Consider the following 72089-nt stretch of genomic DNA (forward strand, 5'->3'; position numbering starts at 1 on the left):
GGGCTAATATTTACTTGCGAGCTCACACAAGGTCCAAGAGAGGGTGTGGAGACCAAGAAATATGCCTTAAAGGCATTTTGTATCTCCACACTCCATAAGATACATTGGAGGAATTAAAAATTCTCCAAAAAAGGATATCATGGGGATTGAGGGAATAAAAAGGAATTAAAAATTCCTTGGGAGAGGGGATGCCTAGAGGAATGTGTGATTTCAAAAATCTTACATTCACCTAGGAAAAGAGCATTTAAAGCTAGTGGCTGGATGAAAAGGACAAAGAGTTGACTTTGTGACTAATCATAATGATGAACCATTAACGACTCATTAGGAGGGAGATTAGAGGAAATGTTAGGTGATATTAATATTTGTAGGAGAATTTGACTAGGAGAGAGAATGAGTGGAGGGAATAAAAAATTAGAAGAATAATGTTGAGTGAGTTTAGGGAGTTTCTAGAATAATGAATTAAGAAGATGATTTGTAGGAATCATGTAGGTTAACTAATTAATTGAAATTAATTAGCTAAAAGGAAGATTTGTGAGGATTTGATTTTTTTAGAAGAATAAAGAAAAGGATTGATTTATTAAATAAATCAATCATATGCTATAGTGACAATATTAATTATATTTAATTAATATTGAGAGGAATTTGAATTAACATAATTAATTAATTAATTATGCGAGGAATTAAAATTAATTAAAATAATTATTTTTAAGTGTCTACATTTTGCCCCTCTTTGAAGTGAGGTGTGATGACACATTGATTCAAAGAATAATCTTGTTTTGATGTTGATATTGGTTTGATATGATGCCCCCCGGCTCTTGATTGATAGATTATGGTATGGTGATGCCCCCTTGGGAGATAATTGAGGTATTTGATCTTTGGAGTTTTGCGAAATTGATATCCCAATAGATTTGATTTGATTCGATTGATAAGATCTAGATTTAGTCTGGTTTCAAGAAGAATTCATCCTGTATAAGACAAAGATGATCAAAGTGTTTGGTTTCATGAAGGATTCATCCTGTATAAGACATGATTGATCACAATATCTGGTTTTAGGAAGGATTCATCATGTATAAGACATGATCGGAGTGTCTGGTTTCAGGAAGGATACATCCTGTATATGACATGACTGATCACAACGTCTGGTTTCAGGAAGGATTCATCCTGTATAAGACATGATCAGAGTGTCTGGTTTCAGGAAGGATACATCCTGTATAAGACATGACTGATCACAACGTCTGGTTTCAGGAAGGATTCATCTTGTTTAAGACATGATCATATCACAACGTCTGGTTTCAGGAAGGATTCATCCTGTATAAAACATGATTGATCACAACGTCTGGTTTCAGGAAGGATTCATTCTGTATAAGACATGATCAGAGTGTCTAGTTTCAGGAAGGATACATCTTGTATAAGACATGATCAGAGTGTCTGGTTTTGGGAAGGATACATCCTGTATAAGACATGATTGATCACAACGTCTGGTTTCAGGAAGGATTCACCCTGTATAAGACATGATCGGAGTGTCTGGTTTTAGGAAGGATACATCCTGTATAAGACATGACTGATCACAACGTCTGGTTTCAGGAAGGATTCATCCTGTATAAGACATGATCAGATCACAACGTCTGGTTTCAGGAAGGATTCATCGTGTATAAGACATGATTGATCACAACGTCTAGTTTCAAGAAGGATTCATCTTGTATAAGACATGATTGGAGTGTCTGGTTTCAGGAAGGATACATCCTGTATAAGACATGACTGATCACAACATCTGGTTTCAGGAAGGATTCATCCTGTGTAAGACATGATCAAATCACAACGTCTGGTTTCAGGAAGGATTCATCCCGTATAAGACATGATCAGAGCATCTGGTTTCAGGAAGGATGCATCCTGTATAAGACATGAATCAGAATCATAATTGATTATGTGAGGAAAAAAAATTGAGGAAGAATTAAGGTGGAAGGGATAGATGAGGAACATATATGAAGCAGTCATGAGGTATTTGGAAAAAAGAATACGAGATGCGAGACCGCGGAGGAAAATCGGGGCAATTGAGAACTCCATGGGATTATTGAGTTTGGGATTTGATGGAATGATGGTGAGATTTTGTGCACAACAAATGTGGAGAGCCAACCTAGTTTGATGTTGCCCTGAGTGACTTACACCATTGATTATAGAAATCAAGATGCCATGAGAAACGCAAGGCGTGGACTGACTCTGTAGACAAACAGAAATTTCTTGCACACAACAATGCAAGTATTAAGAAACACTAATATAGACTTGTGGGTTTGTGCAAGGAAACCCTCAAACACACTGATACCTCTTGTACACGAGAAGGTAAGTGTTGATAAACACTAGTACCAGGTCGCCAAATTATACAAGAAGGATCCAAAACATGCCATACTATGAAATATGCCCTAGTATGCACCTATCATAACATACCTGGATATGGAACAAGCAGTCGTAAATAGTGGCAGTCGTAGGGCAAAAGATGTAAGCCTATATGAAAAGATCTAACAAAATCTAACAAGTCTCTTCCTTGCGACCACATGATACCTCTTGCCAAGAGTAGAACTAGGATGGACTTGGGATTTTTTCTCAAGACTTCTTGAAGCTTACACACAGAGGCATAAAATCTCAGTTTCAATGGGACATTCCTTGTTCATGACTCAGGCGAAGACTTCATCATCATACGCATGTTTTATTGGGAGGTGGAAAATAAGGAATGCTGCGCATGGGTGGGTTGGATGGTAGATGATTTGTAGTATCAACATGATAGACAGTGGATCTGGTTATTTACCTTGGCGTCTGCACAGAGGTTTTCACCAAGGTACTTGTCCATAGCGCCACCAAGTGGTTTTCACTAATGGACGAATTATTTTTTCTTTCTTTTTCTGATTGTTTAATTTTTTTGTGTCATAAGGTGCCTATTTGCCAGGCTTTCACCAAAGTGATGATTTTTTCAGGATCTTTTTCTCATTTTTTATTTTTTTTTAAATTTTCTTGATTTTTTTTTTTGACAATTTAAGACTTTCTGAGGACTAAGCATAAAATCTTTTGAGGTGCATGATATTCATTGGATCATCCAAAGGATCGCCTTCAGGAGTAGCCAATTGATAAGCTCCTGATCCATATTTCGCTATGATTACATATGGTCCAAGCCAATTAGGCTCGAACTTGCCTTTCTTTTCTCTTTCTTGTAGATTTTTCTGATTTTCCATGAGGACAAGATCACTAACTTAGAATTCTCGGGTTCTGACTTTTTCATGATAACTCAAGCGCAGACGGTTTTGATATACCCGAAGATGATTCAAGGCCTCGAGGCGCCTTTCATCTAACAATTCTAGCTCTTGTAAGCGGGCAATTCTGTATTCTTCCTCTGGTAGGATGTTTTGCAGCGATACCCTTAAAGAGGGGATCTCGATCTCGAGGGGAAGGATGGCTTCAGAACCAAATACTAGGGAATAAGGAGTGGCGCCTATGGGGGTGCGGATGGAGGTGCGATAAGCCCACAATGCAAGATGGATTTGGAGGTGTCAATCACGACCTGCTTCATTGACTGTCTTTTTGAGGATTTTTATTAGGGTTTTATTAGAAGCCTCAGCTTGGCCATTGCCTTAGGGGTAATATGGAGTGGAGAAGCGGCGTTGGATGTTGAATTTTTGGTAGAGTTTTTTTACATCCTGGTTCTTAAATTGTTTACCATTATCTGTGATGATAACTTTTGGGATGCCATATCGGCAGATTAGGTAGTTCAGGATGAATTTGGATATTTGCTTGTCGGTGGTGAAAGTAAGAGGGATAGCCTCTACCCACTTGGTGAAGTATTCGGTGGCGGTGATAATGAATTTATGTCCGTTGGAAGATGAAGGGTGGATTTTCCCAATGAGATCGAGCCCCCACTGCGAGAAGGGCCATGGTGTAATGAATGGCTGCAATTCTTGTGATGGTGCATGAATCTTGTCACCATGTTGCTGGTAAGGGATACATTTCTTCACATAATTGTATGCATCTTCTTCCATTTTAGGCCAATAGTATCATGTTCTCAAAAGTTTTTTAGCCAATGTGAGTCCACTTGAGTGTGCCCCATAGATACCCTCATGTACTTTGCGTAATGCCCATTATGCTTCTTGTTTATCTAAACACCTTAGGAGGGAACCATCAAAATGCCTTCTAAACAAGGTGTTTGCAAGGATGGTGTAACGGGCACATCGGCGGATGAAGGTTTTTTGTTGGGTTTTGGTGAGGTGTGGGGGAATGGTGTTGTCTTTGAGGAAAGCGAAGGTTTCTTGGTACCAAGGGGACTCGGGACCAATGAGAACACACACCATTTCAAACTCTGGTATGTCGTATGCCGGTATAAACAATTGCTCGACCAAGAACTCGCACTTCTGACTGTGTGCTGGCATTTGAAGGAGGGAGCCAATGGTGGCCATTGCATTTGCAGCCCTATTGTTTGTTTGTGGGATTTGGTCAAACTTGATTGCCGTGAAATGTTGCTTAAGATCTTCAACCATGGTATGATAGGGAAGGAGTTTATCATCTTTTGTTTGGTATTCATCATTGACTTGTTTTATGATGAGTTGGGAATCGCCATAGACTTGTAATTCCTTTATTTTCCAGTGGATAGCCAAGTGTAAACCTGTGATGAGGGCTTCGTATTCTACTATGTTATTGGTACATGCAAAGGCTATCTTGTATGATGTGGGGATGCCATCTCATTGAGGTGTGACCAATAATATTCCTGTCCCTGATCCATTTTGAGTGTAGGAGCCATCAAAATACAATTTCCATGCGGAGGATGTGGTAACAGTCATAATGAACTCATTTGGTAATTATGTGAGAAGAGGATGGTCGCCTGGAAGTGGAGCTTCAACCAACTGATCTGCAATGACTTGTCCCTTGATTGCCTTTCTGTCCACATATTCAATGTCAAACTTGCTTAAGAGCATGACCCATTTGGCGGTTCTGCTAGTGAGAGCAGCTTTGGACAAGAGATATTTAAGTGGATCAATTTTAGCAATTAATTTTGTCTTATTATTTAGCATATAGTGTCGTAGTTTCTATGTGATGAACACTAATGCTAAACATGCTCTTTCAATGGGGGTGTAATTGAGTTCATATCCTACCAACGTCCGACTGATGTAGTAAATGGCATGTTCCTTCCCTTGATCATCTGTTTGCGTTGATAATGCCCCCAATGCCACTACAGTAGCACATATATACAAAATAAGGGGTTTTCCAGGAGCAGGAGGCATCAATACGGGAGGTGATGCTAGATATTCTTTTAATTTCTCAAAGGCCTCTTGACATAGGCAATCCCATTTAAATTTTGTGTCTTTACGCAATAGTTGTGCAAATGGATGGCACTTGTCTGCTAGCTGTGAAATGAAATACCTGATAGACTGGAGTTTTCCCTGAAGACTGTGCAGTTGTCTGAGAGTTTTTGGCAGAGGCATTTCCATAATAGCTTTTACCTTTGCAGGATCAACCTCGATGCCTCTGCGGGAAACAATGAATTCCAGTAGTTTTTCCGATGTGACACCAAACACACACTTTTTGGGATTTAGGCGCAGCTTGTATTTTTCCAATCTTTCGAAGATCTGTTTTAGAATGGGGATGTGTTCTTGTCTTGTCTTGGATTTTCCTAGCAGATCATCCACGTAGTCCTCCATAATTTTGTGCAAGAGGTCATGAAAAATTATTGTCATTTCCCATTGATACGTAGCTCTAGCATTTTTAAGGCCAAAATTCATGACCCAGTAACAGAAGGTACCCCATAGTGTTGTGAATGCAGTTTTATGCTAATCCTCATCTGCTATCCTGATTTGGTTGTATCCAGAAAACCCATCCATTAGCGATAACATTTCATGTCCTGCTGTAAGGTCCACAATCATGTCTATATTGGGGAGCGGGAAATCATCTTTAGGACAAGCTATATTTAGATCTCAGAAATCTGTGCAGATGCGGATGCCCCCAGTAGGTTTGCCGATAGGTATAATGTTGGAGACCCATTCAACATAATCTATTGGTTTGATAAATTTTGCGTCTAACAACTTTTGGAGTTCCGCCTTGACCAGGAGTGCAATATGTGGGTGCATTTTGCACAATTTTTGTTTTATAGGTTTTGCATTTGGGCGAACGACGAGATTGTGAACCACCAAGGCAGGGTCCAACCCTGGCATATCGGAATAGGACCGTGTAAAATTGATTTTTACCTCTGTAAGGAAGTTGATGAAGTCTTGTTTCTCGATTTCTATGAAGGATTTGGCAATGAACACATTTTTCAGAATGACCTCGGTGCCCATATTGATGCTGTCTATTTCTTCTTTCAACAAATTTGATTTGTCCTGTGGAAGGTAACTAATGGTAGGGAGGTCAAATCCCTCATCGTCAAGTGCCTTTTTTAGGTTTTCACTTTCAGATACGCCCTTTGTTTTTATTTCTTGTTCATCCAAAGGCGCCTCGGGGAGGTTTTCACCTAGGGAATCATATCTTTTTCTTTTATTATCTTTTTTGTGGCTAAGGGCATTGACTTGACTACCAAAGTATCCCTTTTCGTTTAGTTGAATACCCTCGATTCTACTACAATGTTCCATATTTTGCGTTGTTAGGAGAGCAATGAGAGCATTATCGTCGGCGCAAATATCTAAAGTGGGTTAGTCTCGTTGGCCGCAGTCAATGAGTTCAGGATGGACAAGACGTAGCTCATGTGAAGTGGGAGGGGTTACGGGGGTGATGGTATTGATGTAAGCATCCAAGAAGATATCTTTCTCATATTCATAAGGCATTTCATGGAATTCCTCTTCGTCAGCGCTTTCGATATTCGAAGAAGGACTAGAAGGGGCACCAACGATAGTAATCTTAGGCACCAGGGTGTACCCCAAGCCTTTGTTGTATCTATAGTAGATAAGATTTATGGATGTTTTTCTTCCTTTCTCCTCTGGTCCCAGGCCGTGTCCTTTGTAACCCATTTTTTCAACTATGGCAGATGCTTTTGGGTACATTTCTTTGGATATTCTTGTTGGATCTTCATCTTCTTCCCGGTACAGCGATGAAGAGATATCTGCTTTGAGGCTCTCGTTATCAAGTGGGCCCCATTGCTGGAAGGTGGTATTTTGGCATTGCATGACTGGTTTTGGGTCCTTTTTTATCTCTTTTGGTTTTCCAAATGACTTAGGAGAGAGAGGGAGGTTGCCTGTTAATAAGACATCCTCCAATTTGTATTCTCCACAACCATTGTCCAAGATCTTGATTTGATTATCTGGTTGGGATGATGTGGAGGCAACATTTGATGTGTCAGATGGAGGCGTTGGCGAGGGTCTATTTAGTGGGCAATGATACAGATGCTTTCCCTCTAATAGTTTGTAATATTGAAAAGGTTGGGGATCACCTTTGATAGTGATCTCTCTTTCGTTATAGGGGAATTTGATGCATTGGTGATAGGTGGAGGGTACGACTTGCAAGGAATGAATCCATAGCCTCCCGAGGAGAATGTTGTAGGGGAGGTCAATATCTAGTACTTGGCAAGGGGTTTCAATTGTAGTGGGACCCACTTGAAGAGGTAAGGTGACCACGCCCTTTGAAATTCTTTCTGCATCATCATATGCCTTTATTGTGATCCTTCTTGATGTGTTTATCAGATCCTCATAAAGTCCCAATTGTTTTATTAATTTGTATGTACACAGATTGAGCCCAGACCCACCATCTATCAGGATATGTTTGACCTTGTGTTTGTGGATAAGAGCTTCAACGTGTAAAGGTTTGTTATGGTCATCATCTGCAGGAGCATCTTTGGAGTTAAATATAATGTGTTGCTGGGCAGCAAGGTTTCCAATGAGGGATTGGAATTGGGTGGTGTTGATGTTATCTGGAACGCGTGATTGGAGAAGGGCTTGTTCCAAAATTTATTTATGGACCGGGGAGGTCTTGAGAAGTTCCAAAATGGAGATCTGCATGGGTGTCTTCCCAAGTTGATCAAGGAGGTCATATCGACGGGTGGAAGACATGGGTGGGGGGTTTGGTGGGGGAGGAACTCCTTGGATGGTGACTCTTCCTCGGCGTGTAGTTGCATTGCAATCATTTTGGAAATGGGAGGTGGAAGGCGTGGCGCCTTGAATGACTATCCGAGCAAAATTTGGTCCTCTTTGGGAAGAAGGAGGATTAACTCCTTAGATGGTTATGACATTGACATTATTGTCTGTAGGTTCAATGCAATCTACCAAAAAATCAAAACTAGTTACGTGATTAGCGTAGTCATAACCCATTGCATTAGATGATGAGCCTTTTCCTTTATCATGCTTCAGGAAGGGTTCCTAGTACATTTTGAGTTTGTCATTGTTATTACCAGGTTTTGCATTTGCTACTTCAATCTCACCTCTATCAATGAGATCTTGTATGTAGATCTTCAGTTTCATACACTTTTGTGTATCATGTCCCTTGATACGATGGTATTCACAATACTCATTTTCATTATACCATCTTGGTTTAGGTTGATTGGGGTCAAACGAGCGAGTGATTGGAAAAACCACTATACCTGCTTGGACAAGTTTTTGAAACACCACTTCAATAGGCTCAGCCAGAGGAGTGAAATCTCTTGGAGTCCTGTTATTTGATTGGGGTGGTCGTCCCTAGATTGAGACATTGTTGTGAGGTTTTTGGGATTGATTTTGGTTGTTGAATTGATGATTGTTGGTGGTGGATTTTGGGGGAGCGACCACAGTTTGGATCCGCTTTGCATCAGTTATACCATCATTAACCACATTTTTGTTTTTGGACCAGAATTTTGGCTTGTCATTATAATAAGAGGAATAACTTTGTGTTGATTTCTGGTAATGTTTCAAGGTTCCTTCCTCCAACAAGACACGTTCGAGGGCGAGACCCTTATCTGTCAATTTTTGGAAGGATTTGATACATTGAGATATTAAAGGTTTTGAAAGTTCAGGCACCAAGTTCTTTTGGAATAGCTCAATTTGGTGTTGTTCTGGCATGTCCCACTGGAATTTCTTGATAAGATGTCGCCATCTTTGTAGGAAATTGGCGAAGGTTTCTCCAGGCCTTTGTTTTGTATTACATAAGTCCATCATAGAAACATCATTACCCATGTTGTATGCATAGTGGGCCACAATTTTTTCTGCCAAGTCTGGAAAAGAGACAACGGAACCTCGTGGTAAAGATGAGAACCATGCCAAGGCGTCTCCCGTGAGACTCTTGGGAAAGAGTCTGTGAAGATAAAGGTCACTATAGGAGACTTCTTGGCATAAGATGTGGAATTCTCGAACATGGTCGCGGGGATCTACTTTGCCTTCATACTTGGTGAATTTAAGGATCTCAAATTCTGGGGGATATGGTGCAACTGATATAGATGGGTCGTAAGGACAAGGGTAAAACTCTTCAAACGAGTAAGTTTTTCTTTTATTGGTCCTTTGTTTCATGTCCTTGATGATATTTTTCATGTCTTGAATTTCCTTGATGAGGTCTTGTTGTAGGCTTTGATAATGATGAATTGTATTTGCCCCAAGAATTGGATGAGCCAAAGAAGGTGTACCACCACCAATATATTGATATGATGAGGAGGTGGGAACGTGGGATGTGATGACCGATGTCGTTGGGGTTTGAGTGACAGTTGGTTGTGGTCCGCAAATGGTTGTGACGGGATTGAATACGGTTCGGATAAAATTTGCGACATTGTTGGGAGGAAGGGAAGTTGGTGGAATAGAAATATGTGGTTGAATAGAAGGAGGTGGTATAGAAGTTTGTTGGAGAATAAATGAGATTGGATTTGATAGTGTATGGATGGTAAGGAGGAAGAAGGTGGGATGGAGACCACGGTGGGAGGTACAGCAGGTGGCATTGATTGAGCCTGGATGATTGATGGGGCTACAATTGATTGAGTTTGAATAGTAGGTGCAACACTTTGTGTGGGAATGAGGTCTCCTTGTGATTGTTGGGTGAGAGTGGATCTATTAAATTCAGGTGGAAGTTGAGCTCCATGTTCAAGGAGAGTTTTCAGAAGTGCAATAGGATTGTGTTTAATAAACTTTTCCATCATCTCTTGGTTATAAGAATCCGCTAGGAAAGTTTGCACTTCCGGACAAAGTTCATCTTGGTTAACCATGTCAAGATTTTGACTTTGATCTTGATCGCTAGGTTGCCCACTTTGTGTATGATCTTGCGTGGGATCTTCATATAGGACACCAATGTCTGACATGCCATATTGTTGTTCAACCATCTTTTTCTTTTGGGATCGAGTTGTGACCATACACGATATTTGTGATGAAAAGACTTAGGAAAAATGTGATGAAAGGACTTAAAAAATTTGTGATGAAAGGATTTGAGAAATTTGTGATGAAAGGATTTAAGAAAATTGAGGATGAAAGGATTTAAGAAATTTGAAGATGATTGATGAAGAAGGTATGGTAGTGATGGTTTAGAAGAAACTTGATAACTAGGTTGTCTTTGACATGAATACGACTTAATGGAGGATCGATTTGAATGGCAAGTTGTATGAATGGATATGACCACCATGATTTGGATGATAATAGGTGTTTCAAAGGACAAACTTGAATTTTGACGTAGAGGATAAACTCTTAGCTTCTCTCTTGGGCTTATGAAAAATGGGACAGACAGAGTTTTGACGCAATTTTGGACTTTGTGTGGGTAATGACTTGGACAATTGTTTGTGTCTTGACAAATGTTTTTGCAAAGTGTTTGGGGATAGTGATGTGTTTTTAGTCTACTCTTGGCAAGCATGTATCAAACAAAGCAAACACAGTGATCAAATGCATATTATATCAAAGACACTCATGCTCATATACAACATTTTTAAGGCTGACAAGGACAATAGTCATTGAATCCCAATTGGTTTCCCATCTACGCTTACCCAGAGCGGACACTTAGATGCTTGACCCCACTGGCTCCCCTCCACGACACTCACTTCTCGGGGTAGCCAAGCATCAATTCCCATGAAAACTCCTCATTGTGAACTTTGTGTTTCTACTAAGGGTCGTAAGAATATGGGCCGCTTCAGAGGTCCGACCTCCTGCACCAATGACTAAAAGGTTTTTGGCCACTATGAACAAGGTGTTTTAGTAAGTCTTCCTGTTAGGAGCTACCCTTCGAAGTTGCGCAAGTGCAATTGAAGCCTATAGCCCAACGAAGCACCAATAACTTAGTAGTCACGCAAGCGTGATTGAGATCTCTAGGATCCTACTAAGCACCCAATGTGAGAGTGAACTCTCATATAGCCCCAACCATTAACCCTTTTGTAGTCAATGACCTATTTATTATAGTGAGTTGGGAATCTCAGGTTCGGGTGTACTCACTTGGGTCATTCCCCTCTTACTTTCTCAAAGAGAAAGTTGGGAGGGCAGACCCGCTAGAGGTAAACACACAATCAAACAAGAAAAGGTTGGAGGGTTTGGATTTCTGATCGTCTAGTAAGACAAAAGCATACTTTCCTACCTTTACGCTTTTCTTAAAGACACATAAGACAATGGTTCATTCCATTTTAATTAATATCTAAGTGCCTAATTTAAATAAATGCACAATATTTGGTTGAATTAGCTAGACAACCTGCAAAACCACTTGATTAGTAGTTTGAAAAATGGAGTCTTCAAAAAGCATCCTGCAAAACAACTTGATTATTAGTTTGAAAAAATAGTCTTCAACAAGCGTCCTGCAAAAAAAAATAAAATGACAAAAATATTTTTATTTTTTATTTTTTGGGAATGAATAGAAAAACATGAATAAAAACTTTTTTACTAATGACAAATGTGGATTTGAAGAAAGCTTTGATGGGTAAATGGGGTTTGACTAGGTTTTTGCCACTTTTCAAGGGATAGGCAAGAGAAAAATAGGGATTTTGGAGGAGAGATGAAGGAATGGGAAAATTTGTCCAAGAGGGACAAAGAAGCAAAAGTTGGAGATGGATAATATGAGAAAAATTTTGAGGTGATTGGATAAAAGGGGAAGGAGTTATGACAAACCCTAAAAATAGAGAAATATGAGATTTTGGGCTTCAAAAAGTGGATTTTTGGGATAAGGCCTTCAAAGAAGGAAATGTGGGAAATGACAATGCGGAGAATCTGGTGAAGTTTGGAGGAAAATGGAGTCGAGATAAAGAAGATATGGCGAAAAAACAATTTTTAAAAAAAAAAAAAAACCTTTGATTTAACAGAGCAGACAGAAACCCTAGATTTAACAGAGCAGAAACCTCAAATTTAACAGAATAAAAAAAAAGTCAAAAGTCCGGATTTCTGATTGTCTAGATAGACAAGAACATAATCTCCTACTTTCACACTTTCCTGCGGTCAGACAGATTATATTTAAATAGAGCAGATAACAAGAAATGAAGAAAAAAAAAGAAATGCAGACTACAGTTAGCGCCTAAAAATTTCAGACAGATTAACAGAGCAGACAGTAGCACTAAACAGATAGAAAAGTGTCAAAGGTCTGGATTTCTGATTGTCTAGATAGACAAGAGCATACTCTCCTATTTTTACACTTTCTTGCAGTCAGAGCATACAATCGCGCTAAACAGAATAGAAAAGTGAAAGGTCTAGGTTTCTGATTGTCTATATAAACAAGAGAATACTCTCCTACTTTCACACAGATTATAATTAAACAGAGCAGATAACAGAGCAAATAACATATCAGATAACAGGAATTCAAATTCCCACAAAAACGCTCGCGCTAATCGCAGAGCTATCGTGCTGAAACTGAAATAGAAACAAAAAAAGAATAGAAACAAAAACGCAACAGAAATAGAAAAAAAGTTGTTGCACAGAAATACAGAGCCGCTATTCTGGGACCTGCAAAAAAAGATTTTTTTTTTTTTTTTTGCAGTCGCGCTATTCTGGAACCTGCGTATCACAATTCACAAAAACCTTAAAAAAAATATTAGTTCTTAGGGACGTGGGTCCCATCAGGCATGCCAAAATGAAGAGGGGAAAACAGATTTGAAGGTCAAATGATCAAAACATAACGAAATAAACATGCAGAATGTTAAAATATCATTAAAAGACCATTTCACCTTGTTATTTTACCTTCTCCTTTGGATTGAGCTTGATGAAGTGAAGGCGCCCCTTGATAATGCTCCACTTGATGTGCTTCTTTGATTGCTGGATGTGGATGACTCTCCAATGTTGTGCATAAATGGAATGGATTTGAAAAATGATAAGGATGAGATGATCAAGTTGCCAAGATGATTTCTTGGGCTCAAAAGGGCAACATAAATTTACTGGATTTCAAGATGTTTAGAATGAAGGGATGGAGCCCTATTTTATAGGAAGAGGAGAGGAAAATGGATGACTAGGATGAATTCGAGATGAAGGGCTAAGATTTACTTGTGAGCTCACACAAGGTCCAAGAGAGGGTGTGGAGACCAAGAAATATGCCTTAAAGGGATTTCGTATCTCCACACTTTACAAGATGCATTGGAGGAATTAAAAATTCTCCAAAAAAGGATATCATGGGGATTGAAGGAATAAAAAGTAATTAAAAATTCTTTGGGAGAGGGGATGCCTAGAGGAATGTGTGATTTCGAAAATCTCACATTCACCTAGGAAAATAGCATTTAAAGCTAGTGGCTGGATGAAAAGGACAAAGAGTTGACTTTGTGACTAATCATGATGATTAACCATTAACGACTCATTAGGAGGGGGATTAGAGGAAACGTTAGGTGATTAATATTTGTAGGAGAATTTGACTAGGAGAGAGAATGAGTGGAGGGAATAAAAAATTAGAAGAATAATGTTAAGTGAGTTTAGGGAGTTTCTAGAAGAATGAATTAAGAAGATGATTTGTAGGAATCATGTAGGTTAACTAATTAATTGAAATTAATTAGCTAAGAAGAAGATTTGTGAGGATTTGATTTTTTTAGAAGAATAAAGAAAGGGATTGATTTATTAAATAAACCAATCATATGCTATAGTGACAATATTAATTATATTTAATTAATATTGAAAGGAATTTGAATTAACATTATTAATTAATTAATTATGCGAGGAATTAAAAATAATTAAAATAATTATTTTTAAGTGTCTACACCCGGTTAGAGGTTAAAACCCTGTTAAAGGTTACCTCGCAAGAGGATTTAAAGAACTCAATGATTTTGAGTCACCCTGTTAAAGGATTTACAAAAACCCTGTTAAAGCTACCCGGTAAAGGGATTTTCCAATTGCTGAAATGGTTAGAAGTCAACAGGTAATACAAGGATATGATAACAACACTCAATCCCAAGGCAGATCCACTTCAGTTCCTTTACATCTGCAATCACACTCTGCAGATCTCTACTAATTTCTCCGGTCTGGCAAGAATCACCTCACATACATTCATTTGCCAATAACTTCAAATGAAAATCATCATCGACCTTATAGACAACAATTAGGTTGGTGGCCAAAACCTAAAACCCTAAGCATCTAGGTTAACAATACAGTCGGTCCAATCTTGGCTGTTTAATCACATTACATAGGGTAAAACAATCTTGAACAAATCTCAAGACGTTCTGCATCGTTCGTTCTTCACCGCTTCTGGAAGCTGATAACCCATCATGCACTCTCCACCGTTTACTAAGATTTTCCACATTCCCGAGGTAGATAAAATCAATCTTTTCATGCAAGATCCTCAAGGAAATCCTTCACGCGCACAAGGCTGACGTGGCAACGCGATCTAATCTTCATTTCAATGCTAACTCATCACAGGATGTCGTCGATCGAATCGCACAGACTTGGAATGCATCAGCCAGAAACCCTGAAGCTGAGACTACCAACCAATAGTCATATCAAGTGAAACCCCGATACAAACTTTGCATATACCGATTCACTTGCCAGTTTACTTACTTCAACATACCGGTTCACACTTCATCATACCGGTTCACTTGCCAATTTACTTACTTCAACATACTGGTTCACACTTCAACATATTGACATCAATGACAACATACATTATCATCATGTCATCAAACTCTGCACATATGCCAACATAAGTAAGCTAAAAATAATACAAAAATAAATATTATCCAATAAAGGAAAATAAAAAAATTACAATAACAAGGGCTCTAGAATGATGTATGCAAATTTTTTACTTCTTTTAGTGCACCGAATTGAAATGAATCATTATTAATTTTTTCTTGAATGCTCCAAAAGGAAAGGACTAATGAATTTCCGATGATCTTAGAAAGAATGTATTGATTGCTTTTAAATACTAATAAATAGCATTAAATTTCTCAAAAAGTTTACATGATTGATTTAGGTAAGGAAAATGAAGCAGGGTAATTAGCTAATACTTAAATTTGAATTTTAGAAATGAAGAAAGAGGTTGGATTTATAACCGACTCATGATTATATGAAAGTAGAATGATCAAGACAAATGTATAATAATTTGTTTAAACGGAATTAAGAAAAGAACTAACTTAATATTAGATTGCACCATTTATTGCATCATTTATTAAAAATATATATAAGCACAAAACTAAATGGTAGTGGGATGTGTATATTTACTTACTACGATTCTTTGTAAACATTTCGCAGTCGATATTTTGGGTGTTTGCAAATATCGTGTATCGGAAATAACCGTTAATTTTATCACGTTTGGATTTTAAATAACGGTAAAAACTTCTCGGTCAAATACAACGTTTGAAAAATCCCCCTCTTCAAAATCAAATTCCCGAGCCCGCCAAAACAAAATCGCACATAGCTCTCGGTCCCTAGATGGTCACATGACCGCTAAAGTAAACCACTGATTTCTTACCAAAATTACCCACAGGGCAAAATAGAAATTTCTATCGACAAGGTTTGTAAAATTTCCTCAAATTTTGAACAGCAAATTCTTCAGTCACCGGCATTTGAGATAGAAAAATCATCTCTGAAGACTTAAAATATTGAGCTCCAGCAGAAGGCAACAATGATTTACAGGTAGGATGGTTATTGCCTTTGTTGGGGATTTATTTTGTTTGCAAAAATAATTCAAATCACTTAATTTTGGAGGAAATGGAAGAGCAAACGACGTCCAGAAATGTGAAGCGCAAAATTCAACCGACGGATTCTGCCAAAAACGCTCCAATTTCTGCAAATTCAGACGGTTTTTCTACCAAAAATGCTCCAGTTCCTCCAACTTCAGCGGGATTGTGCGACAAGGCGAGCTGCAATGTCAAGAGAAATCGTGCTACATTTGTGATCACGGCTCCCAGTGGGGATATTTTCACAAGCTCAGCTAAAACCAGGCTCGTTTTTGAGGAATCCCAAAACTTGCCTCGAGAATCGTCAGAATCTTTAAGTTTTAACCTCAAGAAGCCTGAAGATCAAAATAACCAGTCAAAAGGAACGGAGGTGAATTTGCTCGAGTTAAATAGGAGCCCTCAGAAGCTTGAAGATCAAAATAAATGCTCATTTCAGGAGATTTCACAGGAAACCGGGGTAAATTTGTCCCAGAACTCTAGTAAGCCCGATGACAAGAATTCATGGTCGTTTCAGGAAATTTCGCAAGAAACATCACTACATTTGCCGAGGCTGAGGCCAAACCCTACAGAGCTCGAAGATCTAAAGTCAGATTTATTCGAGGAATTTCCAAAAGAAGCGGCTCCATATTTGCCTAGGCTAAGTTTAAATTCAAGGAGGCTCGAAGACATCAGTTCACATTTATTTCAGGAAAGCTTCTTTCCCCAAAGTGGAAATTCGGTGCCAAATTTGAAAAAACGGCCCAAGGAAGCTTCGAAACCTTCGAAAATAACGTCAAGGAAGCTGGACAGAAAGGAATCTATTAGTTATCGAGAGACTTTTGATATTTTAAAAAATGCTGCTAGAAATGATGCGGGTACTACGAATGTGAATCAAACTGTCAATTCTGAAGGTGTAGTCAAGCTTACTGCTAAATTACATGCAAGATCGCCGACCTTTTGGTCCTCTAAGGCATCATTAAGTGGAACTACAAACACTCCTACGTCAAAGTTGTACAAAGTACAGAAGTTTTTGTTGCCTGCCAATCGTCACCGTGCTGAAGCAGCATCCCGACTGAAGGCCATGGAAAATGAGCAGATTCAGGCTTCTCGGCTGGCGCAAGCAAGAGAAGATCTTTGGATGGATAGACAGGAAAAGGCTTATTCTGCCTGGCTGAATTTTGTGCTCAAGCAGCCAATGAAGTCAAATACTCCAAGTTCCTCAATGGCAGAAAATCTGACAGGCATCACTATTGAGAGCACTCCAAACAGAAACAAAAGTAAACGGGACAGCTTCTTTAAGCCATCTGGTGGATCAGAGTATGAGACATCATGGCATACACCAAGGCGTACGGGTTTTAGATACCCAAGGGGATTGCCGACTGATGGATCCAAGAGTTTGGAGAAATTCAGGGTTCGATCATCCCAAGCAATATCAGAAGCTTGCCTCCAGGATGTATGCCTTGTTTCTGATTTGCGACAAAGACTGGAAATCTATCTTGACTCAACTGCTGTGGAGGATGTGATCTCTGTAATGTTAAGGGTTGCCAAGGTGAGCTTCCAGAAGCTGTAAATTGCTAAAGCTCACTGCTGTACTGAATTTACTTCACATATGATAGTAAATGGGCTTAACAGTTAAATAGGCATCAATTATTAATATAATTTAACTTCGTTTTGTTTTCTCCTTATATTGATTCACCGCCTGTTATCGGGTGCTAGGTCGTTATTCCTGTCTATGTGATGAAGTCTAATTGATCTAGCGTTTGTCACTTGTAGACATTAGCATATTCAATTTTCTATTGGGCTAGCATATATTTGAAGGTCTTTTAGATGGGCACAGATGAGAGAGTCACTGAAGGCTGTTTAATGTGAAGGGTAGAAACAATGCTTTGACATGTTGTTTTCTTTTTCAATTTCTTATAGTATGTTGAAGATGGAAGGCTCAAGATGAAAGAAGAATGTGCAATAATAACAGACATCGGATTGAAGGAGAGGGCAGTTCAAGTTCTCATGAATTACAATCCTACATGGTTGCGAATTGGATTGTACATTGTCCTTGGACACAATGCTCTTGTGACAAAAGAAAAACCTAGTTTTCTACTGCATGGAAACTTCCTCGCGGAGAGGAATACAGAAGAGAACTCTCAGTTTTTGAAGCTTGTTATTGAGAAACACTTCCTTGGACATGCTGGTCTATCCAAAAGTTATGCATCAAATAAGTCAGTATTGTCTTGTGACCTTTAGGCTTTTACACAACTGTAGCATATAAGGAATAAATCGAATCCCATATTGTTAAATTGATACATCAATTCACTTTTATCTGTGATTGTAGATCCATTGATGGTTTATACCGTCCAGGATATTATGAAGCTCTGGGAAAGGTAATCTTAAAGAGATTCTTCTTGTTTGTCCTAGCATTGGACAAGGCCAAGTGTCAGTCCACTCTTCCAATAAGAAATGGAATTGATGGTCTTGATGGTGGTTCTCCGTTACTATTTTGCCAAACCACATCAGTAAAATCTAGTCGCCAAGCACTGCAGAGTGAGTTAGCTATTAATTAGCTCTATTTTTAAGGTATTTTATTTGATTGATCACGAAGCTAATCAGCACGTCTTTCCATAATATCTGGTCCAGATTTCTTATTGGATGTGATGCATGGAGAAGGTGATTTGCTTGGACGTCTTGCTACAATCGGCTACCAAGTTTTTCATATTCAGGTTTGTGAGTGGTATTAGAGGTCAAAAACATTAACGATGTAGACTGTGTTCCTTGGGAATAAGAGCAAGTTGCACAGAACACTGGAAAGTAGAAGCTAGAAGCTACTTTTAAAAAGTTTTTGGCCATCTTGTTTTTGAGTGAGTCTGGAAGCTGATCTTTTGACAAATTATGTTGTGGTGAATTTTTATGTAAAATTTCATGATTATCCCAGGTCCCACTTGCTGATTATGATTTCCGTGTAGCAAATTTGATTGAAAATCTCCAAGATGGTGTTATACTCTGTAGACTTGTTCAGGTTCTATTGGGAGATCTTTCTGTTCTAACGGTATGCATGTGTTGTTGCATTTTAATAGCTTTGTCATGAGATTAATGTACTCTCAGTGTTAGTTCAATGCATTGACCCTGAGCATGGTTGTTATATCTGAAAACAGAGAATTATTGTACCTTCAGATCATCATAAAAAGAATGTGCATAACTGCAATGTTGCATTTCAATATTTGCTTGAAGCTGGTGTCCCTTTGGTAGATGAGGAAGGTTATGATCTGGCAGCAGAAGATCTGGTGTTGGGAAACAGGGGGAGGATACTGTCCCTACTTTGGAATATATTCGTCCATTTGCAGGTTCAGTTTTATTATCAACCAAACAAGCATCCTTGTTATTAATTCAATCATTATTAATCACATTGAGTAGCCATTGATAAAAACTGTTTTTATTAGGACAGTTAAGAATTTACTGCAAATATGTTGATTTGTTGAATTTATGGTAGTAATGTTGTGGAACTTCTGTTGAAAGATTGGTTCTGTTAAGGATGATTGCAAAAGTTAGACTACTGTGCAGTGATATCACGTAGAGGAGGAATCGGAACAGTGACTGAGTAAACTTTGGGATCTTTATGATGAGAGTGTGTGCATGCGTGTTTGTTTTATGCATATTTTTTATTACCATTTAGCTGAACGTTAAATGTTATGTAGAATTGCTGCAATCATACATTTCAAATGTTTAACCACTACACTATAAAAGGGTGAAGGTGAAACAATAGGGAAATGTGTGACCTCCTCATTCCCTGGTTTATGAGATGAGATGTCAGATATTATGTAGGTAGATTTACCAGGGTTTTGTGATCAACCCAAAGCTTAACTTGATTAATGTCTAAAGTTGACCAATGAAATGTCATATCCACTTGTAGGTGACATATAGTGGTTTGGTTAAATTGCAGGGTTATTCAATATTCAATGATGCACAATATGCAGATTTAGGTGTTATGTGCTATTGTATGTCTGAAAGTGTGTTGTCCAACCATCTTAAGGTGTATGGCCCCATAAATAATTACTCTACTCTATTGTAAACTGGTTTCAATTTTGAAATTAGTAAGACTCAAGTTGATACTTGCTTGTGTGCTAAGTTTGTATGCTATCTATGGTAGACCTATTTTAAAGGAAATCTCTCATGCACTTCTATTACCAAAAACTCCATAGACAAACACTTTGATACAAATGCAAATAAATAATTCCCATAAAAGCATAAACAAGTTACAAACATTTCCTACATGAACTCTATGAGCATAGAGTTGTGAGATGTCAGAGCAAAACCATTGCAGGAGCACAATGGCATCTATGAAAACACTTACAAATGAGCAAAAATGAGGGAAGAAGAAACCACACAGAATTGACATAGACATGCCATATGAAAATCTTTTTGGGAAAAAGCCTAGCTTCCAAAGTGGCAAAACCAATGTATTCCTACCAACAACATAGTTACAATATAATATTAGGCTTCGTGTCTTCCATGGGCATCAACACTCCCACAACCTGGAAGAAAATTGATAGCATTGCCCTCGCAATATAAGCTTCCATCTCAAGCCTTCAAGACAGCACATGTAGCTACTGCCCTACTTCCAGGAATACCCAAGTATCAACCATTCACAATAAGAGGAATTGTGAATGGACAGCAAGAGACATGTTTGGTGGATAGCGGTTCAACTTGTTGTGACCTAATCACACATCACCCCATCCCAAATGGGGACCCCCTAGATTTTTGTCCGCTTGGTCTTTTGGTTGTGGTCTTTTGGGTAGTTTGGCAATAGTTTCTCCGATCTCTTTAGGTCCCCAAGTGTTTTTGCAAATTTTGGTTAAGTCTGCAAGTGTTTTGAGGAAATTTGGCTGTTTGGAAGTTTGTATTGTCTATTTTAGGGTTTTTACCCTTCAAACTTAGAAATGGAGTTAGTAGACTACGGTTTTGTGAAATCCGAGCGAAGCAAGGAAATGAGAACCTTTCAAGGAAGCTACTAGTGAAATTTGAGTGAATTATGAGGACCTACATCTCAGATTGGCCTGATTTTGCGTTTAATCAAACTTACTATTTTTAGTAGTGTCTTTTTTTTATTAAGTCTATTTTTAGAAGTGTCATTGCGTCCCAGTTTGCCTTAATTTGGTGATTGGAAGAACTTACTATTTTTGGTAAGTCTATTTTTGGAAAGTCTATCTTTGGTAGCTAGCTGGACATTGACGACAGAACATTCCTAAATATCCAAGTTCTAAATTCTAAAAAGTTGAAAAGCAGGCAGATTCAGAATTTTGACTAAGTTTGGAACTCTTTCCCAAAATGACAAGGTATGGAAAAGTCTAAGTTTGGGCACAAAATCCAAGCAGTGGAGGATTCTTCAAAATCTCAAAACCCCTCCTCCAAGCTTAAATGACACCCAAACTCAAGGAGAGAGCGCATTCCACTAGGCAAGGAGGATTTTCCAAAATCCTCAAAATTCCTTCACTCCCCCCAAAGTGCACTCAAGGAAAGCATTAGGGTGCAAAAGTCATGTCATGGAGGATTTTTACAACTCCAAATTCCTCCATTACCCCTCAAGAGCGCTTAGGATTGCATGGAAAGTGCATTGCACTAGTCAAGGAGGAGTTTTCCATTATCAAGAATTCCTCCACCTCAACTCAAATGCGTCCAGGAAAGGCATCAGGGCGCAAATCCACTGCTGTGGAGGATTTTTTCCTCCTAGACCAAATTTCTCCTTCCATGCCAAAATGTGCCCATGTTTGCAGAATTCTGGGAAAATGAAAAATTGGCTAAGTGTTGAGAATTCCCCTCCTCCAAACTCTAGATAGGACAAAATTCCTTGAAAAGTGAAAAAGTGATTGAATGTCAGAAAATTCTTCCTTCAGGACAAAACACACACAAGCATCCACAAAACATGAAATGGCAAAAAATCCACAAGGGAAGGAATTTTCCTTCTCCAAGATTGACAGGTGCTCAAGAATCGTCCAAAAATGGAAAAGATCATGAAAATTCTTCAAGATATCCTCTATACACCTAGGATTGAAAGAATCTTGTAAAAGACGAGTTGGCAACATGCAAAATGGAATATTCCACATTAATGAATCATAACTTGGAAAATTATGGAAGTTCCTATTTTTGAACTCAAGAATGATAGCGGGGTCCATCGGAATGGCGAGTTGTCTCCTTCTGATTAAGGAAACATGACGCATGATTGGAATGAATTAATGAAGCTAGTAAAATTATCTCATCGCCAACTTAGTAGCTTGGTGGACAATTTCTATTTAAACAAGGTTTTGGAATTCATTCTTCACAACACGTTTTGGAGAAATTGAAGCAAGAGCAAAGTGAAGAAAAGCTAGGGCGAAGTTTTTTTTATTGTTCAAAAGTTCTTATTTTGAAGGTTTTTATTTATTCCAAGTCTGGAATTCACAACATGGAATTCTTCTCTCAATGGATTTCTAGAATTCTTTTGTCAGGAATTTAATATTAATTATTTCATTTTGTAGGAATGGCAGAACCCAGCAAGGTGACAAATACTTCCCGGCAAGCATAGAGCAAGAAGGAACAGAGAGGATTCCTCCCAGAGACAAAAATCATCTCAAAATGGAGAGAAGTCAGCAATACCAACTTGGGAACTTTCCAGTTGGGGGAATTCAGAAAGAGAGTATTTGGAACAGACAGACATCCTGCATTAGCCATCGCCAATAAGATTGTCAGAAGTGGAATTGTAGCAGCTGTCGACTTCCCCCCTGTCATCCAGTGCCCAGACTTGATCATGGAATGTGCAAAGCATTATGATGTTGAAAGAAGTGCAATTTTGACACTTGATGGCAATCTCTTGGCAAATCTTATTGCTCTATTGATTGGTGTAGCTTTTGAAATCCTAGCTTTCTAGTCTATGATGTATAAGACCAAGGAAAGAGCAATTTTAATTTATGATTTTGGCTTTGAGAGGTGCATTGGAATCATCAATAGAACATGGATGTAGAAGCCGAAGCCTCACATTTCAAAGTTGCCCAAGCAGCTGACTACCATGGACTTAAAACATGAATATGCCGACCTTCTGCTAATGATAAGCTAGGTTATGGGATGTCCACAAGCCTACATTTTCAAATCTTGGATATTTTACTTCATTGGCGAAGTAATGGAAGGCATAAAGGTGGTAGATTGGGCAAGAATAATTAGCAACAACCTGGACGAGTAGTTGAAGAATTTAAAGCAGTCTCAATCTTTCTACATAAGCTCGTATATTGTCTACTTGCTGGCTAGAATGGGTAAGTTCAAAAAATTACTAGGCAAAGGACCCATGGGATGCGGCCCAAGACAGCTAGAGGTCCATGAGTGCCATCCACAATTGCACTTATATGATCCTACTTCTTTCAAGAAAGCAAGCAACACCTAAATATCTTAAGGACATCATTAAAAGACATCAAATACACTATTTTACAGTACCAAATCAAAGAAACAACATTCACTAACAAGAGGGCCATAAACCCTAAGACAATACACCAAAAAGCAAAGAGGAGAGAACTTTTCAAAGCCATATTCAAACATACAAGACCAGAATTTCAAATTAGTTTTAAACAGCAATAAAACCATTGAATACACTCCTTTTCCTATATTCAAAACAAAGAAAATCATACAACATTCAAAAAAGGATACCAAAGATGAAGAATACACTCCTTTGCTCGGGTCTTGTGGGGACAACAAAGATGAAGAAGAATGGAGAAGAACAATTAATGAAAGCAATCCACGAGCAACTAGAAGCTTCCAACTAGCAACAAGCCAAGAACAATGACAAATATTCCACCCAATCCTTTCAACAATGAACCAATGCAATCTCCAAGAAAATCCCCTCTCAATTGGCACAAGAATCAATAGAAATCTCTCTACAATCCTCTCCAACCATATCCCATTCCAAAACTCTCAAAATTCTCCCAAAAAACTCCAGCAAAAAACACCCCCCCTTTTCTCTCAAAAACCAACCATCAAATAATAAAATTCCCTCACAAAGAACATGTATGGGTATTCTGACCAACCCACCAATAATATTAAATAATCATCCATTACTAATACATAAAATTCACCCCACTCAAAACATATTTACACAAATAAAACTTTATAGTATTTATTATACCACCCCCACATTGACTCACACAAAAATAGGCTCATAAATTACAAAATGAGAACAAATACTATAATATTAATAAAAATAAATTTGTATAATATAATATTGTTAACATTAATAATGATATTCATACAATAATAATAATTATAAATATTCACACCAAAAAATGATATAATCAACTCATAAGTATTATTAACCATACCACACATGAATACATAAGAACAAAGCCAAGATAGAAACATCATTCACCACCTAATCAAGACAATTGACTTAGGGATGTGAATATTGCTTTTATGACAATACGAATAGGTAAACTCAAGACCAAGGTGTCCTAATACGAGACAATGTGATGCAAAGGCCTCCTTACACCTAGGACAAGTCCAAAAGGTTAGGGTTTGATCCTTCAAATGTCAAAAACGACCCTACAAGAAAGGACTGCACATCTTAAGGTTTAGAACTACTCTCCACTACTCAAGCCTAACACCTACTCAAGATGAGTAAAAGGCTTCAACTTCTCAAACGTGCCTTACCGGTGACTCCTGCTCTTAGGGATTTTGAATTTGGCAAATACATGACATCTAGGAACTATTCCAAGCATTGGTTTTGGACTTGGGCATCGATTCCTTATACCTCCTTTGGAAACCTACCCCTTAGGCTAGTAGCCCTCCTATACCGGCAATTTGCCTTTAACTCCAAAATCTTCCACACACTCTAACAAAATACTCACCATTCCGGATACCCTTTTGGGAGTTGTACTTATCCCCAAAATGGTTTGATTAGATCTGTACTTCCAGGGTTTGAACCCTTTAGAGACCAAGAGACCTAATAAGGGCAATTAGGCCTATTTTACAAAGCAACCCCCTTTACCGGTATCCCAACTGAAAAACCAACTTTATGAGCATGTGGGGGATGGTGAATAACTTCTAATTCGAGGGTTACACGCCTGGAATCCACCGCTATCAGATTTTAGGATGACTGTCCTAAATCTTGTCCTAGGTAGTCACATAGAGATGCCTACCTAATTTTGCTTCTTTCTCCCAACAATCAAGTCTCCCCTGCAAAACCCATGAAAACCCTAAAGTACAGAGGCCTATCCTGCATCCCACCAAAGGAAGAGTCTTCTAGTGGACTAGAATGTAAGATAAGGCCATTTTTATTCAAAACCCTCTCCAAACCCTCACTTTCCGGGTTACAATCAGAAAAATGGAGGGTTCTCTCCACTCAGAAACAATTAGAACCTTAGACCACCACCAAAATAAAGCTACTTCACCCCTCTATCTAATCTATGGATGGTGTGCTTCAATCCAATCCGTACAGGCACGTGCAATCAATGCAAAGACAAAAATTCTGGGAAAACTTTAGTATTTTTGTGTTCTATTGGTTCACAACTTCACCACACAATATCAGCCCCCTTGGGAATCGTGTCCACAAGGTTTATACAACTCTCCAACGGTTGCCAACCAAATTTGGAGGAGGTTAGAGCCATTGAAAGGCTTCCCCAGCCGCATTTCAAAAAAAGGTTGCACTTTTGCACTCAAAAGTTGCAATTTTGCAATTTTGCACAAAATGTTGTCACACTTGCTAAGGTTGGGATCCACACACTTGGATCAACCTCAAAAACCTACCAAACACAAAACTAAACCATCTACTACCCCTATTGACCACATTGTCCCAATTGGCTTATCAAATTGCCTAATTGGTGACATGGGCTTACATGGTGGGGCTTATTGAATACATGAAACAAACTTGCATAACACAAGACACACTAAGACACTACAATGATCCTAGTCTTCATCTTTAGAGCCATGATTGGAATGTTGATGAGGTGCCCCTGCACCACAATGGTTAGGGCTAAGGCAACTTGGGCCTTTATGCTATCTCCATTACCACCATCGGGGATTGTTAGGCACGCTCAGACCTATGAAGCTAGGTGGAGTCGATGCCTGGTACCTGCATCAAAACAAAACACAAAACACTTGCACATATACACATCCATATATATACATATGACAAATATCATTAGTAATCATAAGCATTCCTCGTATGCAATCATTTGAACATATGTTAGTACATCATAAACACAATACATCATCTAACATATAACCATCAAGAGATTATAGCATAAAACGCTAACATAATCATAAGTCCTCCTGAGCATAAAACATCGTAATCATAATACTTGATTTCACATCTAATCAAGTAACCCTAAGTATTAAACCCTAATATTTCATTGTTATATCCTCAACATATCAACACCACTAGGACATCATAGATGTAATCATAAATCCTAATACCACCAATAGGTCCTTGAAAATATAAATCATCGCCACATATTGATGTCCTAAAACATATATCCATTATACATAAGCAACCTTCATTAAATCAATTGAGTCTATCAACATCAAACAAACAACATGCTGCTAAAACCAACATAAATCCAGAAGAACCATAATCAAGATACGGACATAGAAGGTGTTACCCTAGATCATGGCTCATTTCCCAGAATAGAACACATAGCAAACATGGTTAGTCAAATTACACATTATAACATTATCATAGTATCATTAAATGACCATCTCCAAATAAACACAATCAAGATATTTACACATTGTACCTAAGCACCCTCAAATACATAGAAGCAACCAAATGTTAAATTCATTGGAAGGGAATTCTAACATCACATGCATTCTCATCTATTCAGATGATGTGATGTCATCCCTTTCCTTCCATCATCTGCAAAATATAACTATACTACCTTCATGAGTTAACCATAGTAGTAGAAACTTAATCATCGTAGTGACTTCTAGAACTAACAAAGATCTCTATCTACATTGATTATTACTATATTACTTACATCATCTGCATTAAAGTCTAGGTTCAATATCATAATACCTGTTCTATTGTGTGAGGGTTAGAGGGGTATTACATGCTCCCCACCTTGGACTCTACTTACTCCTGGAAGTCGCAAATACTAAGATGAAAACATTGCACATATTGGTCCTGAAATTTCTTTAACCAATCTCAAATATGCATCTTTTCTTTGATATATAAAACAACATAGCTAAATTTCTCATAAAAACGGTTAGCCAATATGTAGAAGCATCCAAATTCATTTATTAAACATTCAAAATTCATGCATTACTCATAAAAAACAATAGGATACAGTATTCTTCACCCATTTAAATACAATAACAAACCAATTCACTCAATTTCATGCAATATACCATCACTTGTAATAAATATTCTAGCTTGATATAACTTCTTATTTCAGAATTTTTGTAACAATATTGGCATCCATAAGACACAATAAAAACAATAAACTTACACCCATTGTAATGCCCCCCTTTGGGGTTGATCTAAATCTTTCCCTAGATTACTATTCTCAATTGATAAGGGAGGGTTAGAGAAAGGGTGCCTTTATCTTCTTAAAGGAAAAACAGTTTGCCAGTCCCTTTATTGTTTTCTGTTCTGGTAAAGTATTCTCCCTTTTAATTCCTTTTTCATTCATATTAGAGTGTAGATTGAACTTCTGTAGATATCTGCATATTAATCTATTTGTATGTGTTTTCTATTTGCATAATGAATTCAGTGGTAACCATACCCAGATGCTGTTATAAGCAATCAGTCAGTTTCGTTGTGGCTTCCTGAAGGTCTTTAAGTCTGATCCACCTGTGACGTTGATGTAATTCTGAGTGCAGTCTATTTCTCTCCAACTGATTCATGTGTTATGGATATATATGGTATTAAGTATGACTGTCATACATATTGCAGTCTGTATTAATATTACTACTGAATTCTGCATAAAAACATTATCAGGCTTCATATATTAAGCATACATATCAAGCACATCTCCAACCAAGAACTAAGATGTTACTGCCTGTAACTTAATAACAGTGGATCTGGTCTGATCGTTGGTTATATCACTGGAGGCTTTTGATTCCTTTCCTTTATATCACTCAATGTGGGGGAGAGGTCACATCTCTTCATCATGTATGCCCCTTGGCAAGAGACACACCCTTTCACCCTTAGCACCATTTGAAAGAGTGTGACTCTTTATTATTTCTGTCCTTTGAAAGGGACACAACCTTTCACAATCAGTTCTGCACTCCTCATTTAAATCAGATCTGCACTTCTGATTTCCAAATTATCCCCCTCAAATGAGGTTCTCTTCTCCCTTTTATATCTCATGTTTGGGGGACTCACAACCTTTCATTTCATGTCTTTTGACCATTCATTAACTTAATTAAAATATAATTATATTTAATTATACTTGTATATTTTAATTTTAAATTTTATTATTATTATTCACCATTAACTTGTATTTCAAAGTGGGGACATTACACCCATCAAGCAAGATAAGACATTTCTAACATCTATATACAACAATAAAATGAATAGGATTAAGGCTAGAGTGGCCCCTTTTATTGATTGTATGTGCAAAGCATAAAGCGTTCTTATTTTAGCAAGAAACAGTGTCAAAATTGAAACTACTAAGGAAGAGATCGTAGACCTGGGTCCAAACTTTGCTGTCACTGAAAAGATAATCTCCAATGTTCTAGACAATCAGTGTGTGGTGTGGATAGAAAATCTCAAATGGAAATGCAACTTCCTGCAACAAAATGTCTGAGAGAAGAACAAGATATTAAAGGATGCCAATCGGGTGATAGATAATATCATACAAGAGTTTGCTGACATGGGCTGCCAATTTAAGGGAAGATATTATTTTGGGGATGTTACGATTGAAGAACTTAAGGCAGAATTTGAAAATAACATTGACTCTGTTTGATCCAAAGGATTTTGACGAAGAGAATCAAAATAAATTGGCTAGGATCGATTCCTCCTTGATCTGGTGTGCCAATCATGCGAGGACCTTTACCACCAAATGTGGAGCTATCAAGATTGACAGAGCCTTGTGGGGACTAAGAACAAGAAGTGTTACTATGCTCTATGAGCAGGATATTCCAGTTGTTTTAAAGGCATTTCAAGATTAGAAGGCCAGACAAGTACAACAACCGCCAGCCCATCAAGAAGATGCCTACGTGGACCAGACGAAGCTGCCAACTCAGCCTTAGTGCTAATTTCTCTTATTTATGAATATGGACTTTATTAAAGTGATTTTTAAAAATCTTGTAAAGGTTATTTAAAACATTTTTTTAAAAGAATCGGTTTCAATAAATTGTAGTAGTTAAACTTTGTACACTTCAAATATAGGTTCTCTGGACTTTAGAAAGGTTCAAATTTTGAATCCCGTTGCACTGTGGTGTAAAAGGGAGACTCAATCAAGAATAAGTCCCATAAGAATTTTGCTGTTTGTTCATTAAAAGAAATATTTTCTGTGTGCAGTAAATGTGGAATTTGCTTTGATGTTCATGTTAAATCAGTGAGTTTAAGTGAGCTTATAGGTGTTAATACTTCTTTGTGAGTAAAAAGATCTATTTGAAGTAACTCCTATTTCTTTTAGGAATTACACCTAAATTCATTTTGAAATTAAAACACTTGCTCATATTGGTATCGCTTATCTGTGTACATGTTGATGTTGAGTGTGATTTGATAGGAGATATGAATGATCTATGAATCATTTAGTTAAAATCTTTGTATAAATTTCACATTCAGTTTTATTATTCGTACTTCTTGTATAGTGATACACAAATATGAGACACCTTCAATTTTTTTTTTGGTTAAAAGTATAAACCAATTAATCTTTTGAAAAATAAAAAATATTGTTCATATAAGGGAGCTGTACCTTTAAAATTCAGAAAAAGATCATTAATCTAATAATGATTTCTCCAATTGTTAGTCAAGATTTGCCTTTGCTTTAGGGCAAAAGAGTAATTTCAGTTACCACTTTCTAAAGGACAAATCTGTAAACTAACAAATACGCATGTGCTTTAAAAAAATAGTATACAAGTTGCAACAAAATTGTTAATGCATTAGTAGCTTCTTCAAGATAAGACTTTCCTAACCCGTTAATCTCCTCTATTCTGTTTTGGTTTACTCATCTATGCTATTAGATTATCTGATTTATGCTTTCCGAACTGAATATGTTTATCAGACTGTAACATTGATCATGATTATGATATTGACATTGGATGAAGATGGATTAGATCGACGACTTGCTTAACATAGTTAAGCATCAAATTAATGTCGATTCATTTATGAATCGGCATTAATATACTATCGGGGTATTAACCCGATGGCATATGTAATGCTATTAGTTATCAGGCTTGTTTGCTTTGATACCGATTCATTATCGGGTGTGTTTATATTGATCTGTTATCATTTACAATTGCACCGATTAGTTATCATAGACACCAAGTGGATCGGTTGACATTTATAAGAGTCACGACCAAGTGACGTCTTGGTCGGACATGTCCGATCAAGGTGCCACTTGATTGTGACTACCTTACTATATATGCATCATTCAAAAGAAAGGGGATGGCATTGAAATCGATACATGTTCATCCTCCATACCTGCAGCAAAAGAAAGACAACAATATTATTGTCATAGTCATAATACCAAAAGCTTAAATACACCATCTTGCATATAACTTGTTCATTAAATTGGAAATTGCAATAACATTTACAAAAATGCCCAAAGGTTGCAAGTTTTTCACTCAACTACAATATGTAAATACAAAAAGAAAGAAAGTTTCATTTTATTTCATCATTTAGGGTCAGCTGGGTGTGGGGGTTGTCGGCATGTGAAGTTACTTTTCTTTATTCAGCATTGATTAAACAATTGATGATGACTACCACAATACCTGGGTGTGGGGGTTGTCGGCATGTGAAGTTACTTTTCTTTATTCAGCATTGATTAAACAATTGATGATGACTACCACAATAGTAAATCATGTGTCTGGTGTGACCGAACTGTAGGGGTTTGTGTGTAGCCCCCTTGCTGATGTCACAGATAGTTTTGGTGAGGTCATTAGGCCAAAGCAAAGAAAACTTAGTTTAGGACTTTCTATTTTTTTTTTTTCAAAAAACATTACTTTTTTAGGGATATGACTGGCTGCTGTCTTTTGTTTACTGGGACATTTCCAAGTTTTTGGATGCCCCCCTATGCTTTTTAAAAAATTGGGGATGTCTTGGGGATACCCCTTAGGCATTCCCCTATCCTTAGAATGTTCAGAAAATAGGGACCCCAAAAAATGTTGGGGATGTGTCTTTGTGCTTCCCTACTTTGAGCTCTAATGTTGAAAATCCAAGGTCACCATGGCAAGCACTTTATGAGTTAAGAGGCTTATCAATGCTAGTAGAAAGTTTGTTCTTCCATTATTGGGTGGACAAGAACACCAAGAAGATGTACTTTGAGTTGTGTCTTGAGTCCAAGGGGCTGCCTTCTCATGCAAAGATTGAACACTTAGATTACTCGTCACCTTCTATTGACATGTGCTTGGTTACTTCTTAGTTTGAAGGATGGTTTGTTGGGGCAGTCCAAGTAAGGGCTGGAAAATATGGATATGGAGGTTCACACATCTGATGTTGATTGACAAGGTTTTTAGGTAGAGGGGCACTAACAACACTAGAACTAACATGGATTTGAGTTTGAGTCTCAAGTTGGCGATCAGAGTTGGAGTTGCTTAGGCAGAGGAACACTTCAAGAATCAATCAAGTGGCGCAACCCTAACAGGAGTGGTTTATTACAGGTTTTGGAGCACCTAGGATTGCAAAGGTCATCATTGGAGAAAAATAGCTGTTGTTCCGAGGAGGTAGTGGGGGAATTTTTTTCGTCATATGTGATGTCCTTGAGCTTTTGAGGACCAAAAGTGTCCTTAATGGGGAGGTATGATCTGAATATTGGGTCAAAGATGCTAGAGCATGGGGTCAATCTTGCTGTTGATGTCAATGTAGGCCATGGAGATAGGATAATCGTTTGAGTTTGGAGAAATCAAATGTTAAGGAATTTGTTTCCTTAGTAGAAGCATGTTTGGGGTGATCTAGAGCATCTTAGGGGTGTTTTGAAATTAGTTGCAGATGTTTACAGAGAGTGGAAAACTAGAAATGGTGAATTTTCCAATTGTAACAGATGTCAATTGCTAAATTGCCAAAATAAATATTGCAAGTCTCTAAAAAGACAAATTTGTTGTAGTACAAACAAAAATAGAATTTGAAGGGTTTCTTTGTTTCAGTTTGCCTTCTTGAAGTTTATCTTTCATTTTTTAAATGTGAAGTTATATGAAAGGAATATGTTTATTGAAAATGTTTTTTGAGTGGTTGGCTCTCATAAGGAATCTTCATATTGTTCATTTTTTATTGTTGTAAGCATTGGAGTAGGGTTTTTTATGGTGAAGAGGCAAGTTGCAAGTGGTTTTGAGCTGCTTGTAGCATTGTTGAAGCTCATATTCACACTAGAGGCTTTGTGATCACTTGTATTGGATGGACTGGAAATTAGTGACATGAGGAACAAGAACACAGTCTTCTGGAGTTTTCTGTTTGTTTTAGGGTTTCCCTTGTTGTAAAGTTTGTGTTTCAGTCTGTCTACTTCTTGGATGATTGTATTCTTGTTGCATGTTTTGTTTTCATGTTTTCAGCTACAATGAACATGCTTGACTATTAAATATATCAGAGTTTTAGAGTTGATTGCAAGGTTGATAAGATAGATATATGCTGTTGATAACTCTTGGAGGCGTAGACATCTTAGTTTTATGGATTATTGCTTCTCCATATAATATCACAAAACTATTCCACTGTATGAGCCTTGAGGTACTTAAAACTAATGTTAGATTCCTATTAGTTTGCACTCGTCTTTGTTAAATCATCTCTCATGGTAATTCTGTTTTCTCACAATCCTACCTTTTATAGGCTCACTATCATTTCATTGGCTGAATAAGAACTTAACTTAGTGTTCTGTTTGTGTGAGAAACGCTTGTGTGGCCAATGTCCATTTCTTTGTGTTAGACATTAGATTTAATGTCTGATATGTAGATAGTGCTTGCATCGCCTAAGGATGTCCAACAAATGCTTGGGCATCCCCTTAATACAGAAACATTAAGGGATGTTTTCAGGGTGCCTATGCTTTGGAGTCAATGGCCCAAGTTTGTTTAGTGTGTTAGAAATTTCTGAAAATTGTACATTCAGTCTTTGTTTCCTTGTTCTAGTTCCTAAGTTCATGTGGGTAAGTGTTTTCCAAACCAAAAATCTCAACAGTTTGATGGTAGCTATAAGATCTTTTAAGTGTTATGACTAGGAGACTGTGTGTGTTGCACACCTTGCAAGTCCTAGTTCTAGTCTAAATATTTAATATTTGTTATATTCTAAATAGTGTGCCTACAAGGAAAACTCTAAAAAGGGTTCCCACTTGGACAGAATCTCAAGATTTCGTAAATGGCAGTCCCTGTCACTTGTCAATTGTTGTATCATATGTAAGATGTGTAAGGTGTGCAAGAGAATCTATTATGTGTAAGAAACTTTTTTAGGGCTTTGGATGGAGATATCATGTCATGTTTTATGCAGGTTTATGGTACTGGAATTCCTTCAGATTGGAGAATGTTGATTTCCCGTGAAGCTTGTAGCTTATTGTTGCTGATAATATGTTGGATTCAGCACTTTGGAAGCTGAGTTTTTCTCTTGGCAATGTTTCCCAGGGTATATCTGTGGTGCTGTTGCTGTGGTTGTTTCTTTCATTTTTTCTTCCATTTGTCTCTCATTCTTTCTTTCCCTTCTTATGCATTTTTTATTTATGTTAATGTTGCTGAAATTTGGATAGATTGGATAACTTCTTCCTCATAGGATAAAGTAGGGACTTGTTTTGTATTTCCCTTTTTTTATGCCACGACCAATTACATACCTTGTTCTCTGCTAAAAAGCCAAGAGCTCTCTTTTGTTAATTACAATTCATAAAACTTAAAAGCATAGAACTGGATATTCAATGTAAATATGGTTTTATAACTTATTGGACTTTTATAAAAAATGGTAAATGTAAAGTTAGCTTGCTCAACAATTGGGCGTTCATAGCAGAAAAGCTTTGATGTATACTCTTAAGATATTAAAAGTTTGAAGTAACAAACAACTGAGTAAGCAAATAAGGCTTCCCAAGTTCAAGCAGTCAATACCAATGTGTTAAATTGTCTCCAAACATATTGTTGTCTATGGCTTAACCTGTTATATGTCACAATTTAGTGACTTTTGAATGGCTTTATGAGCAATAAAGATCTATAAAAATTTAAAAAGGTACTCCCAACTTTGTTTGACCATGTAGCAAAAGAAAGAGACTGAAAGACTAGGAAGAATCACTTAGTTTCTTGGACTGCTCATAAAGTGCACTATGGTGATGATTGGAATTCATAACAGAAGAATTGTTAGAGTTTACTTGGACTAATTGAGCTTGTTATCAGCATACTCAAAGCCTGTAGATTTTGCAGTACGCTGTTTTGGGCAACTTGGTGTTTCTGTGAGGTAATAGGCCAGCATTATTGTCTGTAAAGGGCTGAAAAGGGAAGAGATCAATCACCACCTCTTTAAAAGAATAATGTGAAAATGTGTATGATTACCTTGGTAGGGAGTCATTTTTATCTAAGAGATCAATGAGACAAAAGTGTGGCCATAAATATATAGATTAGATCTCTTTCATTTCTTAAGACTATCCTGCCTGTCAATTAAAATTTGAGAGTTAGTAGGCATAGTTTGCCAGGGATTATTTTATGAATCACGATGACCTCATATTTGAGTTCCTATTATATGTACCATAACCATTTGCTTCAGTTTTATACACTGGTTACTAATATTGGATGGCAAGATGCTTCAACCTATAATGATGTCACTTCTTTCGGGGAGGGGGTGGTGGTGGGGTGAGTGGGGCACTTTTCAAGTACAACTTACTGCCACATAAGAGATCTACATTGCCATATCTTAGGTAAATTCTTAAACAGGTTTTGTAGACTCTACTATGGTAGATGAATTGGGTCAAATGGAAATGTGATCACGAACAATCATATATCATCTAGCTTTATCTTTTGTGGTTCTTATCTCCATTCTATGTTTTGTGCATTGTGAAAGAACTTTAAATCCATTGTTCGTTGGCTGTTTTGAGCATTGGTGGTCATTAGAACAGTTTCACTGTCTATTGTAGCTATTGTCTTACAAAAAAAATCTTGTCTCCTTGTTAGGATTTTTATTGCATGTTATTGTGCACGGTAGAGATTCTTTATGCTTATTTTCTACATGCCAGTTTTCTTATATGGAACTTTATGACGATCCTTTGGGTTTTGTTCAGATGCCTTTATTGATTACCAGAAAACAACTTTGTGAAGAAATCACCAAGATCAATGGACCAGAAGTTTCTGATCAGGTATGATTTGTTAGCTGTGTTTAAATCACATGCCTTGCTTTGCTTCTCCATTTGGTTATACAACTTGGGATGTCACCATTTGAAAAAGAATGGCTCAATTTTATGTAGAAATTTTTATTTCATTACTCCTCTCTTGAAGCAGGTAATGTCGTCAAATGATGCATCTACAATAATTGACCTGATGATGAAATGGATTCAGGTATTTGGAAAAAATCAGTGTCCGGCTTTTAAATTGCTCTTTAAACTTTTTAACTTTAATGTTAGCATTTTTTGAACTTAATTCCTCTTGGTGGTAGTATGCCCTGGGCTGCATTTGATGCAAGAGATCATCTATATAAAAGGTCATTTGTTTCTTTGATTTGAAGAATGGTGGTAGTTGTATTATAATATAGGAAGAACTACATCTGAAAGAAATCGAAAATTTTGGTGGACTTATGGCTCTTTTTAATTATAGGCAATATGTGGAAAATATGGTCGGTTCGTAGAAGATTTTCAGTCATCATTTGTAGATGGTAAATTCTTTTTATGCCTGATTGACTTCTACTTGCCTGGATGTATGCCGTATTCTCATCTTCTAAAGGTAAAGTTTTATAATTTCCTATTCCTCTATTTGTTTTCAGTCATATTAATACCTACATGTTTATGGTCTATTAAAATATTTCATTCCCTTTTTAGGAACCTCCAGTTGTTGATACTTCAGATGTGATGATAATGGATTCATCTAATTCGAAGGCTTGGATTCATAAATATAGTAAAGTGCATGATGTCATTAAGCATTTGTATGATATCCCAGAGGTAAATCCACAACTTTTTCCACATAATGAATGGTTGTCTTTGATGATTGCTTGTGACAGTTGCTTTTCTAACAGGTTCTTCAGGCGAGTGATTTCCTTGAAGGGGATCCTTCATGCAATGAACGGAATTTGATCATTCTTCTAACCTTTCTTTTTCCCCAGCTCCTTGAAAGGAAACCAATGGTAAATGATTAATTTCCTTTTGAGCCAATAATCTTGGCTTATGTTTTCAAACATTCCTAACTAAGCTGTTGTATTCTTTTGCTTTAGGATAATAAGTGGGTACAAGCTCTTGAAAGCAGTATTGGTTCTGACAATTATGAAAAAATAGTATCAGATAAAAATTCTGTACAAATGGAGTGCAGAGTTGAAGGTGACTTACAATACGGTTTTTGTTCTTAAGTCTGTTCAGTACCTTTATTTTTTAGTCATTTGATTATTATATATATGCTGATTGATACTTTTACACATTTGTAAGTAGAACACTTGGCAGCTATCAAAATTCAGTCATCATATAGATCTGTACTTCAAAGGCGATGCTACCAAAAAATGAAAGAGACCAAAAATGACATCAACAAGACATTGCATTGCAATGCTTCTGTGGTAACCCAGGGTGCGTTATAAGGGTAATTTAGCATACGTTTATATTATATGCTTTCCCTGGGTCTCAAAATTACTTTCTTGTTTGTTTATTTAAAATGGTAATGATGTTACAGAGAGGGCAGCTATTCAAATTCAGTCTTGGTGGAGAGCTTTGAATGGAAGAATGCATTTTGCCAGGATTAGGATGGCTACTTCACTTATTCAACATTCTGTTAGGGCTTGGCTTTTAGCCAACAAACTGCGAAGAAAAAAAGGTACCGTATAAATTATTAGCTATTTCAATTTGTTTTTGTGTTTCTCTTTGCACTTTTGCTTTTGTATCTAAATTATTATCTTTCAAAAGTTGCTATTTTTGAATTTGCATTAGAAGGGTAATTTGGCATATTTTTATATTCCCTAGGTCTCAAAATTACTTCCTTGTTTGTTTATTTAAAATGCTAATGATGTTACAGAGAGGGCAGCTATTCAAATTCAGTCTTGGTGGAGAGCTTTAAATGGAAGAATGCATTTTGTTAGTATAAGGATGGCTACTTCACTTATTCAACATTCTGTAAGAGCTTGGCTTTTAGCCAAGAAACTGCGAAGAAAACAAGGTACCGTATAAATTATTAGCTATTTCAATTTGTTTTTGTTTGTCTCTTTGCACTTTTGCTTTTGTATCAAAATTATTATCTTTCAAAAGTTGCTATTTTAAATTTTGCGTTATAAGGGTAATTTGGCATATGTTTATATTAGAGGCTTTCCCTGGGTCTCAAAATTACTTCCTTGTTTGTTTATTTAAAATGCTAATGATGTTACAGAGAGGGCAGCTATTCAAATTCAGTCTTGGTGGAGAGCTTTGAATGGAAGAATGCATTTTGTTAGGATTAGGATGGCTACTTCACTTATTCAACATTTTGTAAGAGCTTGGCTTTCAGCCAAGAAACTGCGTAGAAAACAAGGTACCATATAAATTATTAGCTATTTCAATTTGTTTTTGTGTTTCTCATTGGACTTTTTGTAATATCCCTTGCCAATTCTGATATAAAATTTCTGATTCTAGGCCTCTGAATATTTCGTCAAATACTTTGCATATGACTGATATAAAACTTCAGATTTGCTTTTATGGAACTAACTTCAATTGGTAATGATATTGTTGTTTGCAAATAACTTCTAAATTGTCTAAACGACCTCCTAGAATGGATATGCAATAGTTTTTGTATTTTTCTGATATATATACATGAATTAAATGCAAGAAATGAACACCTACAGTAGTCTGGTATTTTCTCAAACAATTGGCATGCAACTAATTAATTGAAGTAACAACATATGGGCTGAATGCTACCTTATTCCTCCTTAATATTGAAAGCAATTGACTGATTACAAATACTTAAGCAATGGCCAAGACTCTTGGCTTACAATAGAATATTATTCAGAAATTTCTGAGTACTAATGGCAGCCCATTAAATCATACACACATGACTGAAAGTTGAATTTAAACAATGCAAAATGCACCTGGATGAAGCGCCTAGGTGTGATGATGAATAAGCAAGCAATATCAATTCACTTTGAGCTCTCCTCTTGCCAAATCGCCCTATTCTCCAAAATCCCCCCTGTTCTGATATGAAAGCCAATAACAAATAAATACCAGCTTGTATGTCCCCTTTTAAGCATTAAGAAGCATCGTTGGCTTCCCCCAAGGTGAGCGCTCCAATCTAGTAGCAAAATCGATGCACCAAATGGAAGTTATGAGCAAAATCGTGGCATCTCTCCAACTGATATGAAGTCTGAACATTACTGAGATAAGAACTCAGAACAAGGTAATCACAATCAGCATTTTAGATAGCCAAAATCGTTGTAGACACTAATGCCAAATGCTTACAATATTGTCCAAGTCGAACCCAAGCACAATTTGGCCTTTGGCCACCAATGGAATCCAAATGAAAGGACTGAATTATCCTTCCCAAATCTGCAACCCTTCAGTGGGTCTTTCACCACCTTGGTTATGCCAATCTAAGGGAGTTTCCGTTCCCAAAGATCAATAGATAATCTGCAGAAACCCTAGGCTCCACAAATCTCGATATCACAAGAGGTCAAGTATTCGATGATCAACCATGAGGCTCATCCCCTTTTCATCCTTTTCCCACACATGAATCGGCCTCCTAGAATATTCCATTTCAATAAAATAATATTTAATTACTCCTTTAAAATAATATTTTATTGCACTTTAGAAAATATAAAAATATTTTAATAATATAAAGTGCAATTAGCAACATACGTGACATCATACGTGAGAACACATTATCTCACCAAAAAATCATGTAAAATAATATGTGAAGCTACAAGTAACTGCCAAAACGACCCTCTCATCAACTCCTTGGCCTACGAGGGTCCAATAATAGGCCAAACTTCACAAATGTCCGCGCATTAATGAGAAGGGGACATTACACTTTTTCTTTTGTATCTAAATTATTATCTTTCAAAAGTTGCTATTTTTAATTTTGCATTGCTGGTTCTTGAATCTTTTGTTATAGAAGATGGGGTTTATATGTGTTATGATTGCTTCCTATAGCTTTGTCAGTCTTCGTTTCCCTAACTTATATACCTTTTATTATTTATTTTAGACATTGATGCATTCCTCCCCATGTCTAGCTATTCCATCATTTATTAACATGTGATTTTGGAATCCCTCATTAAATTTGTAGAAGAAGCTGCAAAAATTATCCAATATAATTACATGGCTTTTGTTCAAAGAAGACAGTTTCTGAGGACAAAATCAGCCATTTTACGTTTACAATGTGTTATAAGAGCTTGGCTTGTAGCCCGACACATAAAGGAGAATGAGCATGTTTTGAGGCAAGGTAGTATTTCAAATGATTTACTATTTCCTTTGTTGATCTATTTTTTCATTTTAGGTATTGATCACTGGATCACCTAGTTGTCAATTAATGTTTATGTTGTATCATCTCTCATGGACAGAAGGAGCTTCCATTATTATTCAATCCCATTATAGAGGTCTGACTGAAAAAAGACGGTTTGCAAAGAGTAAAGCAGCTGTTTTACTTTTGCAGTGTGCTGTAAGAGTTTGGATTGCAACTGTGCAGAAGGCAAAAAATAGTCTTAAAGCCCAAATTGCTGCAGTGATAATTCAGAGTCACATGCGAGGATGGTTACAACGGTCCAGGTATAATTTACTGGTCACCAAAATTAGGAAAATTCAATCAATTTATAGGGCTTACAGGCATAAAAGAAATCAAATTGAGGCTGCTGTAAAGATCCAATGTGCATGGAAAAGGGCCTTGTTTCAGTCAGAATTTTCTCTACTAAGATTTGCTGCAATCAAGATTCAGAGCTATTGGCGGGGGTGGTTGGCTAGAAAATATTTAAAAGAACGGAAGACTGCTGCTGTTGTAATCCAAAGTTGGTTTCGGGGACATCAATGTTGGAAGCAGTACAAGTTATGTATTGGGGCCTTGATCAATATCCAGAGTGTCATTAGAGGAAGATTAGTGTTACAAACTTATATAAAATATAGAAAGTCTGCATGCATACTGCAAGATGCTTTCCGAGTTTGGCTTTCAAGAAAAGCTGTTCAGAAACACGGTTATCTATCTGTTGGAGAGAAGTATAAATTCAATGATTTTGCTATAATAATACAGGCAGCTTTTAGAGGTTGGCGGGAAAGGCAAAGATATAAGACGAAGCTTAGAGTGGTAACTATGCAACACTTAATAGTATATTATTACAATTAAAAATAGTTGAGGTTATTCATAATGTCGTTTTGATTTTCTTCAGGCAAGGAGCATCCAGGCCATCTTTCGTGGAGGTCAAGTTAGAAAAATGCTATCACAAAATATTTCAAATAAAGGACTGGAACATGGTGAAATGGATAATGCGTCTAAGTATGCTGAACTGCTCACCAAATTCACAAAGATAAATATAAGTACTGAAGCTGCAAGAACTATTCAGCAATATTATTGTGGTCATGCAACACGTTTAGCATACACTAAGAGAAGAAAATATATATTAAAAGTTCAGGGTGCTAATGTTCCACAGGAATTGACTTGTGCAAAGAATGGCACTAGTGACATTCTCCATGTTGAATATATTTTTAATTCTCATCAATCAGATGTGGACAAGATCCTTGAATTAGAGAACACTGTACAGAAATTGCAAAGATGGTGGAGGAGAGTTCTAGCACATAGATCAAGCTCAGCTATTGTCATTCAGTCTCATTTTCGTGGCTGGCACTGCAGGAAAGTGTTTTTGAAGTCTAAGTTGGGTGTTCTATTGATTCAAGTAAGGATATGCTATGATTATTAGTTTCATGGCCTATTATATGTTTATCCTTTGAGAGAAAACCATTTAAAAAGTGATCAAATGATTATTCCAAAGTTTGGAGTGATGTGATTTTCTCTCTGCTGCAGGCGTGTTGGAGAAGCTACCTTGTAAGGAAGAACCAAGTTGATATAAGTCAACAAATTTCAAACCTGAGGTTTCGAATTGAAAATTCTGCAGCTAATGTGGATGATAATCTGCGACTGGAAAACCGTCTGACAAAGGCACTCGAGGCATTGTTGAATCATAAAACTCTAAGTGGAATTCTTCATACATGTGCAACTTTGGGTAAAGTTTAATTCTGAATAATATAGTGTTACTATTATGGTAACTAAAAATAGCTATTTTCTGAAAAAATTCCTTTTCTATCAACAGATATGGCAACCCAACATTCAAAAAGGTGTTGTGAACGCCTTGTTGCTGCTGGGGCTATTGAAAAGCTGTTGCAACTGATTAATGAAACTAATCGCAGTGCACCACACGAAGAGGTCCTGAAGCATGCATTATCTACATTGTGTAACATTGCTCACCATCCAGAGCTAGCTCAGCTCATGGCGGATACACCTGATTCCATTAGTCAAATTGCCAAACAACTTTGGAGGTTAGTGAGAAGACAGATAACAGAATCTGTATTCTATGGTTTTAGCTTTTTAGGATAGATACGTGTCAGATCATTGGGATCATGGCATGGCATCCTCTATTATTCTTTTGATATCTATGATTGAACGAAACGTGCTTCCAGATGCCTCAATTCACTTGGGCAGGAGTCATTGTAGTGAATCTGAGTTAGGATTAATTATCTGTCATGCAGAAATAAGGAAGAAGGGTTTTCAAAGGCAGTAGAAATCCTGAAGAAGCTCTGTGCAGTAAAAAGTGGAGTTGATGTTGTTCAAATACTGGCTCCTAGCATCTGCAGGCTACAATTGCTGGCTCAAAAAATGGAAAAGAAAGTTGAAATGGAACGAAGGTAGTTGCAATATTGATAGTTCAGTTAATTTTTCTTGAGTGCCAATATCAGGCTTATTTTCATGTTTTTGACTTGTTGCATGTAATTCATTTGTAATTGGAAAAAAAGATAACCTCTGAGTGCCTTTTTTTGAATTTGTGCAGAAGTTTAATGAGGCTTCCTCAGAAAGGGGCAGGTACCATTCGAAAGACAGGAGAAAGAAGATTGAAGGAAGCCGAGTCACAACATTCGTCGATTATTAATCTTTTACAGTGCATTGCTGGTGAATCTGGTCGAAGAAGATCCGAGGCACACAAGATCAGACGTCAATCTTATCACATGCTAAAGAGGGCAAGCATTGGACCTACTGAGCTTCCAAAGCACATTTATAAAGGACGCAACCCATTTCAGGATTGTTCAAACCATTAGTCTTTCCTTGTAACTTTATCTTGCAGAGGTTTGTAAATCTTCTGTATTTTAAAAGGATGTATATTAGTTATTTCTCAAATATCCTGAACAAGGAGAGTTCTGTACAAAATCATCCATGCTGAAAATTATTGTCAAGGTGGAAATAGTACCAAATTGGTGTCTTGATTTTGTTGAGTTTCTAATTGAAGATCAGTGGACCAGTGATAATTTTTTTTCTTACCAATCCAATTAGATGATTCCTATTAATGACTTAGATTTCCACAATCCATTATGCTGATTATTTGCTGTTTCTGTCTTTGATTGTGTGAGAGTTTTTGCATAATCAAAGCCAGAAACAGAAAATTATCAGATGATTCCTATCTTAGCAATTGATGAGTTCCTTTTTGCTATTTTGAACATATTTCCTCTTGGAGATAGTGTGGCTTTAAATGCTAGAAACCGTGGATTGCTCTCCTCATCTGGTCTTTATTTGAGTACACTATGATGTCTTTTTAACTTTCGCAGAAGACTGATTTGAAAATATCACATACATGATCTGTCAGCATCATCAAAAAGCAATAGAACAAAGAATGGAAAACAGCAAAATGAGTTTTATTGTATTTTATTCCCAACCTAGTTTAAATTTTTTACATTGTGTTTCACAATAGGTTGCAATCCCTACCTGAAAGATCCATCCTTGTCATTCTGAAAGGAATTTGATATAGGTGTGGAAATATGCTGTCCACTGCTTTTGGCTAAACATGCAACTTTTCTTGAGATTTATATGCTGCAATAGACATAAATGAGCACTGTTTTTGCCACAATTTGAAATTGGCTGTGAAATGTGACATCACAATTGGAAAGATCTTCAATGATTTAATCCCTTTGCAGTTCTATTTTGACCTTTACGAAGCTAACTGTCAAAACTTGAATTAGTATTTTGGTTTTGTTTTCAGTTCAGGTCATTATGTTAGGCATAACTGTAAGTAATTAGAAAATATGTATTTCCTATAATATTGGACCCTGTGATAAAGAAACAGTAAATATGTGAAAAAGAAAAATAACCTTTCATTAATTCTAACCTAGGCCAATCAAATGAAATGCACACAGTTCATCAGTATGCACTCAGATTAATTAATAACAGCTACACATTGAAAATAGAACAATTAGTGCTACTGTAGAAAAAGCGCGATGCTTTAGATTCTTAACTCTAGGCTTGATAAAGAAGGATAAACCTGATGTGTCGAAGACCCATTTTAATAGAAAATTAGGTTACTCGAGTTTACTCACTATTTGGAATTTTGTTTGGAGTGGTCATGGTTTCTTGGGTCCAATTTTTGGCTTTGGATCATTTTCATGCTGTGTAAATCTGTGCTAAATTGCATGGATTTAATTTCTACAAATTTCTAATTCTTATTGATTGGTCAAGCTATTTGATGTAAGGAATGTCAATATATAAAACATACCTCGGCAAGGCTAATAGATCGCTAGGGGCAAGTTCTCCTGGGTCAACCTATGAGAAATATTGGCTACATGATCATGCTAAAGATTGGTAGAGAATACTTAGGTGAGCAAATGTCCTAGATGATGTTTTTAAAGAAAATTAAATTTTTTGAACATAACAAATTGTTGCACAAATATGTACTAGATTAGTTCAGATCAACACCATGTGGGATCGATCTTGCATCTTGTAGAAATGATTTATGGCAATAAATGTGGCAGGGTTAAGGTATGAATATATGGGAATCTGATCCCACAAAAGAAGTGGATGTGGAAAATTGTTTTGATAGATTAGGAATAAATCAAATACATGGGAATGTGTGGAGGGAAGTGAATGTGTGGTGGGAAGTAGATGTAGATAGATAAATATTGAGGAAGTAATCAAACTTGACACAAGTGTGTTACATTTTTCATTGTAATTGCAGGAAGACATTCACCCAAATTAGGCACAAAACTAAATTGGAAAGGTTCAAAGTAATTCTAGTATGAACATGTGTCTCAAAAGTAAATGAACATTCCCAAACATTCAAGAAACTAAATACTAAAACTTGAAAAGGATACTTGGTCCATATAAAGTAATGGATCATGCTAGATGCCATTACATGTACAATGTCCTTGGGATGCGTTCTCCATGGGAACCATGTGGCATGTTAGATTAGGGCACATTATGTGATGAAGTTTCGTTTAGAGATGGTGGTTAGTCTGTATGTAACTAATTGTATGGAGGGGGGATACCATCTTGCTAACACTCCTATGTTAATATTGTAGACGTTTACAAGTTTTGATAGAAAGATGCAAGGAATTGGAAAGGGAAAAATAATACATGAAATGTAAATGTAATCAAAGCATGTAAATCACATGAAGTGATGATTATTAATAGATACATTGCGTGATAAGTAAGAAAAATAATTCAATTGATGAGCATTGTAAAGACATGGGCTAGAGATATGCGAGGGAAAAAGGTTGTCCCCAACATAGGCAAATGAAAGTGGTGATGTTGTTGTCATGTCTAGTTAATAACTATGTAGGTACATATGACACTAGGCTAAGCATTAGCCCCTAATATGGCATCTAAGAGCACTTTTTTGTTGTAAGGTATTTTATCTAGCTAGTTTACTAGTGGGTCCTATTCACTTGTTTACTTAGGTCCTAGGGTTAAACCTTCTTGAAGTCTTAGTTGTCAATGAGATTGTATCTCATTTACTTTTTTTTTTGTCCTAGGTAGTTATGTTTAGTTGTTTAATGTTATAAGATTAAGATACATGTCACAAGCTTGTTTAATCCTATCGCTAATTGTTGCCTATATAAGCATGGTCTTTTGTACACTTCATATCATATATATTAATGCCAAGCAAGCTCATTTCTTGCCATACTCTCTTGTGGAAGGTTATTTTTTTGGCAGGTAATCTTAGGGTGTGTGGGCTAATCCTCATGTACTACATGGTATCAAAGCATCTATGTCAACTTTGACATGGTATTTGATCTTTCTATACCAACTCACAATTGCTTTTTTGTAAACACCTTGGATCTAAGGGTGATTTTGTGCTTTGAGCGATTGCTAGATTGCCATATCGGATTTGAGGGTTTCCTCCTTGTTTGCATTGCAAGTTCAATTTGGAGCATACTAGAGCAAATTTGAGCTCACCACTACATTCAAGGAGTTGAAGAAGGCTATTTTTGCCTTTTGTTTCATCTAAATTGGACTTAAGAGGCCAAATCTATGAGGGTTTGAATTTGGAAGTGGCTGCTAGATTTGGAAGGTAGTTGATATTTTGGAACATTTTGGGCTAAAATTGATCATACAATCCCATCCACAAGGACCAAAAGCCCTAAGATCAACTATCAGGTCATTGTAACTAGAGACTTGTTCCCTAGGCCTTCAGAGGATTTTTTTGAGCCATGAGATTATTTTCATCTATACAGTTTTCCAAAACTGGTACAATTTCTAGTGTGTGGGTTGTGTTGCCTATAGGCATCCTATATGAATTTTTTTTGAATATTTAGGTATTTGGCATGATTGAAAATATATTCGTAGGTCTACATAGTCTCCCTGCGACCTCTTGCCTCATTGGCATGACCTATGTAACATGTCAAAGGTATGATAGACATTTAAATTAAAATATCTATTATTTATAGGCATTTGGCACATGGCAATAGAACTTGTGGTCTTGCACTTACATCGAGGGCTTATTGCTAACGTGTGGCGAGTTGGGGGCTGCCACGACCGCTTTGCCCACCCACCGCCCATGGTGGTGACACCTTTTTTAAACTTACTATGAGTGCCACAGTCACATGGGTGACAAAAGATTAACCACTAAGCACCTAATTTTGTCTCCCAATTTCCTAAAATTGGCCTTTTTAATTTTGCAAGTGAGATTTGGACAGAACGTTGGATCTGTATACTACACAGTGCTATAGTTCATTTTTCCAGATTTTATTACATGTGAATTGAATTGTTGGTTGAAGTTAGATCTCCCTTTTAGACCTCCAAGTTCATAACTTTTTGCATATTTATCTGAATTTCATGATTCTTGTGGCAATGGAAAGGTATTGAGGAGCTTTATCATTATACAAATGCAATTTGTATAGATTATGTCCCAAACATTTATTTAGTTGTTTGCAAATATAGCATTGTGACTAATTACTTGGTCATCTTTACCCTTGGAGAGGTTTTGTCTTTCTGAGAAGGCTTCAATTGCAACATTCATCATATTTGGGAGGTTCTATTGTTGTTGAGGGTTTTTGTCTCTGTAATTGAGGTGATTAATCTTGGTCACTATGGGTTTTTCTTTTCTTCCTTGTCTAATCATCTTGAAAACAGGAAACTATAAACAATGGAGAAACTGCATCATAAAACATCTTCATTTGATTCATTTGTTGCCACATTTTTATGGTCTTGTTCTCCCTATAAGTACACGCAAGAAGTTTTTTTTTGGTATTGATAAAAGGATCATATCTTAAAAGTTTTTTATATGCGTATTGATAATGACATCTTGATGTCTGCTTGAGTTTGAGCATCATTATGCTCTTTTGGCGAAATTTGGGAGATATATGGAGATCATAATATTCATCCATTCCCAGATGGTCTTGTTTTATATTGTCTTGTGCCTCTTCATTTCTTACAAAGGATACTATATTGTTGAGGTTAAAGTTGAACTCCAAAGAAATGTCCTGAAACTTGTTAGTCCATCATACAATATAAAAATGAAAGCTACAAGAAACTTAACTTCAACCAATGAAGTAACATGAAGTAAATGAAATAAACAGTATTATACTTCCATGATTTACATTGCATTGTGTCCTAACTCTACTGTTCTTGGTTGCAGATGATTTGGTTTCAGACAAGCACTAGTAGCTTCCTAGATGGCATATGAAGAATGGTATGATAGTTAACTGATACTATGATATGCATATGCAAATGATTTAAGCTATGATAAGAATTCTAAAATTGTTAATTGCTTCAAACTCAAACTCACGGATGCAAGATAAAGACTCCTAGAATGACTATAAGATTAGCTATTAGTCTATTAGTTTCAAAATGGCTTAGGAGACCTCTTTTTATATATTTTTGAGTGCATGAGCTTAGGTGACAGAGATCAACGGTTATGATCGAATATTGCAAATTGAATGGCTATGAGCAAGAAGTTGAAGGTTGAGAGAAAGGGGGAAGGAGAAGACAAGTTTCACTCATCTCACCTTGACTGAATTGAAGACTTGAGAGGATATAGGATAGTTGGAGAAGATGTGGGAATGAGAGGACAAGTGGACTCAAGTCCTCCTAAGATATAGGGATGTTAGAGAGAATATAGAAGAAGGTTAGGAAATATTTGTATGTACACAATATGTCTTTTATTTTGGAGATTGAAGATAAGTGGCTAATAAATTATTTAATTTAATTTAATTTTGTTGAATTAATGTAGCCACGTGATGAATGAGTTGGCAAAGAAGAAGTGATGCGGAGAATGAAAGGTGAGTTGGAAAAGGGATTAAATAATTAAGAAATTATTTAATTAATGAGACTATAGGATAGTAGATAGAGGAATAATTAAATATTAGATATTTAATTAATTGATTAGAAGAAAAAGATATAACGAATTAATTAATAAAATGTTTCAATTAAATTAATTAATAGAAGGACGTGATGAATTAGATAAATTAATATTTTCAAATTAACTATTTAAGAATAATTATTAAATAAATATAAAATATTTATTTAATTACTCATAGCCAATTTTATGTGTATACACATATGACTATGGTACTATCAAGAGTTCATTTCATTAGAGTGCTTTGAATATTTAGATGATGATGATGAGGTTATTTCAAATGTTCCTTCTTCTTTAGAGATACTTATTGTACCTTGACTTTTAGTGGTTCCTTGCGCAAAGTCATTGATTGAGGCTCCTGTTATTCATGTTCAATATGAACATCTATCTTATGTTTTTGATTAAGGAATATCAGGTTTTAAGGGACCTGAAACCCAATACAAGACAGGGTTTGGAAGGACTTGCAACCCGAACCGAAAGATAAACTTGAAAGTCCACTCAAAGAAACAAAACACAAATGAGACTCGACACAACCAAACAAAAGATGGGGTACAACACAAGAAGGACCCCCAACAAAAACCAGCGGGCTGCAAAAGACCAGCAGCCCCAACCCAACCGGGACGGATCAAGAATTTGACCTACCCTTGTGGGATCGAAGGGTCGTATCAAAAGAGGACTCCGACGATTTAGATTTTTTACTTTTAACAGTAATCCATCCCTCCTCAACCTTAACAGCAACCTTTTGCCAAGAGGATGGGTCCAAAATAGAGGACCTCCCATCACCAGGAGGAACATAACCAGCATCCGGAGAGGCAGGGACAATAGAAATCAAAGAATCGGACAAAGGTCCAGTAGCAATTTGGGAAGCGGGGAAGTCATCCACCAAAGAAGAAGATCCAACATTCTTCAAATGATCAGCCGGGATGCCACCGCAAGCATCCACACACTCCTGAGGCAAAGCTACACCAGAAACAGAGGCAGCAACCAGAGGCGCAATACCATCGGCCTGAGGAACCTGTGCAACCACTTGGGAGAAGTTTTTCTTTTTAACAAAATAGTGTTCAGAGGTAGCACCCTTCCACCAAGAAGCGGATCTTTTTTTCTTTTTATCTGTTTCACACCGTGTAGCAACATGTCCAGTCTGGAAGCACTTTTGACATCTAAAGGGGATACCCTCAAAGTCGAGCGGTTGGACCCAAGATCCCAAGGAAGATTCAATCTCTATCTCAGCTGGAAGCCCATTAGAAACATCAATGTTAACAAAAATCCGAGCATAAGTAGAATGATAAATTTGGTAAGAATCCTTATCAATCATTAGGAATTCGCCGAAAGCCTCCCCCACTTCCTCAAGCAAAGAGTCCATCCATAGATGAAGGGGAAGGTTAGGGAGCCTAATCCATATAGGAATCTCATTAAATGAATCAGTAGATGGGTTAAAACCCAAGAACCAGGGTTTAACCATCAAAACAAATTTGTCCTCCTAGCTGAAAGGATTAATACATAAATTTTTTGATCTATCCTCTACATATTCAAATTTAGCAATGAAAAAATCCTTGGCTAAAGGAAAAATGTTAACTGAACCCTTTAAGATCAGTTCCCAGCTTTGGGAAATCCAAGTGTGCAACTAAGGAAGGCTTGGCCAAAAGCCCCGAAACCTGCAAATCAGACCATGAGATTCAAATACAGAGGAGTTGTGGATGATCTCCTTTTCAGTATTTGTAGACACCCTGAAAGCCAAGGGTTTGCACACGGTAACAGCCAAAGGCCCCAAGCCACGGGCAGCCCAATCTGTATTAGAGGGCGCCAGATGCACCAGATCACCGTCCTCCGTACCGATCTTGGGCCTGCAAGGATCAGCCACAGGAGCAACCTTCAGCTTCACACTAGCAAGGGTACCCCCAGGAGGCAGAGAGACCCAACATTCACCCGAAGAGGTTAAGGCCTCCACAAAAGATTGCATTCGAGCAGTCGAAGCGAGAGGCGAAGAACCCCCCGGACCCCCCGCCGAGGCACAGACAAAAACCTCCGCAGAGCCCCCATTCACACCACACACAACAGCCTTGCCAGGGGATGCAACAGTCGGGCGAAGAGGAGGTTGGACGATAGCAGCAGCCGGTCGAACAGGAGGCTGGACGACAGCAGTAGTCGGCCTTAGGGCAACAACAGGCGGCATCGCAAGAAAAAAAAGTGATCAACATCTATCTTATGTTGCTTCATTATAGTTGATTTGCTTCTTTGAAAGCTTCCAATGATCCTTTGTGTTAGAGATTTGAATTTTTTTTACATTTTCATGTTTGGAAGTGTCAAATTTTGCTCTCCTGCTTAAGCACTAAACCCTTGGTGTTTCAAATTTGATCAAATCTTATATTTCATCATTGACTTCTTGGTACATGTTGCCAATCATTTAAGTCATAAACTGAGTCTATCTTATTCATGTTATTCATGTTTTAATCAACTCCTCTATCTAGGCCTTTATTCCTTTTATCGACAGATGAATTATTAGATTTTCCTAGGTGCATCGCTTTCATCCCCTAGTGTTGTCATCCTTGCTCAAAAGTGGTGACATTATCAACCCTTCAAACTACCACACTATAATGATCAATCCTCTTTTTGGTAAACTTTTTGGGAGCATGATAGATAAACAGATCAGTGTTTGGGGTGAAAAGGAGGGAAAGATGGCGAAAGGGCAAGCAGGCTTCAGATCAAAACATTCTACTATTGATCATTGAATGACACTTAGACACTTGATTAAGAAGGCTTGGGATAAACAACGAGAGAAGGTATTTTGTTGCTTTGTTGACTCCAAGAAAGCTTTTGATACAGTACCTCGGAGCAAATTGTAGAGTAGGATGGAAGAATTGGAAATTCCAAAACAATATAGAGTTGTTGTTCATAGGTTGTATGAGCAAGTTTGGGCCAAAATACGAACCAAAAGGGGATTTTCAAAATGTTTTTGGAAGTGATATCGGGTTCAAGCAAGGATGCCCATTATCCTCTACTTTATTTGGGATATACATTGACAAATTAGAGGAGTGGATCAATAAGTTAACTGGTGGTGGAGGGGTTTACTTGACCAATTATTTTATAAAGCTCGTTTTATATGCCGATGATCTTATTTTAATGGCAAAAACAACACAAAATTTGAAGGAACACTTAAAAAGTTCTCGACTAGGTGGGGATGCAGGTGAACACTACCAAAACTAAGGTCATGATTTTCACCTTGAAGAGAAAGAAGGTTCATAGGGAATTTATTTTTGAAGGCATCCCCTTATAGGTGGTCAATGAATATAAGTATCTTGGCCTTGATTTCCACAACAAAATCAATGGGGAAACATGTAGAACATAAAGGATACAAGGGGGATGGAAAGCTTTATACTAATTGCAAAATAGATGCAGAAGAGCTGAGCTATGGGATTGGAAGACAAAGAAAAACAATTTTTTTGCTTTTAGTTGTTCTAGTGGTGCTATATGGGTGTGAACTTTGGGGTAGCAACACCTTAGCAAGAAAGTGGAGACAAATAGAGAGATTACAAAAACATTTAATCACACATAGCCTCAAGATTACATCTATTGTTTCATATGAGATTGTCCTAGCTGAGGCCAAGGCTTTCCCTGTTGAAGTGTCCGCTATGTTTCAGTTGTTAAGCTATCTAAGAAGATTAGATAACATGGAGACTCATCACTGGCCAAAAATGACAACTAGTGAAAAATTAGATAGAAGAAAGAGCACGTGGATGAAGCAAAACATCAAATGGATGAGCAAGTGGGATATTAGCATAAGTGAATGTTCAAATCACAATGGGGAAATAAAAAAGTATGTGCAAGGAAAATTCAAAGAGAACATGTGGAAAGGGCCACTTGGGAGGAAAAAGGAATACTATGTCAAACATTTTAACCCTACATACGACCATACACAAAAGATCTATATAGGAATGGAAATAAAATGGAAAGCAAAAATGCTAATCGCTCAGATAAGAACAAGTTTGCACCAGCTTAGATGTGAGACTGAAAGATGGATGATACCCAAACAGGAGTGGGCAGTCATAAGGTGTAGATATTGTACTCAAGAAGCAGTTAAGATAGAATGACTTTACATCATGGAATGTTTAGTTACAAGGACATCCAGATCAATTATATTGAGACATTAAAAGGGAACAACTTGGGTGATTTGTTCGAAGAAGAGAAGATAATAATGGTTGTAGATTTTTTGGTCAAGATACATAGTAGAAGATCCAAGATGTAGAAAGAAAAGAAAATACAGGTGTGATGTTTTGGATAAAAACATTCATTCATTCATTGCGCAAATGCAAAATAAAATCCCTTAAGTTGTTAATCCTCTCGCTGCCCTCCTAGTTTATTTTACCTCCCTCTTTTAGCCCTCATGAGTGGGCACAAAGTCCATACCTAATTGGTCGCCAAGTCTTCTCTTCTTTGTTTGCACCCACCTAGAATCCCGTTGGTTACTTACTGCTTGTCTTCTATCCCCTAGTGGCGTGCAATTGACTTTACCTTAATAGTATGCCTTAATCGTATAATTAATTGTCAAATGATGTTGTTTGTCAATAAAACACTCAATGGAGAAGTGAAATCTTTGAATCAATTGTTCATTCTTCTAAATACAATCAAAACAAAATCTTTAAATCAAGAAGATTATGATGCTCTAGAGAGTAAATATATTAAAAGATATATGATATGAAGAGTGTTTATTATTTCTTTATATATATATTTTACCTTAGTGTTTAAATTTTATTATGTTTATTTTATTGGATTCTATGAATTGTAGATTTGTTTGATGTTAGATATGCTCACAATTAGGCCTAGAATTTGATGGTCACCCCTACATATCATGAAAATTTTATAATAAGATTCTAATTAATATATAATTTTATTTTAAAATATAAACTTCATAAAATCATCATATACATTGATATCATATGATTATAACTAACGTATATCACAATTTTAAAATGTATCTATTATAAGTAAGTTTTTAAATTCATATTAGAAAATATTTGAAAATATTTATTAGAAATGTTTTGAAAATCAAAATTACCCAAATTTCTAGCTTCATATTTGAAACTATTCTAAAAATTAGGAAATTGAATTTCTTAAAATATTTTAAATTAATTTATATTTTAGAATAAATATTATAAAGTTGTATATATTAATAATATAATGAATTAAAATATTATATTATATTTATTTATAGTAAAAAATTTCAATTTAATAATAAAAGTTGTAATATAAAGTCTAATATTGCAAAAACTAGACCTTCTCACAACAATATATTTTTGCAACTAAATTTTTTTTAATTTTTAATGATTATTAATTATTTAAAAGTGTTTAAAACAATTAAATTATTTTTTACTAAATATCTATTATAATTTATAAACTATTTTATTTTGAAAAAATGAAAAAAAATTAATTTAATTATTTTTAATAATATTAACTAAGATTGAATATAAATTGTAATTTATAAATAACTTTTTTATAGTATTCATTTACCATTTTAATAATAAAACTGTTAAGTATAGAAAAGAACAAAGGAAAGAAATTCAAACTAAGGTACCCTTCACGACATTGTAATTATAATTTCCTTGCTTATTATTACCTACCACGTAGGATAAAAAACATGGAAATAGATAAAATACGATGGTGTCAATGACAACGATGAATTAAAAACCGTGAATGGAGGTGTTTTGAGAGGTGTGGGCCCGAGCACCTAATCTGTCAGGTCAGAGTGTGTCGATTAAGCCGAGCCGGGAGGGATTTGGCGAGATCCAGGGTGTCTTGTCGGTATGGTTCAGTGGTGGTGACATGTATGCTCACATGAAAAGATGAGGATGATGTGGTTGGTTCCATGTCGTCCAAGCAAGTTCATCATAAGTCAGTGACAATCAATTCAGTTTGGATTGTCTAATTAAGGGGATCAACTGTGCCAATTTAAAATTACAAAACAACTATCTTACTGAGGTAAAAGCTCACATGAGAAAATTAATGATGAAAGAATGTATGTAGCTTCCATGGGATATTAATAAAGGCAATTCTCTTCTATGTAATTCATCACTGCATTTGAAGAGAAGATTGGAGCATCTTGAGAACAATAAGGTAATTTGTTTTTGTGCAAGTTAGGGTTTTTTGAAGCGATAAACCAATAAGTTCTTGAAGCTTTGTTTTTAGTATTATTAAGTTCTATAAGTCTATTTTGGTAGAAGATTAACTTATTTTTGGCATTCAATTTCATTAAAAAATCATAGAGCTTATAGCTCAATAGAAAACCCCAAAATTCAAAGACGAGTCAGGCTAGCTAGACCTCCTCCCTTGCTATGAAGAAAAGAATACTGAAACAACACCTACTCGACCTTCTCCTGGGGACCAATATGAAAACATCAACTCACCCTAGCCTTTTTCAAGATTCCTATGAGCAATGTCAAGTTGCAAAGATGCCTTTTTCTAGATGGAATCTGTTTACAATTTTCTATGGTAAGAGAATGCCGAAAGTTCTTGTTTCAAATGTTTAGGTATACGAGTTGGGGAAATTGATAGTACCTAATGTCTTTATGGATGTTGAATTTGTAAGGGTTTTGGCTAAAGCATACATTGAGAACATTAGGGTTATCAATAGAAGATGGTGGGTTGTTGTTAACCATCTCTAAGCAGAGAATTGTTGATGCATTAATGCTTAACAAGGCTATGAACAAAAATATTGAATTTTACAGTTTTAGAGATTCCTATTAGAATCAAAAGGGCACCTTAAGGTGGGAAGAGGTTCCAAAATATAGGTTGAAAGGAATCAAGAATAAGCATGTTCCTATTCTAGTAAAGGAAGAAGAGCTCGCTTTGATCACTACATGGAAATATGAGGATGTTGTGGCTGGTTTGAGGTCGTCCATGCAAATTCAAAATAATTTAGTGACGTTCAATTCAATTTGTATCATCCAATTAAGGTGATCGGTTGTGCTGATTTAAAATTACAAAGCGACAATCCTACTAAGGTAAAATCTCATGTGAGCAAATTGATGGTGAAATAATGTATGTAGCTTCCATGGGATATGAATAAATGCAATTCTCTTGTATGCAATTCACCACTTGTGCATTTGAAGAGAAGATTGGAGCATCTTGAGAAATAAGGCAATTATTTTGCACAGGATTTGTTTTCAGTATTCTTAAGAGTCATAAGTCTATTTTTGTAGAATATTAACTTGTTTCTAGCATTCAATTTGGTTAAAATACCCTAGATTTTATAGCCAATTAGAAAACCCGAAAATTCAAAGATGAGCTAGGCTAGCTAGACCTCCTCCCTTATCGAGAAGAAAATAATACTAAAACAAGACCTACTCAACCTTCTTGTGGCATCAAATATGAAAACATCAACTCACCCTAAAAATTTTCAAAATTCCTATGAGAAATGTTGAGTTGCAAGGATACCTTTTTCTCGATGAAATTTGTTTACACATTTCTATGGTAACAGAGTCCAAAAAGTGCCTATTTCAAATTTCTGGGTGCATGACTTGGCGAAGCTGATCCTACCTAATTTCTTTATGGATGTTGATTTTGAATGGTTTTGGCTAAATCATATGATGAGAACATTAGGGTTATCAAGAGAAGATGGTGGGTCGTTGGTAACCATCATTGAGCAGATAATTGTTGATGCATTCATGCTTAACAGGGTTATAAACAAAAAGATTGATTTGGAAGGTTTTAAGGAGTCCTATTAGAAAAAATATGGTACCTAAAGGTGGGGAGAGGCTCCAAAATATAGATTGAAAGGAATCAAGAATAAGCCTATTCCTGTTCCAATAAAGGAAGAAGAGTCCTTTTTTATCACTATGTTTGAGAGCTCTTTCATCAAAATGTACTATGCTCTCTGCCAAGTTTTAGGAAAGGATAGTGAAAAAAGTGATCATGTTTTCTAGCCAAGTTTCGTAGAACCCTCTAAACATTAGCCTTCTCTTATGATTAAGGGCTTCTAGGCTAGTGACAAACAAACAAGGCAAAAACCTACTTAATGCATAAGGCTTAAGCCTTTTGCGCTTTTGGCTCTACAAACCAAGGGGGGTGATCTTATGACAATATTTTCGTGACTCAGTCTTTGATCACTAATATTACATGAAAAAGAATATTTATTCGCATATACATAATCCAAAATTTAGGTGTATATTTCAATGCTAAATTATCTTGGATTTGATTACTTCTAGGATCAAAGAATATCAAGTCCTAAAACTAACCAAACTAAAAACAAGAAACAAAATTGAATGAAATATTTTTAATTTTTTTGAGTTTAAGATGCCTTAAAACCCTAAACCCTAGGAATACTGAGACCAATGTCGTATAGGGAAATATAGTCAAGCTAGGACATCATCATCTACAACTTTCACACATAAAACTTTCAATCTAGGGCTAATTGATTCAATGCTTTACACCAAACCACCAAATGGTATTTGGAATGCAACTCTATTTTAAGATCCTAACATCACATTTAACCCCTTATATCCCGATCAGGGCATCTTTAACCATTTCCTTGAAATAGGGTAGAAATTAAGATACACACTACATTACAGAGTTGGAACAATTAAGCCTTACTCAAATATTGCGAAAGGATCAAGCATCATATAAGGAGACAATTACACCAAATAGCCCTGAACTCCATTTTTCATTATATGATATGAAAATATGTTTCATAGTAGCAAAATGATTTGTTTGTCTTTCACCATCAAGTCCTATTACAAAACTATTGCGAACTCTCCTAGAGATCAAAAGTTGAAAAGCTAAGAAGAAGAAAGACAATAGCTTTGATTTCCCTTTTATAGAAACAAGGGAGCAAACAAGCTTCAAGTCCATTGTACATGTGTCGTTCATACATTTGAAAATCATAATAACCATCATCCTAAGGAATAAAAAGTTAGATAGTATTGAAATGTCAAAATAGAAAAGGAAGATAAAATGAGAGAATTTAATCTGCATTCAAGTACAAAATGCATGATGGATTCCACTCCTTGGAAGAGAATGCTTGTTGCTACTGAAAATAACATGTTGACTTGTGGATTTAATGTCAGTCCTATCCATATTTCTCATTCCACTTGGCAAATGTTACATCATCTATCCAAGAGTAATCCAACACCAACTTCAACTTATCAAGATAAATATGATATTTTGAATCAAGAATTGCTCGTGAATCCTTTTGATAATTATCACAATTGACCTCAAAAATAAAGAGTTCATCTAGAAACTAATTCAACTTCACTTAATTCATCATCATTATATACAATTGACGCTACCCATGACAACAATGAGCTAACTTGTGACTTCCATTGGCCCAATGACTTTGGACTTGCCTGACCATTTTTTATTTTGGGAAACACTTTGCATTCCATTAGTTATTGTTAGATAATCGGTGAACAATTGAGAGGGGGGGGGGGTGAATCAGTTTTTAATAGATTATTTGAATTAAAGCACTTAAAACCTTTTACTGGAATAACTGATAAAGAAATTCAGAACTACTTTTAAGAGTATACAAGACAAATCTAATGATGTGCTTGATCTTATTCATAATGATTTGTGTGGTGCTGCTACAATCAAAAGTTTTCAGGGTAATAGATATTTCATGCTAATCATTGATGACTATTCAAGAATGATGTGGGTTACTTTTCTAAGGGGGAAGTCTGAAGCATTTGAAAAGGTTAAAATCTTTAAAGCTAAAGTTGAGACAGAGACAGGATTGAAGATTAAATGCTTAAGTTCAGATCAGGGTGGAGAATTCACATCAGGTGAATTTAACAGCTATTGTGAGAAGAATGGGATAAGGAGAAAATTGTCTGCACCTCAGACACCTCAGCAGAGTGGAGTTGTGGAAATGAAGAATATAACTATCTTGGATGCAGCTAGAACTATGATGATGGAAGCTAATTTGTCTCATGTCTACTAGAGAGAAGTTGTAAGCACGGTGGTATACACATTCAACATAGTTCATATCAAAGGAGACACTAGTAAGATACCTTATGAGTTATGGTTTGGTCATACACCATCATTTAAGTATTTCAAAATCTTTGGTAGTAAATGCTATATCAAAAGAGATGATTTCATTGGAAAGTTTGATCCTAGATGTGATGAAGGAATATTTCTTGGTTATTCTAATGAATGCAAAGAATATAGATGTTATAACAAAAGATTGCAGAGAATTGTCGAGAACACAAATGTCAAGGTGGATGAGCAGAGCATAAGTCAAATCAGAACTTATGAGAAGGAACCGGCAGCGGAAATGATCATAACTGAACCGGTAGCACCTACACTGGAACAAAATGTTGAACCAATTACTTTGACAGTATTAAAAAATTCAATAGTAACTGAAGATCAGGACAGAGGAACAAAATCAGAAGACTCCTAGGTATGTAAGGTTGAATCATTCAGAAGATCAAATCATTGGAGACAAAAACAAAGGAGTAGTGACAAGAAGAAGGTTGGAAGCTGATGAGATATGTTTAATTTCTCAAGTTGAACCGACATCAGTAATTGAAGCTTGTAAAGATGAATGTTGGATGAAAGATATGGAAGAAGAATTAGACCAGATAGAAAAGAATAACACATGGATTTTAGTTCCCCGACCTAAAAATAAGAATGTTATTGGAACTAAATGGTTTTTTAGGAATAAATTGAATAAAGATGGACAATTTGTGAGGAATAAAGCTAGAATGGTTTGTTAAGGATATTCTCAGAAGGAAGGAATCAATTATGATGAAACCTTTGCACCAGTAGCTAGGATTGAAGCTGTGAGATTATTTCTTGCTTATGCTGCACATAAGAACTACAAGGTTTATCATATGGATGTTAAGTGTGCATTTCTAAATGGAGATCTTGAAGAGGAAGTTTATATTGAGCAACCTGATGGATTTTCACTTTCAGATGACAAAAACATGGTTTGTAGGTTAAAGAAAGCTTTATATGGATTGAAACAAGCCCCTAGAGCTTGGTATGCAAGACTAGATAAATATCTTTTGAAGCTTGGTTTCACTAAAGGTAATTTTGACAGTAATTTATATTATAAGATAACTAATGATGACATATTTATTATTGAAGTCTTTTGTGATGATATCAGTTTAGGAGGTGAAGATAAGTTGTGTATGGAATTCTCTAACAATATGGAGAATGAATTTGAGATGTCTATGATTAGGGAGATGATATTTTTCTTAGGTTTGCAGATTACTCAAACTGATAAAGGTATTTTCATTTGTCAAACTAAGTATTCTAGAGAGTTGTTGAAGAAATTTGGGTTGGAAAATTCTAAACTAGTTGGTACACCAATGGTTACAAGTGAGAAATTGACAAAGATAGATGCATCTACATCGGTAAATCCTACAAGGTACAAGTCTATGATTGGAGGTTTGTTATATCTGACTCAGACTAGATCGGATATAATGAATGCAGTTTGTATTGTATCAAGATATCATAGTGATCCTAGAGAGAATCATGTGAGTGCGGTGAAAAGGATTTTTCAGGTATTTGCAAGGAACAAATGAATATGGTTTGTGTTATCCTAAAAGTGATGACTTTACATTATGTGCATATACAGATGCATATTGGGTTGGAGATGTTGATGACCGGGAGAACACATTCGATGGAGCTTTATTTCTTGGAAAGAAACTTGTTTCATGGATCAACAAGAAGCAGTCATGTACATCTTTATCTATTGCTAAAGCTGAGTATGTTGTTGTTGCTACTAACTGTACACAAGTTCTATGGATGAAGCAAATGTTGAAGGATATAAAGGTGGATTGTAATAAACCGGTAGTTATTCACTTTGATAACTCCGTTGCTATTGATATATCAACGAATCTGGTATTTCATTCTAAGGCAAAGCACATATCTATCAAGTATAACTTTTTGAAGGAAAAGGTGGAAGAAAATGAAGTCAGACTGGTTTATATGAACACTAAAGAGCAGATTGTAGGCATCTTCACTAAACCTTTGCCTAAAGAATCATTTGAGTACTTCAGAGACAGAATGGGGTTTTTTGCCCCTCTGGTAGAGACATGAGTGATGCTAATTGGCATCAGTCTGGCATGCACTTACAAAGCTACTATTCATTCTGGATTGATGTGGTGGTGCTACTATTCAGGGGGAGTAGTTAGCTGTGTAGTTCAGTGGATTTATGATTTTTCTTTGATGCTCATGTCAGATTTCTGGCATTGATGTCAAAGGGGGAGAGATATATGTGAAAAACGGAGCTTAATAGAATATTAGTCAAAAGAGGAGAGATCAGAGCTTAAAAAAGATATATATATTAGGGGAGTTTGGTTCAAAGCTTCATCGCTATATCATCTTGTGGGAGATTGTTGGCTATCTTCCATAGGGGGAGACTTGTTTGGCATTTCTTGGCACTTGGATGTTTTTCACATCTAGTGTTGCCATCAATGCCAAAGGGGAAGATTGTAAGAAATTTGGGGAGTTGATTATGTGTTGCATTGTTGTTTTGTCATTGATGGCAACACCAACAGTTTTGGTTGTTTACAAGTTTCCAGTTGGTTATGGTAGAGTGGTTGGATTATGTTATTGGTCCGGTATGCTCTGGTATACTTTGGTTTGTGGAAATTGTTTGGATCTATCATTCATGCTATTTAGATGTGTATCACGATCAGTTTGTTTGGGATTGGATGACTTAGATGCTATCATTTGTTCTAGTAAGTCTTTTGGTCATCGGTAAGGGTTTTACCGATAGAGCTTTATTGAAGATCTTTTGATGCATATGATAAGTGGTGTTGGCGCGGCTTCTAGATGGCTTTTGGGATGTTGTTGGTTATCTTGTTTGTGTTCCTTTTGATCAGTGGTGTTGGATTTGGTTTATGGCACCCTATTTTGGGTTTGGTGTTATCTAGGTTATGGACCGGTTTATATAATGTGTTGGTGGATGATCCTGATACGTTACCGACGGGATTTAATGATTGGTTTACATTGTTTTCAGCCTAAGGAGACTTGGTTGATCATTGGATTACGGGTTTATGTTATGAATTTATTTTATTATCTTTTAGGTGGCCGACCTAACTGTTTAGGTCTTGGGTTGGTATAAATATGATGTAAGATCTCTTTGTAGATCATGTATGGGCTTATGGGCAAATGGGATATATGATTATCTGTGTGTGAATAATGTTGTAATCATATGCAGAGGTTTTGGTTGATCATAGGTGATCGAATTGGATTTGTAAGAGAGGTTTAAGGCCTCCGGTATTGAGCTTAACTAGAACTATACTCAGGCATAGGAGATGTTATTCTTGCAGTTCAATCTTCATGTCAGATTGTAGTCCGATGTTTTCTATAGTTAGTGAGGCTCCTTTTGTGATGAGAAGTGCGCTCTGCACGTGTAGGCCTCTCATAGGCTTCCCAACATGGTTTTTCCCTTTACCGGGTTTTCCACGTACAAATCTTGGTGTCATGTGTTCTAGATGGATGGTAATTGTTCTGTGATTTATGTTTATGTTTAATTGCTATATCAGTTATTCTGGTATTTGGTTTATGCATTTTGATATTGATTTTATGTGTTCTGTTAATAAGGATTTGAATTATTAAAGTTCTATAATCCGGTGACAACTGATTCAGCCCCCCCCCCCTTCTAAGTTGTCCTCTGGTTATCTGAGATGTCTAAAACATTCTTCTTCCATAGCTCTCATCCAATTTTCATCTTTGCAAGCTTCAACAACATCTTTAGGTTCAAATTTAGAAATCAACCATACTTCTTCAGCAACTAACCTTCTTATAGTCATTACACCTTTATTCTTATCACCAATGATTTGATTTTCACAATGATTCAATCTTACATACCTTGGAGTCTTTTGATTATTCTGATTATTAGGTTCTTGCACTCCTTTACCACCAACAACAACATCCGAGTTAACTATCTCTACCAGATCATTCTGCTTAAGTTCTTCAGTCTGAATAGGGGCTAAAAATAAAATGTTGACCATCATCATAACCACATGTTCTGATCTCTTTCCCAAGGTTGTCATCCACCTTCACATTTGCACTTTCCACTCTCTTTCTCAGTCTCTTATTGTAGCACCGATAGGCTTTATTCTTTGTAGAATATCCTAAGAAAATTCCTTCATCACTGCTAGCATCAAACTTTCCTATATCCTCATCTCTCTTGATATAATTTTTTTGACCAAATACTCTGAAATATCTCACTGTAGAAACATGACCAAACCAAAGCTCATAAGGGGTCTTACCAGTATCACCTTTGATGTGAACTTTGTTGAATGTGTAAACAACAGTACTAATGGTTTCTTTCGAGTAGATCTTCAAAGCATTTCCTTCAATTAGCATAGTCCTTGCAACATCCAAGACAGTTATGTTCTCTCTCTCAACAACTTCATTCTACTAAGGGGTTCTAGGAGCAGATAATTGTCTTCTAATCCCATACTTCTCACATAATGAACTGAACTCACCGAAAAAAAATTCTTCACCTCTATCAGATCTCAAACAATTCACCTTCAATCCAGACTTTGTCTCCACCTTTGCTTTGAATATCTTGAATTTGTCCAATGCTTCTGATTTCTCTTTCAAAAAGACAACCCACATCATCCTAGAATAATCATCAATTAGTAGCATAAAATATCTATCACCCTGCACACTTCTAACATTTGTAGATCCACATATGTCAGTATGCACAAGATCTAGTAATCCTTTTGATGTATATTGTTTTCTCTTGAAAGAAATTCTTGTTTGCTTACCCAGTTGACATTCCTTACATATCGGATTAGTAGGCTTGACAATCTTAGGCAGATCTCTAACAACATGTGTAGAACTGATCTTAATCATTGAATCAAAATTTACATGACACATTCTCCTATGCCACAACCAACTCTCATCAATATGAGCAATCAAACAGTTTCTCTCACCAGCATTCAAATGAAAAATGTTACCTTTAGTCTTAGTTCTAGATGCAATTTCTATACTGGAGGCATTTAAGATTTTGCATTTTCCATCCTTGAATTGTAGATCATAACCTTTATCAACAATCTGTCCAACACTCAAAATATTATGCTTCAAACCTTCAACATGAAAGACATCATTAGTGTTATGCTTACCATTAAAAGAAATAGAACCTCTCCGACAGATCACACAAGCTTTGTCATCTCCAAATCTAACTATTCCACCATCATATCTTTCCATACTCAAAAATTTGCTTTTATCACCGATCATATGATGTGAACAACCACTATCAATTACCCATTCATCTTTCTCTTCAACTTTAGCAGCCAAAGCTTTCTCCTCAATAGTAAAGCTAGTGGAATCAATAGGTACAGGTCCATCTTCCTTAATTCCAAGAAATATAACTTCATCTCCTTCTGATTCTTCGTCTGCAATACCTTCATCAGCAACATAGTAACAGTTCTTCTGATTTCTATACTTCTGGTTAGGCTTGTAAGGCTTATCATACTTCTCATTCTTTTCATATCTATCATTCCTATCATGCTTATCAAACTTATCATGCCTTCCTTGATCTCATAAGGAGTAGACGGTCCATTCAGAGGAACAGTGTAGGAATTCTTTGTAATCTTCCAATAATCTTCACCAAGACATTTCAAGTGCACTTCCATCTGGTCCTTCCATATAGCATAGTTACTTCCATCAAATCTTAGACTGTCCTTCTTAAATATAATACCTCGAGCTGCCATTCCGGATGAAGAAGGAAGACTGAGAGGGGGGTGAATCAGTCTTTACCATCTTACCAAACTTAAGCACAATGCATAGATCTAATAAACTGCAGTAATAAAACTGATAAGCAAATTGAAAGCACAACACACAACATCGAGATTTTGATGTGGAAAACCTAGTTAAGGGAAAAACCATGGTGGGAACCTACCCACAGTAAGATGATACTCTGTAGTAGTGTAGTGTCATAAAATTGCACCTCCTATAATTTTAAACACATTTGAGGTCTTCAACTTGGCGATGATATCTCTTTCCCTAACCAGGACCTATTTCTGCATTCTCACCTCTTCACCCTTCCTCCTTCATGTCTTGTGTCTTCTCTAGGGCCTATCCAGGCCCCAAAATAGGGCAGGACAGGGGTGTGGTGCCCTTGTGCCCCCTAGGACAGGGGCATGGCTCCCCTGTCCCCCTAGGATATGGGTGTGCCACCCTTGTCCCCACCCCTTAGGGTGGCCCTATGTCAGGTTTGCCCGATCTCCTATGCACAATTTGTCTTTGGGGTTTGCAATTCCTCCTTGTCGACCTTCAGTGGTTGAATGTAACCCGTGATGCATGTATAAAAAGGAATTCAATATTCACATTCATGGATGGATGAAAACAGAGGATAAAGGATAAGGAGCATAAGGAGAAGATACAAGATTTCAAGGTCATCATCAAGCATTCAAGCATTCAAGTCTTCTTCATTCATCCATTGGAGCAACATTACAACATTCATTTGCAAGCATGTGTGTGTGTTAGGGTTTTGTCATGTTACATGCCATTTCATACAACATTTGTGATTACATTCAAGAAGCAAATAAATCATCATCAACAAGTTGTAGATCTACAAGGTATACATTTCCATTGTTTACATTCAACCATTTGCAATTACTTTCTTTCAAGGTTGATTCCTCAACTGGGGTTTGCCTCCAAAACCATTCTCCCTCTCTTTTTTGTGTGCAGGTTGCAAGTGTGCAACCGTAATTATAGGTTTGGGCTTCATTTGCAGAGATGAAAGAACCCTTTTCGTTTCACGGATTTTGTGGAGGACCATGTACATGCCCGCCACGGTCCCGATGACTTTTCTCCAAATTTGCAGGGCAGATCTGTATCAATCTAATTAGCTCAGATCTGAAGTAAAGCACAATCCCAAACTAGTAACTCCTCATTTCACTCATTTCCCCTCTCTTCTTCGCATAGTCAACAAGTCAACTTTCTCATTTACAAAAGAGGGTAAATCACACTTCAACTGCAACCGCTTGCAATCCACTCAGAATTCACATCCTTGTTTCCCTTAGATTCAGATCTAGTGGATTCAAGCCCTTCTTTTGAATGTAAAGTTCCTCCCAAGTGAAAATCATCCTAGTGGCTTCCTTTCTCTCTCCTAGGTGGGGAGTCACTAGGATCCAATTTTCCACTTTACATTTTGGTGAACCCGACGTCTTACACATTAATTCTGATTTCTCATTCTTAGACCCGATTAATTGCAATTTGAATTTCAAATTTTCATTTTCAAGTTTGATCTATTTGCAAATTTTAGAGGTTAATTGCATAAAAACCTTAATTTTTCATTTTGAGAAAATTAAGCTTGTGAAGTGTAAAATTTTAATTACTTGTTTCATATCTGATTTCTATTTCAAAATTGCAATTTAAATCTGTCTCTTTATTCTGACAATTCAGTGGTTAAATCATAAAACCCTAATTTTTAGGACTTTTATTTTCAACCTTTGACTGCAAGTTTGACTGATCTAGACATCTCCAAATCGGCTCTTTTTTTTATTTCACATTAAAATAATAATCTCTATCATCCTTGAAAATTTCAAAAAAAGTTGCTCGGACCGTGTGCGTTCCCGCCACGGTCAGTTTTTTTCTCAAAATTTTGGAAGATGGAATTGACTGTATTTTTATGCTCAAATCCAAAAAATCAGAGTACTTTATCAATTTTAACATTCTCTAAGGTCAAGCACAAATTCAAAATTCATCAAATTCAAATCTTAAAATTAATTTTCATAAAGAGGTCCTAATTTTAGATTTGCTTTTCCAGCAAATTCAGATTTCACTTAAGAGACTTTTAATGGCAATTAATAAATTGGATTTATTTGCTCTTTCACGTGTGATTGCATTAATTTTTACATATATTTATCATGTGTCAAATAAGAGTTTTTTCCATTTCCCGTTGCTTCTCTTTCTTCATAGCACTTGGTCATATTGTGTTGTTAGGATTGCCAAATTATTTTCTTTTCAATTGGATCTCAAAGCTTTCATGTATCATTTATGTTGCATTATGGTGATGTTGTTAACAAGATGCATTTCCTATGTTAATCACCTTAAAGATTTTGTAGATCCTAAATCTAAATATCCTAACCCCTGTACCTCTCCTTTGGTATCTTGTGTGAAAGAAATGAGATCTAATGCATTACCCAATGATCTTTCTACAAGAGAAAAAGCATTGGAAAGTAATATGGATCCATCTTCTTCTTCTACACATACCCTTGAGCAAGGGGGCAATATGAAAACATCAACATTCTTATATCTTTAGATCCTCCTTATTCTCCTAAGAGCTATCTTCAACATCAAAGTCTATGTGGGGAGGATGATGTCATGCATTTTATTCATGATCTTTCCCCTCGCATAAAAATCACTAAAAATGAGCTTTTAGATGATGAAGATGTTCATGTTAGCATTGTGTTGTCATTGATGTCAACCGGTATAGAAGGACAATCGGTATGAGACTATTGTTGACATGCATTCATTGATGTCAACTAGTGTTGCAGGTGACCAGTAAAGAAGAGAATGTCATTCAGAGGAATGACCAGTGGAGTCACTAGTACACAAGTTAGTGTTTGATTTGTGTGAATGAAATGGATAGGTTACCAATATTATCTATCACTGGTAAGGAAAGGATGTCAGGTGGTATGAGTTGTGTTGACAGTGAGTTGTTGCCAACCGAAAAGCATATGACCAGTGTACAAGAAGGATGAGCGAGGTGCTTGAGTTGTTGTTTGTGATGAAGAGGCGAAATATTACCTAAATCACATCAACACTGGAGGAGAAGGATGTACAGGTTACCGGTGCACTGTGTGGATGCAAAACAATAGGACTTCCACCAGATAGAGATGCAGTCGACATGTGAAGAGAAGACTGACAGTGAATGTGCCCCAACTGGATCACATGTGCCTGTTTGAAGATATGTTGCACAAACAGGGAAGCCAAATGAGTACATTGTAGGATGCAGATGACAAGGATCCACTCCCACTGGCAAGTGGAGCTTATGTCCTATTATGCATTGAATGCATCATAGTCCTCTGAGATAAGACAAAAGGTTAAAGGTAGGTGATTGAAGGCTCACACCAAATGAATTGGTGAAATACTAAGTTGCCTTAGGTGCATGAGATCAGGGATATGCACCGGATCAGTTGGGTAGACATGTTGAGTTACTGGTACAGAGATTGAAGGATATGGTTGTCACTTTGACAAACATGTTGATAGCAAAACTAGTCCACTGGTGAACAAAGGTGTTATCATAGATGCAAACAGATTAAGTGTGATGGGTTTGTCACATTGACAAACCAGTTGAGATATGGTCTGGGCTAATGAAGAAGAAGGCAAGGCTGAGTAGTTGCAGACAGAGGACAATGACCAGATTGAAGATGAAGTCAGTTGAAGGTTGATGACATGGTGTTATCAAGGTGTTTATCGGTAAGTATGTCCATCAGTAATGTTGTCAAAGTGAAAATGCAAAAGGCTCCCACCTATTGATGATATGCATGAGGTAATTTGGCAAATATGTCGACCATTTTTGGTGCTCCACTGGAAGAGAAGCAGAGTGCAAGGTTGAAGGCAGATCGGTTAGGGTTTAACTGACAGGGTCTGTGAACCAGTAGATGAACCCGATTGTGTGGCTGGTCGGTGATCTTGTCTGGACAGACATAGAAGACTTAGCAAAGGTGAATGCCAATAAAGGGGCCACATGGAGTTAAATTGGCATGCATGCACAGGTCGGTGTGATGTGTCGATGAGGTAGTTGGCGACTGGTCCAACATTTATGACGACTGCAAGGCTTGAGGAAGAAAAGCAAAGGATTGCAGCTTGAGATGAAGGAAACAATAGAGATCCAGATAAGACTAATTTTGCAGATCGAAGAGGGTGAAGGAAACCACATCACACACATGATTGATCAGACAAAAGATCAAAAAACATGCTACAAACAGCTAAAGAGAGAAGACATGTTTTGCAGGGTACACAGATGGGCGATGCTCGTTGATTGAGTGTTGAACATTGATCAAGGACATGATATCAAATTGGATTTGATATGTCAAAATGATCAGAGATCATATCGGATGTAGATTTAGTGTATGGCGGAAACCCTAACCGTGCCAATGTTCAAACTCACGTCTTGGCAGGAAAATCTAGCTATAAGTATGCAAGCCAAAGATATTGTTCTAGGAGTTGAAGAAAAGAGAGTGTTGCTGCATGTGAGAAGAAATCAGCAAATTACTAAATGAGAATCAGAAGAGAGACTGAGTGTGAGAGAGACTAGGGTTGAAGAGTGCAACCAACAACAGTCAGGTAATCGATGGTGACCAAACCGACAATGAAGAGTTGCAGAGTACGCAAGCATAGAACCAACAAAAGATAGTACTTGTGGAGAGAAACATAGCAGCTGAGAGAAGAGAGAACCAACAGAGAGTAGAATTGGAAGACAGAGAATTGACAGTGAACTGAATAGAAGATCCAACAGAGTGATTTACAGAAGCGTTACAAAATCCATTTGTAACAAGGCTATTAACTTGTAAATGATAATATTTTGTATTCACTGAGTTGTAGCTTGGTGCAGGAGTTGTAGCTCCTTGGGTTGGTGCCCTAAAATCAGGGGTTGGTGCCCTAGATCAAGGGTTGGTGCTCCTTGGGTTGGCATCCTAAACGTTGTAATCAGAGATTCATTGTGAGGCTGGATTGGAGCAGTAGACTCCAACAACATTTCTCATCAAGGTTTTTCCCATCTTGGGTTTTCCTCGTATATGCTAGTGTTATGTGATGTCTCTTTTGTGTGTGATTTCATTTGTGTTGGTCTCCCATCTAACTGGTAAGTTTGCATTGAGTTAGATCTGATAAATGGTATTCTCACATAGGACAATTAAAGGGAAAATTTTGAGAACCACTAATTCACCCCCCTCTCAGTGGTACATTGTGTCTAACAATTAGTATTAGAGCCTAGGTTCCCAGCTAGACAAGCTTTCTCCAGCTTGGGTAGATTCTGGCTTAGGGACATAATGGTTTGTTTAGTGTCAATCCCTCCTCTAGTTTTTGATGGTTCAAACTATTCCATTTGGAGTTGTAGAATAGAAGTGTACTTGTCCTCCCTAGGGTTGATGTGTGGATGTCTATTGTAAATGGTTGTCCTAGTAAAGTCAGTCCTCCCACTGACTCTGATGCAAACAAAAGAAACCAGTGTAATGATACAATAATGAAGGCTATACTTAGTGGGCTATCCAGTGATGTCTCCTCACAGGTGGACAGATGCAGATCTGCAAAAAGCTTATGGGATAGATTGAAGAAGCTCTATGGAAATGAGCCTACTACTACAGAACCGGCTTGTGAAGATAGAATGAGAAATGCATCTCATGTATCTATAGATGATGAAGGAAGATCTGCTAGTAGCCACAATAATGATGATGAAGGAACCTACCTCTTCATGGCTCATGAGTCAGAAGATGAGAGGTACACATTTGAGAATGATAATGCAGATCACTCCTACCGACAAGATGTGTTTGGCAGTGATAGTGAAGGAGAAGAAGAAGAAGAAGCAGGAGTTGATATTGAAGGTGAGCTTGTGAATGCACTTGAAGAACTCAATAGAGTAAGAAATGAATACAATCTATTAAAAAATGTTTCTATAGTGGAGCATAATCGGTTGATAAAATGCCTTGAAGAATCTGAGAAATGTATCTCAGAGTTGAAGACTCAAGAAGAAGACACCAAGGAGTATCGTTATAAAGATCTAGCATCTGAGCTAGAAGTAAAAGATAAAGAATATTAGCAGTTGCTTGGAGAAATGGAGGTTCTCCGAAATGACCTTGAGAAGTGTCAGGATGAGCTCAAGGTAAGAATCTGGTTTGATGGCAACAGTGATGCCTTGGACAAAATGTTGAAAAAGAAAAAGCATGTCAAGGACACTGAAGGATTAGGAAGTGGTGCCGGTGAATACTCCACTAGCAAGAATGTCCCCCATAATGACATTTTGTTTATCTCCTCAAATGGAGAGAACAAGGGACAAACCTTCATAGTTAGAAATGCTCCCAGGAAGAAGGTTGATCTAACCACAACCGGTGAAGACATGCAAACAAGGATGAGGACAGGATTTGCAAGAAGAAGGAACAATATAGATCCCAAAGGAAAAGGCAAGATGGGAGAAGGCAGCGTCACCGGAAGCAAGAACATGAGAAGACAACAAAGAAGACATCCTACTGGTAGAAGACAAGGAAATGCCACTGCCCGTATGACAAGGCAAATACGAGAGAAGAAGAAATCAGATGGAAGATCCGCTCAGCATGAACAATCCAGGATCCATCCTCAAAGAAGGAGAAATGGAGATGCCAGACCGGTAAGATCTCCCTATGCATGGCAACATAAATTTGAAGTCATATGCCATCCTTTAGCGGTTATTGCTTTGCATGTAATGGTCATGGCCATATGGCAGAAGAATGTAGAAAGGGATATAGAAGGAACAATCTAGGATCTCATAGATATCATGCAGATGAGAAAAATGTATCAAGGAGTAGATACATGCATATCCCCTCTCCCGATTATGCAAATAATGTTTGTTATAACTGCAATGGAATTGACCATAGAAGTTATGAATACAGGAAGAAGGACTTGCAGTTATATGGAAGTCAATATAGCATCTATGCTCAACGTAGAAATGGATATAGAGCATATGGAAGTCAGACACCTACATGGAGTCAAAGGAGAAATGTCTCAGTAGGAACAAGAGGTCCATCGGTTTTGGTTGCCAATCACATCAACGTGATCAGAAGAAGATGGTCAAACTGGTATATTAAGAGATTTCCCAATCATGAAGTTGCGATGGATGTTGTGTGTTACTATAGCACTACTTATGGTCATGATGCAGAGTCTAGAAATGAAAGGACTCATCAGCAGAAGAAGGAAAGACCTTCTCCCAAGACTAAAAATGGGAAGAAGGATGTGACCAAGCAAGTATGGAGAAAGAAGCATGAAGATGCAACCATGGACCGACACTGTGCATTCAATGCACAAGTGATATCTCCTAAGGCTTAAAGAAGATGCAGGACCTTAGGGGGGGTAGTATACTAAACTTATCATTTACCCCCTTAGTGAAGGACACATATAAGAACAAGATGCTACCGGTATGAAGGATGGAAATGAGAAGATAAGTGTGTGTAGTGGCGGCCTTGGCTACACACCTATAGATCAGAGTTAGATAACTACTACATGTGTCTACAGATGGAGATTAACAATTGGAATCAGATGCAAAGTGGCACATAATGTCAGGAGCTACAGGGAAGTGCTCCGGTAGTGATAATGGACTGGTACAAGAAACCGATATGTGCAAGATTTTACCGGTATGAATGCTAACAGGTACTTGCAGGTTATGCAAGACAATAAGGTTGAAGATCATTGCATTAGCCCTGGTAGCATGGAATGTGGAGTTTATGTCTGAGGTGGTATTGGAAAAGACCTGAAAGACATATGTTGGCCCGATTGTTGATCATGCAGGCATGCATGTTTTAGAGCTAACCGATTTAATTTATGGCATGATGATGACATTGTATGGCATTGTGTACATCGAGGGTCATGTCATAGGCTGTGGTGTATATAATGGAGCTGAAAGATCATCAGATGATCACAGTTGCACAACTCAACTGGTATATGGATATGATTGGTTCCCTGGTATTGAATTTGACTGGTATTGTGGACCTGAGATGCATAACTAAGGGGGAGTTCAAGTGCTTGCGGAGCAGAGCCAACAAGCTTGAACTTGTGAGTGTACTAACTGCACATGATGTAAATTGTTGTATGTATACCCAAGAGAATTTCATGTTTAGGAGTATCTACTTTTCATTTGGTTGGTTGTATTCATAGTACAATGACACTTGATTCTAAAGAAATTTGGAATCAAATGGGAGATGATGCAGTCTGACTAGCAGGTAAGCAGGGTTCACTGACACATCCTTTTGCAATTGAGTGCTTCAACAATTAATATCAGCTTTGCATACTCAATTGGTGTTAGATGATGGTTGAGATCTCCATCTCAAGTACTGTGACTTGAGAAGATGTAACAAATGATTGTATCATAGGAGGTGATGCATCCGATAAAGATAAAGGGGGAGAAATATTTTTGTCAGTGCCTAGTAGATACAAGGAGAAATGAAACCCTGGCAGTGCCCTTTACCATTGTTG

At 36.9% G+C, this 72089-nt stretch overlaps 1 protein-coding gene and 1 long non-coding RNA gene across 3 annotated transcripts; one reads left to right on the plus strand and one right to left on the minus strand.

The window, feature by feature from the left end:
- The first annotated feature begins 15713 nt into the window (after positions 1–15713).
- On the plus strand, positions 15714–42658 carry LOC131038676 (uncharacterized). 2 transcript variants are annotated; one of them, XM_057971192.2, is made up of 23 exons: positions 15714–17486; positions 17858–18153; positions 18267–18475; positions 18569–18651; positions 18864–18977; positions 19084–19272; positions 35278–35352; positions 35495–35551; positions 35807–35932; positions 36028–36147; positions 36222–36329; positions 36417–36519; positions 36625–36759; positions 36863–37003; positions 37202–37342; positions 37550–37690; positions 39434–39589; positions 39708–40441; positions 40524–41027; positions 41156–41354; positions 41442–41667; positions 41878–42033; positions 42177–42658. In XM_057971192.2, the coding sequence occupies exons 1-23, from the start codon at positions 15990–15992 to the stop codon at positions 42439–42441; spliced, it is 5775 nt and encodes a 1924-aa protein (XP_057827175.1). In that variant the 5' UTR covers positions 15714–15989; the 3' UTR covers positions 42442–42658. The 2 variants fall into 2 exon arrangements, with proteins under 2 accessions (XP_057827175.1, XP_057827176.1); XM_057971193.2 differs by having other exon boundaries at positions 36628–36759.
- On the minus strand, positions 29850–43762 carry LOC131038677 (uncharacterized). Its single transcript, XR_009104537.2, has 3 exons — positions 43103–43762; positions 38244–38890; positions 29850–30533 (listed from the first exon to the last, which is right to left on the minus strand). It is a non-coding gene; the product is annotated as an uncharacterized LOC131038677 (long non-coding RNA).
- Between the last annotated feature and the right edge of the window lie 28327 nt (positions 43763–72089).

This window comes from Cryptomeria japonica, chromosome 9 (genome assembly GCF_030272615.1).
Source record: "Cryptomeria japonica chromosome 9, Sugi_1.0, whole genome shotgun sequence".
NCBI lineage: Eukaryota > Viridiplantae > Streptophyta > Pinopsida > Cupressales > Cupressaceae > Cryptomeria > Cryptomeria japonica.

Excerpts from the sequence above, each read along its gene's own strand:
- LOC131038676 (XM_057971192.2), top strand. The coding sequence starts at position 15,990 with ATGGAAGAGCAAACGACGTCCAGAAATGTGAAGCGCAAAATTCAACCG. Across the intron at positions 36,148-36,221 it reads ATTTGTATGATATCCCAGAG|GTTCTTCAGGCGAGTGATTT; the intron begins GTAAATCCACAA and ends CTTTTCTAACAG. Across the intron at positions 37,691-39,433 it reads GAAACTGCGTAGAAAACAAG|AAGAAGCTGCAAAAATTATC; the intron begins GTACCATATAAA and ends TTAAATTTGTAG.